The sequence below is a fragment of the Zingiber officinale genome, chromosome 4B (genome assembly GCF_018446385.1).
Source record: "Zingiber officinale cultivar Zhangliang chromosome 4B, Zo_v1.1, whole genome shotgun sequence".
In the NCBI taxonomy this organism is placed as follows: Eukaryota; Viridiplantae; Streptophyta; class Magnoliopsida; order Zingiberales; family Zingiberaceae; genus Zingiber; species Zingiber officinale.
In genome coordinates, this window is record NC_055993.1 from 130,783,333 (window position 1) to 130,855,421 (window position 72,089).

At 40.3% G+C, this 72,089-nt stretch overlaps 1 protein-coding gene across 1 annotated transcript; it reads left to right on the forward strand.

Annotated features, from left to right (window-relative positions):
• The first annotated feature begins 3,911 nt into the window (after positions 1 to 3,911).
• Positions 3,912 to 16,569, forward strand: LOC121976776 (lysine-specific demethylase JMJ705-like). The gene is made up of 7 exons (XM_042529114.1): positions 3,912 to 4,989; positions 6,347 to 6,425; positions 6,509 to 6,576; positions 8,231 to 8,381; positions 10,602 to 11,311; positions 12,827 to 13,633; positions 14,927 to 16,569. Exons 1-7 carry the CDS (start codon positions 4,089 to 4,091, stop codon positions 16,153 to 16,155), a joined length of 3,945 nt encoding a protein of 1,314 aa, XP_042385048.1. The 5' UTR covers positions 3,912 to 4,088; the 3' UTR covers positions 16,156 to 16,569.
• The last annotated feature ends 55,520 nt before the right edge of the window (positions 16,570 to 72,089 follow it).

The window sequence follows — 72,089 nt, forward strand, 5'->3', positions numbered from 1 at the left end:
TTGCTCTTGGGCTCTCCCCAAAAGGCCTCATGCCAATGGAGATATCTTTTCTCTTATAAACCCATGATCTTTCCCATGTGTTTTCAATATGGGACTATGTTTGCAACCTTGCAACCCCAACAATCCTAACTGGAGTTTAAGTGTCTAGAAGTCCTAACTGGAGTTTAGGCAATGGGAAAGTCCTAACTGGAGTTTAGGTATCTAGGAAAGTCCTAACTGGAGGTTAGGCAAGAGAGAAGTCAAGTAGGTCAGTGTTGACTATACTTGGTGGTGAAATTCCTGATAAGTGAGATTAGGCAATTGAAAAGTCCAAGTGTGATCTTAGCAAAGGGAGAAAGTCCTGGTGATGAGCCAGGCAATTGGGAAAGTTCAAGTGTGATATTGGCAAAGGTCGAAAGTCCAAGCATGTGGTCTTGGCAAGGTAAGTCCTAGTGTGACTTGGCAAGGAGAACTCGATAACTAGGATGACGCCGAAGGAACCTCTTGAAGGCAAGGCGTGAAGATGGGAGATATCTGAGGGATGCAAGGCTGATGGAGGAGGCTAGAAGGCTAGTTCGAGGTTGATCGAGTGTGGTGTATAATCCGACAACTAGGATGAGGCCGAAGGAAGCTCCTGAAGGCAAGGCGTGAAGGATGGGAGATATCCGAGGGACGTAAGGCTGATGGAGGAGGCTAGATGCTAGTTCAAGGTCGGTCGAATGCTGGCCAAATGCTAGGCATGGATACCCAACAGGTCATGGTTGACCGGGATTTGGGTTTAGGAGTTTAGACTTGAGTTTGAGTCAAGTCCAGGCTGGTCAATCGATCGGGCGATCGATTGAACCAGGGACCAATCGATTAATAGATCGATTGGAGTGTGTTGCGAAGGAAGGAATGTCCCAATCGATTGGTCGATCGATTGGGACCATATTTTGTGAGCACAAAGCTCTTCCCAGTCGATCGGGCGATCGATTGGGAGCTGCCAATTGATCGGTCGATCGATTGGGCAGGGGTGTTCTCGCGCGATCGCGAGAAGCACAAAATGGTTCTGGATCGATCCACCGATCGATCCAGATGTTCCCAATCAATTGGTCGATCGATTGGGATTCGACCGTTGCGCAGGATGCAGGTGATGGACGGCTAGGATTGTGCGGATGTGATGTGGCAATCGATTGGGGTTGATCTCAATCGATTGAGAACACTGTATATAGCCTGGGCGGAACTTTTTCTTCGCCAAATCTTTGCGATCTATTGAGCAGCTCTTCAGCGATTTTCATCAGCGATCTTCTCCAAGATTCTTGCTAGTTCTTGAGGGTTCTTGGAGTGCATCTCTAAGATTCAAGAGGCAACCACAACAAGCAACAAGTAAGCAAGAAGATGTGTATATTTAATTTGTATTCGTGTATTTTCTTCTTGTGTGAGTGTTGTAGTGTTGTGTGGGTTTGTACGAGGCTTCTTTGCCTCCGGCTGCAACCAAGAAGGAGTGTTTCATAGTGGAGGAGTGAGTCGGTGTGTGGATCCTTGGATTAGTCACCTCATCTTGAGGTGGATACCAAGTAAACACTAGGTGTTAGCATTGTGTGTGTTTGTTTTTATTTTCTGCTGCATATCAAGATGAAGCAAGCACAAGTGTGTGACGAAACGTTATTCACTCCCCCTCTAGCGGGTACAACGGTCGCAACACTAAGTGTGCAGGTAGCTCAACCAAAAAGTCCTAGTAGGTTAAATTGACTGGATACTAAGCAAAGATAAAAGTCCTAGTGGATACTTGACAAAGGAAAAATCATAGTTGTGGTTAGGCAAGTGAAAGTCCTAGTTGTGGTTAGACAAGGAAATCCTAGTTAGTGGGACTGGGCAGGAAGACTTGGCAGATCGATTACGCCAGAGGAGAAGTCTTGATGGGATTGGAGGACCAAATATCGAGAGGAAGTCTTGGGGGTCGGAGGATCAGATGTCGAACTGGAAGTCCAAACAAGTTTGGAAGACCGGATGTTTGACAAGTCAAGAAACTTCTTTTAAGAGAAGTAGATGAGGATGTGCTCCCTTGAAGGGAATAGTAGGCATCTGCCTGACCTAAGATTTCATGGAAATCTAAAAGTCAGGACCAGATAGTTTTGAGACTGTCAAAACTATTTTATATCAGCTTTATATTATGCTTGTGTGCTAACTTTGTGTTACAGAGACATATGTACATCTTCAAATTCTGCACGCATGATCACTAACAAAGTCTGATTCTGAGTCTCGAATAAAAAATTATGACTTTCGGAAGATTTCGATATTGAACCAATAGATTGGAGGTATCCTAGGTCTGATTGGAGGCACCTCGAGATGATTAGAAGGTCCCCAGGATGCTTGGAGGTGTCTCGGAACATCCAAGACGCCTTGAACTAGAAATGTTATCAAGAAGATAATTAGCAACGACAGTGAATCAAATAAGGCCTATTTGAGGCACCTTGGGTCATTCGAGGTGCCCCAAATGCTTTATAAAACTAGTGTTCGACCAAGATCAAAGAACAATATCATTCTATGCTCAAACGATCTTCATGCTGCTCTGAAATTTGACTACGACGCTCCAATACTGCTCTAATATCGACACTCTACTTCAGTTTTTTTTTGTATCAGTATAATTTTATTATTGCATTTGTCTTTTTTTTATACAATTTTTAAGGGTTGATTGACTTGTTACCATTCCCATTTTTGGTAAAAGACAAATCTTCGCCTTTGAATTTTCATTCGGAGAAAGAGATTTTTAGTGAATTGTTTATCGGAAGTGATCAACGATCGTGAGTCTTGAACTAGCAATCGTCAGATTATGAACCAAGTAAAAAGAAACTATGATAACATTATTTTGTTTGTTGTTATTTTTATATCCGCTACATATTTTCTGAAAAATATGTAAAAATAAAATCTGTTATTCATCCCCTCTAGCGCTTCTTCAATCCTATAATTTTTTTTTTGGGTAAATCATATATCTAGCTTTATGATCTAACTAATCTTGGAGATGATCCCATCAAAAATTTCTATCAGTTATTAGAGTAATTGGAAAGCACAGATGGATCGTAATGGATAATTTCGCATCACAAAGTAATTTAAACTTCTCAAGCATGTGCTTGAGTGAGAATGAGTTTTTTTAATCAGTGAGGATGTTCATTGTAATCAAAGTGATTCAATAGGATATGTTGCAACATAAATGAGAGAATGAGATTTATTTTTTTAGTTAATTCATCTATCAACTAGTCCTAAAAGCGGAAGACGTTCCTCCGATTCACCACAAGGTAAATTTGAAAGTACCAATGACTCCTAATAGTTTGAGCATTATAGGCGAAAGTTGTCCTTTCAGATGAGTTTAGTGGCTAGCGTATGAGGTGTTATCATCATGAGGTATGAGATTCGAATATCAATAAAATCGAAGTATATGTCTCCCTCATATGTTAGTCACTATTCCAAACGCTAGTAGTCATCCGTGATTTACTTTCTCCGTATTATCTTGTGATGAATTGACAGGGATACTAAAAACGAACGTATTCATCTTTTACCATCATTATAAATATAAGTTTATTCCGTATGAAAATCGAATCCTCCCATCCATTTTATCTCTTACCATTTTCAATCCAGAAAAATGTTCATTTATAATTTCAATCAAATCAATGTTAACCTCCTTTTGTCGATCAAATTAGTTAAATGTGTAAATTTAATTAGTTTTATTAAAAAAACAAATTAAGCAAGCTTGAAAGTTGAAAGGAAGATTAAATAGCAAAATGGTAAAATGAAATAATTTATTAGATTATAGGGGTGTGAAAGAGGCATATAATAAACTACAGGGAGCGAAAGAGGAATTTCACATATCCGGCGGGCGTTCTGAAAGGTGCGTAAATTTTAAGGTGGAAAAAGCGAAAACCTTTCAGGGGCACATATGTAATTCCGTTACTCTCCCTCTTCCACTTGATGGCTTGATGCCTCTCTCTCTCTCTCTCTCTCATCCTCTGCTCTGCTCTGCTCCTCTCCCTCTCCACATCGCCGAGAAGAGCAAGGCATCAAGGCAGAGTGGAAGCTCGCTCTCTTCGACATGGACATGAGGCCATGAGGGCGATCCTGCTCCGCCACTGCTGATGGCCGACGGAGCTTCGTCGTCCTCCTCCCCAGGCGCGGCGGCCCCCGAGCTGCCTCCCCTTGAGGTGCCGCTCTGGCTCCGGTCACTGCCATCGGCCCCGGAGTTCCATCCGAAGCCCCAGGATTTCCACGACCCCATCGCCTACATCCTCAAGATCGAGAAGGAGGCCGCCCCCTTCGGCATCTGCAAGATCGTGCCCCCCTTTCCCTCGCCCCCCAAGAAGACCGCCCTCGCCAATCTGAACCGCTCATTCGCCGCCCGGTGTCCCCTCCCCAAGAAGCAGCCCCCGACGTTCACTACCCGCCAGCAGCAGATCGGCTTCTGCCCTCGCCGCCCCCGCCCCGTCCAGAAGCACGTATGGCAGAGCGGCGCGTACCACACTCTCCAGCAGTTCGAGGTCAAGGCCCGGAAGTTCGAACGCTCGTATGTGCGCCGGACCGTGAGCCGGAAGGCCGCTTCTGCCGCTGCGCTCTCCCCGCTTGAGATGGAGACCCTCTTCTGGCGGGCCTCTGCGGACAAGCCCTTCACCGTTGAGTACGCCAACGACATGCCGGGGTCCGGGTTCGTCCCGCTCCCTGCCTCGGGCAGGAGCTCCTGGCCTGATCGTCTACCGGTTAACGTCGGTGAGTCTGCGTGGAACATGCGGGGCGTGTCCCGGGCCAAGAGCTCTCTGCTTCGGCTGATGAAGGAGGAGATTCCAGGGGTGACGTCCCCCATGGTGTACGTTGCCATGCTCTTCAGCTGGTTCGCGTGGCACGTCGAGGACCATGAGCTGCATAGCTTAAATTACCTCCACATGGGCTCAGGGAAAACATGGTACGGAGTGCCGAGGGATGCCAGACTCGCATTTGAGGAGGTGGTTCGGGTGCATGGCTACGGCGGGGAGTTAAACCCCCTCAGTGAGTCTAGTTATCTAAATATGCTCGTTTATGCTGCATTCCGATTTTCTCTTTAGTTCTTTGTGTAACTCAGCATATCATGGTCGCATGATTCTTTTCTTCACCACCTACACTTTTAGGACTTTGCTGCCTAGGTATCGGAACAGATTGGAATAGAGAACTAACAGATATTAACGGACTCAGCTACGTTGTACCCTCTCATGAACATTTTAAGGGCTAAAAAGAAAAAAAAAATCTAGAAATCCACATGTGAAATAGTAGATCTAAAAATTTAGAGATCATGCCTGACAGTGACAGCCTTTATAACCGATGTGAAGGCTATAACCCAAGTAGAAATGTTGCATTCATGGTCTATGTGATACCTAGCACATGCTTGTTTAGCCACTGAGGGGCCACCTGGATGAATTAATCTGCATGTGTCCTTGATCATAGTATAGTCAGATGTATGATCTTCAATGTTTTTTTCTTTTTCTTTTTGGAATTGATGCGTTATCCTCTTGAATCTTGATTTGCTGCTTTTGAAATGATGATTCTGTACTAATGTGCAGAATGTTGTAATCATGTCCTTCCATCTCGTGCAATCACTGATATGAGCATGACATGGTCATATACCATCTAATCTTGTGGCTTGTTGCCATTATAGTTGTCCCCTTGGGGCAGCCGAGTGGTTAGCGCATGAGGTGCTGTCAACTTGAGGTATGAGATTTGAATCTCGACATAGCAAGGTAAATACCTCCCTCATGTGCCAGTCATTATTCCAAGGACTACTAGTCATCTGTGATTTACCTCCTCCGTGTTGGCCTTGGGACGGGTTGGCGGGGGCGCTGGGGCGAGCGCTGTCGCTTTTTGCCAACTTGTTGCCATTATACTTGATCATAAAATTCTAGAACATGCAAATGCTTACAATGATGTGCTGCATGCTTGGAACAAGGTTATCTTTTTAAGGATTTACAGGGATGGTACTTAGTGGGTCCAAGACTAAGCCATGCTAGCACATTTTAGATGCTTGCGCTTCATCAATTGCTATAAGTGTCTTTTTCTTTTCCCTCCGAACTTCTGACTAATTACATACTCCAGAAATCTTCTTATAGTAATGATAAATGCTCCTTTGCTTTACATTTTATATTTTATTTTATGTTTTTGACAATTGAAGCATGAAATTTCTTTTGTAATATTTTAGTTTCTTATAAGCATGCTGTTCTCACACCTAGTTTTATCAATTAAATATTAACTAAGAAGGTTGCCTTTAATAATATTATGTGTTTTTACACAATGATTGTTTAGCTACTTAAAAAGGTCATTAGAGTATCCAAATGACTTGGTAAACCATTAGTTAAAATGAATGAAACCTTGACAGTGACTTTTGCCATCCTGGGTGAGAAGACCACTGTTATGTCTCCTGAAGTATTTGTTCAGATGGGGATCCCATGCTGCAGGTGATATTTACACAGATTGATTTTGGAATCCCCACTATCCTTCCTTTTTTGTTCATTATAGCTAGTTTATTTTCTTTGAGCAGGTTGGTCCAAAATGCTGGAGAGTTTGTTGTCACATTTCCTGGAGCTTATCATATGGGATTCAGTCATGGTAGGCCATGCCCTCCTAACATACTTTTACAGCAGACCTTGAGTATTTCTCAATAAAGTCCTCCTATTGATGGATGGAAGCAAAGATGGTATTTGGATGAACTGTGATTTATATATAGCTAGGTACTTTTTGACAGTCTTACATGGGGCAGTTCCATTGAATGTGTCACCCACTAATTGGAGTCTGAGGAGGGGGTCAGTCGTTGCAGCCTTAAGCAGTATCATATTGCTCAAAACGTCACCCTATTTTATGGATAATCTGTAAATGAATTGAATATATATTAGCCAATGTGGAAAAGTGTATATAACTTAATAGGTTGAGTTCAGTTGATATATAGCAGAAGCAGCATAACCATAATGTGTATAAGCAAACTTATTTTGATGTAAATAGAACCGGAAGTTAAAACACTGTTGATATGAGATATTATTAGTTCTCTGTTTGAGGATAGCAGTAGTACTATATTTTCCCCTTTTAAGTATGAAGACATATGCCTAAACAATTTCACCTTGCAGTTAATTAATTACTATAAGAATTTACTACTGACTTAGATGGCCAAATTTTGCTATAGGGGTGGTTCAAGACTTCGTTATTGGATATGCATCCATTTGGGAGTGACAACTTGAGAACTATTTCTAATTGTATTTCTTCCTTGGTTTTCTGTCTTTGCTACAAAGATTTTCCCCCGTAAAAGAAACAATAAATCTGATATCTTGATGCCCTTTTAATCTAGTTTAATATCCAACAATGGCTATTATGTAGTGGTATCCAAGACTTTGTGACTTAATGTTGTGAAAATTACTATCTAATTCCTTATTTAGCCAAAATGTTTGCTTTTTCTTGTCTTAATCAAGAGTTCAATGGTCAAAACTGAAAACAAATGACTTAAAAATGAAACTCATGACTTCTGGGTTGGCTGAAGATATAATTGGTTTTGCTTTTAAGCTGAGATGTTAATCATGTAAACTCCACATCTCAAACTTCTTAACCATCTGATTACTGTTTCCTCATCTATACTTTTGCTACATCTAAATGACTGTTTAATAGATGATTAATAGTAGAATAATTTTTGAATATAGTAATAGGAAAAAAGAAGAAGGATGACTGGTAAGACAACAGAACTGTGGAGATGCTATTTACAATACCAAAATAAGAAAAAAATGTCTCATCCTTTGTTCGAATTTCACTGAGAATAATTGGAAATTTAATTTGAAAATGGGGATCAGGAAATAAAGAGTAAAAAAGAATCAGGCATGGTATGAGAACACATTTATTCCCAGAAATGTATATGATTCCTTCTGATATTTTTTTCTTTTACTCGTTGGCAGGGCCAGGAGATAAAGGATGTTATAAGTTATAACATGCTATGGTGTACATTTCATGTGATAAATTTAAATTAAATTATTTTGGACTAGAAACAACCAAAATTTAGTACCTTCTTATCCATCACCTTGTTATTTGCAAATCATTTTAGCCTTGATATGTTCACTGATGCTTGTATCACTCCCAATACAAGGTTCTGTAACATGAGTTTTCTCACATTTACACCAATGTCTTGAATCATGCAAACCAACAGTTTTTCAACAATAAACATACCACGTTGGTGCATTTTGGGAAGTGTTGCATAATCACAAATAGTTTGTTATTGTCTTCACAGGATTCAACTGTGGGGAGGCAGCAAACATTGCTACTCCTGAATGGTTGAGATTTGCCAAAGAAGCTGCAGTTCGAAGGGCTTCAATGAATTATCCACCTATGGTTTCTCATTTTCAGTTGCTATATGCACTTGCATTATCATTACGTACTAGGTTAGCTTTAGCAGATTGATGCATTGCAGGTTGTTTTATTCAAATTTGTCTTTTAACTATTGTATCATCATTCTGTGATGGCTTCTGTTTTTGTTTATCTTAAGTTTCTTTTGTTAGTGTTATACTGTAATCTTTTTGTTATATATTTTCATTGACACTAGTAGTTGGTTGTAAAGTATGAGGAATGTGGGATGGAAAGGAAACCAAACAAAACTGACTCTAGTTGCAGTGTGGGTCTAATGTCAGTAGGATACTATAACTAAGTAATCTTTCTTTAGTTTTATTTTTTTGAATTTTGTTTGTGTTTCAATTTTGCACTGGCCATGGATTTGATCTACTAAATTAGGTCCCTATTTAATGGCAGTACTAATTTTGCACTGGCCATAGTTTGAATTTTGTTTTTGAATCACTATATGTGATTATTAAGATATCCTATTTTTATGATTCACTCTTTTCTATAATGTACTTCTCCTGTTCAATATTGAACTACCACTGTCTATGTAATTATCTGCCTAACTAGTTTCTAGAAGGATGTATCTTATCTAGGTTGGTTTTGCATTGCCACTAACTTGAACAATGATTTCCACACTACAGCGGTTTCCTTTTGCTCACTGTATGTTGTTTCTAAGGAGATAGTTTGATAGAGAAGTAAGATGCTGCAATTAGGGGTTTGAAAAACTTTTCCATACTGATTGAATTTGTCAGTCCAAGAGATGTTCATTAGGAGGACCACTTTGTTTCTTGTGGTTCTCTAGAACTGTGAGCACTTACTGGCATATGCCGTACAACACACCTAATATGATTCATATACCACTCCTTAGATGTGGTATACTACTCGAAACATATCATCAAATTTTGTCCTTTATTTGTTTTTGATTTTGCATCGTTGGCACAATAGGATATGGTCTTATCTGTGGGAGCACTGAAGTGATATGGTATTCTAATTTAAATCAGGATGGGTGTAAATGAAAGAAATTTATATGGCAATCTTAGCTAAAAAATATAATGATAGCAATATCAGTGTGAAAACTAAAACCCCATTTACTTGGGACTTGGGAGGAAGGAAATAGAAACGATAGACAGAAAGAATGTTTGGATTTTTTCCCCTGTTGTTTACTAGGGAAGACAAAATTGGAGAATGGAATTTTAACATCAAGGCTGCTTTACTTGGGAAGAAAGCAAAGGAGATAGAAACCTGAAAATGGTTAAAATGGTCATTTTACCCATGGTGTTTATCCTGTCTTGATTACACACAAAAATTTGATTTCATGTTACAACAACAACCAAGCCTTATCCCACTAAATGGGATTTCATGTTGTACACTTATTTTTATTTGATTTTCTAATTTAACTGGCGCAAACAATAATTTATACTATAAGATAGAACCAACTATAATCGTCAGAGTTGTCTATTATCATTGGGGTTGAAGATGCTGCGAATTACAAATCTTGGCACTTCTGTAGTTGTGTGGAGTACTCGCCTTTAGCGAGCCCTGGCTCTATTCTCATGCAACTCTGCTGACTCCTACTGCAAAGGTCATGGAACTCCAATGCAAGTAGGAACTCCGTACCCCATCCTTGAATGAATTTTCCATCTTTGGTCTCACTTTACCGAACCAACAAGTGCTGGCTTTGGCCACAAATGTAACAGTACATTCTAAGAATAAGAAAAATAGTAGACATTTGAATAGAGCATCATTGGTACTAGGAGTTGAGACTACAATCATGTCAGTATGATGAATATTAGCAATGGATATTCTCCAAGGTGTGTCTGTCTTCATTGACATATAGGGCATATGGAGCCCAATTGCATAATGTGGTTGTCAACACTCACCATATAAGTTTAAAAATACGACCATAAGCATGTATCAATAAGTTTGCATTTTTGGTCTATATCAGCTGATTTTTTTCACAGTTGCAAGAAATGTAGTCACTCATTAATTAAATTTGATGCTGTTTCTGCATTTCTTCACAATGGAATATTATGCTACGAGTTTTGCTTTGGTCATGCAACCCTGTACTTTCTAGTTTGTGTTTGAGTTCAATAGGTGTCAATGAATGCGATATGAGTTCACTATTGTTGTTGGGATGAATGTTAGAAACTTTTCTTTTTTCCTTAAGATCTGAGATCAAAGAAGAACATTCTTTTTATCTCATCATCCTTGATGTTTTAACTGTCGTATCAGAAAATATTAAAATGAATGGATGCTGCTTTTTCCAGGATGCCCATAGGCTTTGGAAGTGAGCCACGGAGTTCTAGACTCAAGCATAAAATGAAAGGAGAAGGGGAAGAGATGATAAAAAAAGCATTTGTTCAAAATGTGATTCAGAATAATTATTTACTTAGCATTCTTCTTGATAGGGGAACTTCCTGTGTGGTTCTTCCTCAGAGTGTACCTGAAAGTCCTTTATTCTCAAATTCATTGATGAGAACCCAAGTAAAAGTAAAGCCAAGATTGTCACTTGGTTTATGTAGTCAGCAAGGAGCTCTAGAAGCATTAGAACTTTCTCCTTCAAATGCTGTTGGATTAAGCTGGAAAACAACAGTCAGAGATTTCAATGGCTTGTTTCCTACTGATGGAAACTCTGTACAAATAGAGAACAGCAAAATAAACTCATCAGGAACATGGAGCAAATTTCCTAGTTCTGATCCCAAACATTTGCCATCTGACTCACAAAAAGTGGAAGGTGGAAAAGAAGGAACAAGGCAAGGTGAAGGATTGCTAGATCAAGGATTATTGTCATGTGTCACCTGTGGAATCTTGAGCTTTGCATGTGTAGCTATCATTCAACCCACTGAAAGATCAGCCAATTATCTCATGTCTGTAGATTGTGGTTTCCTGCATAATCCCCTTGTTGATTCAGGAAAAGATAGTGGCATAGACAGAGAAAAAAGTTGGAAGAGAAGCAGAAACAAACACATTGACATTGGTAAGATGTAACCTTAAGATTGCACTATGATTTTACTTTCAGTGCAAATAATTCAAAATCAGAAATATCACCTGTTTTTTTTTCAAAGATTAATGTGTTGCGAATACCAATATGCTACTGATCCTGTGTGTTGAAGACATATCTATAAATACATTAGGACCTTTTTGTAATTTACAAATGTAGGAATATGTAAATGGCAATAACACAAAAGATATAGGTAGAGGGCTACCTTGGGAAACCCTAGTAATTTTCCCTGTGTGGGATTTGCTCTATTTGTTTAGTTGTTCCCCTGTGCAAATTATATAATATCATAACCAGAAAAAATACAAACAATCTATCCCAACCATCAGAATCTGCTATGTGATAAGTCATATTTTGAAATTGTTCAACACCACTTGTTCTTTCAGAAATTGTCTGATAATTTTCAATGTGGGACACTGTTATATTACTTTCATTGTATATCTGAAATCACTTACAGTTCTTTTGATCTTTATTTTTTCATGCTACGACTAAGATAATGCTTCCATCTTTGGTTCCATTATGCTGGATGCCAAAACTTATGTTGGCTTTTGCTGATTAATATGTGTTTTTAGTGTTTAGAGGATGGACAGAAAGCATCAGTATTTTGAATTTCATCTATTCATCATTTTTCAATGATCATGCAGTGAGACCAACATATAAGATTTTTGTTCAACCAACAACATCATAAAATTAAATCTAATTACATGGTAAGCAAAAATAAGGTAAGTATTGGGGTCTATAACCTTCATTGTTAATTTCCAGATTCTCCATTGTAAGAATTTGCTTTCTTGGAATTTGTTTTTGCAATTTCCCCTACATTGAGAGACTAAAGAAGTGAAGTTTTGTGTTTGATAAAGCCATGCTATTTGTGTGCCTACTACTCGGCTATTTTCACATTGATACATGCCAAAATTATGTAGGCCTAAGCTAAGTCCTTGCAGATTTGTTCAATATCCAGGGCTTGATGCCAACATAGTCCCAATATATTAGAGACTTCTTAGTCATTGCAAGACCAACAAAGCCACTGCTTTTGTTATTTATGAATAAGATAAAAATCATGAATGTTTTGCCTTAGTTGTACTGTTGAAGGCACTGTTTTATAAGTATCCACATCACAGTTAATCAGCATCTTTCTGCTTGTTTTTCTTGTCAAGAATTTGCATAATCTAATCATATCATAGTGGTTAGACACTTGTTACATGTAACTATGTCAATCATGTGGGAAATACAATTTCCAACCTGCAAACTTGCAAAATTAATTTCAGCCTGTATTTTTGGTGTAGTAAAGTTTGTCAACTTTTCAGTGAACTTCTGATGGAGAGGTTTCATAAATTGACTCTCAGATGGCATGCTTGTGCACAGTCACTCAGGAAATTTGTTATAAGTTTCTTTCTCTAAACTATAATTTTCTTCACGCCTAGAATTTATAATAACGTTATTTTGATTTTATCCCTTATCTTCAGTTCTCATGCTGAAAATTTGTTCAAGTTTCAGACCAGGCTGAAGTAATGTCTGATGTTGGATGTCCTGGCGACACTTCTGCACTCGATCTTTTAGCTTCTGTTTATGCAGACCTTTCAGATAATGATGATGAAAGTGTTTCACATGAAAATTCTATCCTCTTTTATAAAAATGCTGCAACAAAATCCTTATCATTAGCTAATCAAGACTTGAGATCTGAGGTTGAGCCCCAGGTCCATTGTTCAAGAGGTGTAGCCAATGAAGATTTGGACTTGCCTGGTACAGACTACAATGAGATGTTTGCTCAAAGTTCTCAATCTGTTGATAGTTCTGATAATTTAGATGGGCATGATATTGCTGTTGAAAAATGCCACCTGAAATTAGAATTATGTAGTTCAAATCAGAAAGAAAACAGGAATTTTGCAGGAGCATGCACTTTAGAAAAAAAGGAGACAACAGTAGATACTTCTAGATCCTGCAACAGAAATGTAACAGAATCTACAGATGTTCATTGCAGGGAACATGGTGAGTGTCAGACTAGTCAAACTGCTGAACTTTGTTCCTGTAGCTTGAAGAAGGAAAAGCCAACTGCTACTGTGGTAAATCTTTCTGCAAACTGTGATATCTCTAACAATCTGGCTATGCCTGAAAAAATTGCAGCAATATGTCCAGAAGCTAGTAAAGTAGATACAAAAATAATGAACTCAACCACCTCACTTATTCATGGGGCAGAAAGAGATTCTTCCCGGATGCATGTATTCTGTCTGGAGCATGCTAAAGAGGTTGAAAAACAACTTAGGCATATAGGCGGGGGGCATATGATGCTGTTATGTCATCCAGGTGATTTGTCAAGTTAATTAAATGTCTTATGTAAACATGTTTTAGTTATTTATGATGCTTCTACGTCAGTATTCCTACTTGTTTTGTTTCTTCCTTTTACCTAATTTTTGCTGTTTTGTTAAAATTGCTAAGATTGCAAATAAATGCTCAGGTTCAGCTTAAAATGATTGTAGCCTGTTCATGATTTGTTTCCCTGGACCAAACTTCTGGATGTCATATTCTAGCTTGGCACGGTTTGACCTAACTACCTGATTATTGCCAGAAATCTATGCCAGAACTTGATTAAGGTTCAAGGTTAAAGTTGAATCCAATGAGAGATGTGGTCTGTCATTTGAATGGGCAATAAATCTTACACACCCAACTAGACTTGGATTGGAAACTGCTGCGGAAGAAATGGATGACTTCCACAGGAAGCAAGTTACGCAGGTCTGTGGAGTTGGTGCAGGGTATAGATGGTAACCTAACAAACTGCTCACCTGCAAGACGTGCATGTAGCACGTGGCACAAACTTCTATTTCAATTCAAAGATAAAATCTGGTAACCTAGTTTATTAATCCAGTTAATTGGAATGACGAACCAATTTTTCTTTCCAATCTAGCAGCTATATGTGCACTTCCCATTAGATCAACTAGACTTGCGTTTATATTCTTTGAACTCAAGCTGTTATAATTAGTCTGGAGCCTTTGTTGCATTATACCTGACTCCATGTTACCTTTGCCAAAAAGTAATTCATCTGAATTGTTTTAAGCTCCATGACTCTAAACTGTATTTATCATGGTATATGAAATTTGACTTCTTCTAATCTGATGTTGTAATTTCCTGTTTGATATTACAAACGAAATATTAAACTATATTTTATTGCCATTCCGGCATGTTCTATAATCAAACAAGAGACAATTACTTGCTGCAATTGTTTTACCTGGATAACCTGTAGAGCAGAACATGCAGTTGTCATCTGAAAAAAATGATATAATACATTATATATTCAAACATATATTTTTTCTTCACTAAAATTTTAAATAGGTTCTGTGCCTTTGCCATTGCTTTTGACAATCATAAGCTCCGTGCTTGGGTGCCATTTGCAATCAATGAATTTAATCCTTTTTTTTCCAGCTTTGAAACAATATACTTCATTCTTAGATGCATTCAAGTTTTGAAGTAGTTTTGTTTCTCTGAAACATGGAATTGTCCTGAAATGGAGAATGCTCTTATTAAAGATATGTTTTCTGATGCAATGCAGTAGTAGTTGTTCCAGTAGAGTTCAACTGACTTCCCCATTAATTGCATATGCAGATTATCCTAAGATTGAATCAGAAGCAAAACTATTGGAAAGAGAACTAAGAATTGGGTACACTTGGAAGAATATCAATTTCAGGGAGGCGGATAAAGAAGATTTAGACAGAATCAAGGCAACCTTGGGGGATGAGGAAGTCATACCCACAAATAGTGATTGGACAGTTAAATTAGACATCAATCTATATTATACTGCTAACCTAAGCAAATCCCCCATCTACAATAAGCAGATGCCCTATAATCCAGTGATATACAAGGCTTTTAGCTGCAATTCCACTGGTAACTCCCCAGTTAAGTCAAGGGCTTTGGCAAGGCGTGCAGGCAGGCAGAAGAAAATAGTTGTTGCTGGTAGATGGTGTGGTAAGGTTTGGATGACAAACCAGGTACACCCCTACTTGGCCCAAAAGAAGGAAACTGAGGAGCAAGGACAGATTGAATGGCAAAATTCATTTGAAAATGATCAGGATCTTTTAGATCAGATATATGTAGATGATTCAAATGGAGTTCCCCTCAAAAGTAATTCAGCAGCTGATTGTCAGGCAGCAAAATCTTCCAAGAAGAGAAAGAAGCCGCCTCAGAAGGAAAAGTATAAGAAACGCAGATGCACTGTGGCAAGTGGAAATTCAAAAACTGATGACGAACCTGGAACTTCTGGATCCTCACTTAAGAAAACTCCGAGAAGTCGCCAGCTTGGACAAGATGCCAACATAAGTAAACGGAAGTCTAATTTAAAAGATGAAGCAGGAGGTCCTAGCTCACGTCTTAGGAAACGACCCTCCAAGCCCGATGAACTCAAATTGTCTACTAAGCAGTCTAAGAGGAAAGGTAAAACCAATCATGTTGCATATCTTTCCAAGGAAGAGTATACATGTGATATTGAGGGATGCAACATGAGCTTCAGTTCAAAGCAAGATTTAACATTACACAAGAGGGACATTTGCCCTGTCAAAGGGTGCGGTAAAAAATTCTTCTCACACAAATATCTTGTACTCCACCGCAAGGTACACATGAATGACCGGCCACTTGTTTGCCCATGGAAGGGGTGCCAGATGACCTTCAAGTGGCCATGGGCCCGGACTGAACATATAAGGGTGCACACTGGTGATCGTCCTTATGTCTGTCGGGAACCAGGTTGTGGTCAAACGTTCCGATTTGTATCTGATTTTAGCCGTCACAAGCGGAAAACAGGCCATTCAATAAAGAAAGGCCGAAAGGCTCAAGCTGTATAATTTGATGAGCCTCATTCACTGATGGATACCCTGGATACTTTAGATTAATGCTATTGATTTCAAGTGGCATTACTGGCTACTGGGTGATCAGGTAGAGTAGGAGCCTCATTGTTTTTTATTTTTATTTTTATTTTTACCTTCTTGGTTAGGCTACACTAATGTTGCCATCATTATTCCAATCATATTTAACATTTATTTCTAAGTTATCTATATCAATCAGTTGGAGACTGATTTAGATGTGGGAAGTGGTTCTGATGGCTGGCAGTCATCAGAAGGGCAAGCTTAACATAACTCTAATGTCGCAACTTGTTTCACTTTGTTAATTGCCTTTGTTACAATAACTGACATTCTTATTTTCAATGCATTGTATAAGAGATTTACTCATTCTGAAATGTAAAGGATATTTTAGCAGTATTTCCTCGAGTTGGTTTTACCATTTTTGTTTGTCTTTCTTTTCAGGAAGACAAATGTTAGAGAAACACAAAACTAGACGTGAATCCTCATCATTTATGTTTGTCTTTTCGGCCAAAATTCCACAATATTCCAAGATATAGTTTTTGCTGTGTGATTCAGTATCAAAATTCTACAGATGCAATCTTGAATTTTTATTTTATTTTATTGGGTTGTTAATAAATAATTTACCATCACTAAAATATATAAAATTCATCGTTGCAATATATATATATATATATATATATATATAAAATTTATTTATTTATCTTAGAGTATATTATATGTATTTAGTATTTAAGATTTTAAAAATTAAGGATTATATGATATCATTTTTCCTTTAGAGTTGAGATTTTTTTCTTTGATCTAGAGTGTTCAAAATTAACAATTTCAGATATGGTATATTATATAGATTTAGAATTTAAGATTTAAAAGTTGGGTTATAATGAGTTTAAGTAAATAATATTTTTTTCTTTAAAATTTAGACTTTCCTTTTAAATTATAATAGTCAAAATTAAAATTTTTAAATATCCATATATTAGAATATTCTTTTATATATATATATATATATATAAACACTTTATGTCGTATCTATATTCTGTGCGCATTTAATTTGTTTCCCTTTTGTTACTTTTGATAATTGCGGACGTCCGTGTCGTTGTTTTAATTAATTAATTATTTTTTAAAAATTATAATAATAGAATTTTATTTTTAAAATTTAAAGGTTAAATTATAATATTAAGTAAAAAATTTAAATTGATTGTTCAAGTGTGAATGAGATGTGTGAGCCAAGATTATATATATATGCTGAGATTGAGAGTTGTTAGAGTAAAAAAAAAAATCATCACTTTAGTGCACTCTTTAGGACGGCCTTATATGAAGCGGATAAATTATAAGGCTATTCATCTAGTTATAAGTAAGATCAAATAGATATTTTATATCGGTTCAAAATTGATCGTCAACATTTATTGGAATATGATGGATTATACTAATTCGCAGAGACGAAATTGGAAGCAGTTGGAATGCAGCAAAGTGACACTGATCATATTAGCATCCATGAGTTGATGGAGAAGACCTGTCAATCATTTCACCCTGCCGACCAACTTGATTTCCACGCTCGTGGGAGCACCGGTGAGGTGTGATTTCAATGAGAGATAAAGACCCATCAATCATTTGACATTGACATCTCCATCTCCATCACACACACACACAATTTCCATTTTTACAAAGTGATTCAGATGAGACTTTTATCTCCAATTTAACAAAGTGAGCAATTTTATCAGTCTGAGAATAATGATCGTTTTTCTTTTCAAGTTAAAGTATAAAGGTTCTTCATTTTACAACTAGACTTGAAAATTAGAGTGAACTTTACTTTGAATTATAAAGGCAAACAATTTTAATGCTGTTCACTTCTATATGGAGGCTCATTTAATGATTTTTGAAAGAAAGTACCATCCTAGTTTTCACCCAATTAACATCACAAAGGATAAGTTGTGACCAATGAATAGTGGTCAACTAAATCACTTGAGTGGCAATTGACCATGACTTTAGGCGTTTGGGGGTGTGTCAATCCATTCACTTAGATATATTGTTCAGATTGAGAGTAGCTTTTGTACTCAATAAAGGTGATTGACAATTATGAATGGTGGGATCATGAAAAGGTAGCTTGCTTCCTCTTGCATGGCATGAGTATATTTTGTCATATGCATTTGTTTTAATCCAACGGTCTGAGATTCATCCAACTAATTTCGAAGATAAATAATTTTTCCACCTAATTTATCTATCAAATAAATTCGAAGTATAGTTTATGCATATTCAAAGGCTGACCTTCAGAATCATCCTTATAGAAATTTAAACTCTAATCTTCTTATTTGTTCTCTGAGTATTTTATCACGATACCACACACATCGAAATGCCATAATTTCTAATTGTATACTCTGATCATGCATCTCCTTTTTGAAAGAAATGAGACAAGTGGCACCCAACCCACCTATAAATCTTGAACTTTATTGCCCTCCTATTTGATTGAGTTTGGGACCACAAGACTGAAGTATGAGACCTCTCTCACTTTCACTGGCGATAGTTTGAAATAGCATAATATGTTATTCATGATGAGAACTCCACTCGTAGATGAAATGTGATAGCCATGAGAAGAAAATCCAAGTTGAATTGATGTATAATGTGAAAATTAGATGGATAAAAACTGAAAACGATATTTTTTTTACTGTATGGTTATTTATTTCTCTTTAAATTTTAAAATTTAATAAATAAATACATTCTAGGAGGCTATTGAATTTTATATTGTTCATTTGGACCTAAGTCTTATGAATTTATTTTTCGACTATATCTAAAAGACCTCAAATTAATAAAGATATCTTCCTCATTTTAAAATCATAATTTTTTTCATATATTTTTAATGTAAGATTTTGATTATATTCTCAACAAAAGATCATTTTTATCCTATAATCATGATGCAATGCAAGATAGGTTTTCTGATTTGTGATCAAATGACACTCAATGAATCAATGTAATTTGAGATCTATGAGTTGTATTTGAGCAAAACCATCTAGGGCATTTTATATAGGGGATTCCCACTGCTAGAATCACCAAGTCGATCTTATCCATAAACTTTAGTAGATCGAAATCCAACTTTGGTTGATCAACATTAATAGGAGAATTGTTAGGTAATGGTTACTATCATCCAATGGACATTTCTAAATATTTCTTGAAAATATAAATTTAGAAGAAAAAAAAAATCAAATCCATGAATGTTTGGTCGACCAAACTTCGACATTGGTATATGAACTTTCACAAAAAAGTAGTCCAAATGAATATTTGATGATCATACATCTTTTAGGTCACTTGTAACTTTGATATCGACTTCAGCCAAACTCAAACCTATTGATCTAGAACTTCTAGCTAGCTTAAGTAGTTCCTTAATATTAATACTTTTGGGCATTGACACAAGGTCCCTAAGTAACATAGCTCTTAACTAAGTACAACATCCACATTCAAATACAATCTACCCATTACTACATTATAAATAAATAGAATTTGATCTTCAAATCTTCGATCAACGTAACTTCTTTAAGCTTGACAATGTCCCTTTGTGGTTAAGGTTATCACTAGGTTTAGCTTGATTCCACTAGCCCTAGCTCGAACTAAGTTAACTTGCACACTTAATTAGCTTGTTAAATACAAACCACTCACTTTAATCATCATTTTCAAATATCAAAACTTTTAAAGGACTAACACAAGCACTCCATGATACATTTATACAACAAGATCGGGAAGGATGAATAGATAGAGCACTAAAATTAAAATGCTTGCAAAACAAACTTGACAAACCAATTCGTTAATTGTTTAATGATAGTCGTGTGTGAGTTTAGTTGATCGTGTCAAGTATTCTACCTAGTAGGAATAGTATAAGAAAGAAACAATACAATGTTAACAACACGATTCAATTGGATGAATCATCCTTACAAATCCATTATACTTGATGCGGCGATAAAGAGGGACCTATCCGGTACAGATCAATTATCGAGGTGGATGTTAAAGTCAAGGTAGTCCACACTAAGGTGTCAAAAGACTTGCTTACGGTGGTCGAGCGGAGGACGGCTACAGCGGCCGGTCGGGGCAATCAGTGTCCGATCGACAAGAGACTACAAAGGCCGGTCGGTCAATCAGTGTCCGAGCAGGGCAACTGTCGAGCTTGAGATATTTCGGTAAAACAACCAGACGCTCAGTGCGGAGCGGCATGACGCTAGGGAGACCGAAGAGCTTGTCCAAGCGGGATAGACAAGCTACTACGCCTAGTCACCACAAGGAAGAGCAGCTGAGGCTGACAGAGTGGAAGAGTCCTGACCAAGCGACTACCTCGTTCGGCCAAGCAGCGGGACCATTGCCATCTCTCTGATGCCGACAGAGCGGAGGAGTCCCGGCCGTACGACTACCCCGCTCGGCTAAACAGCAGGACCATTGTTATATTTCTCGATATCCTTTTGGGAGATAGTACCTCTGACACGAGGTATGGTCAATAGGCGGATCATACGACGGAAGCTTCTACTGTCTTGTCAGGGATATGCATGCCCTGTCAAGGTACGGTGTAAGAGGTACTTTTTTGATAGGTTCATATGACACATTGGAGAACGTGTTCATACCTCGAAGAGCGTGCACATCACCCACCATAGCTTTATTATATAAAGGGGGATCTAAGTGCCGGTGGAGGTACGTTTTATTACTGTTTGTGCTTGCGTTACTGTTGCTCCGCTTCCTTCTATACTTCCAGTGACTGGCTTGAGTGTCGGAGGGTCAACGTCGGGGACCTCTTCTCTAGTTCGACACTGACGTTATTTATTTTGTAGAACAAGACGTGGTCTAAGTCCAGTCAATACAGTAACCACATCTCCAACTTTTCACCCTCCCATTTTCGGAGAGGATCAATACTCACTCTTTCACAAGAGATAATGGAGTAGGCCTCTTATAATTGTAACCTTGAGATGTTTCCTCATAGAATTTAAAACTTAAAGAGAGGAAATTATCAAAGATTTTTTTGCATTGGAGATTTCAACTTCAATTGTAAGCCCTTTGAGAGTTTGGGCTTTTATTTACTACCGCCAAGAGAATATTTTCGTGTAATCTTTTTTCACTCAAAACTCTTCAAGTCTTTATGTAAGAGTAACTCCAATGGACATATTTCACATGCCTCTATTCAATTTAAATGGTCAATAGTTAACTACACTAGTTCAAATGACTATATCAACAATCAACTAGGAATTCAGTCAAGCCTTCATTCAAGTGGAATTAATGAACCTCCACTTGAATATTTTTGTTTCTAGTCTAGCCAATTTAATTCCTTCGAATTGAATGAAAAAGTTGAAGTCCTTGTAAGTCAACTAACGAGTCCCATAAGTTTATATAGAGCTCCCCAAAGTGTTAGATTGACTTTAGGGATCTCCCAAGTCAAGGCTTGATGCAATGTATCTTACTCACATTTTGAAATCCAATACTCATTGTTAACCCCACAAAGCAACCTTACCTAAGTAGACCCCAAACGAACCTAACTCACTGCGATTGGACTTCAAATAGTTTATAGTCCGACCAAGTCCATGATGGAGGTTTTCCCAAGGAATTGCATATCGAAATTCTAGCAACCATATGAATTCGAAAATAAAACATGTACTAGATCAAGTTAACATCAAAATTTACATCGGAAATTAAATAAACAAAAACATATGATGAAACGGCATGCAGTGGATTTGTTATCATGTCAGCATCGTCTATGAAATCCTAATCCTATGGGAGAAGAAGAACAAGAGACGGATATTTCATAGGGATTAAGGTGACAGCATTATATTCTCCTCATCAATAGAAAACAGAGAGATTTTGAATTACTCAATCATACGAGAACCACGTCCTATATATAATACTGGATTTGATTCTCACTACAAAAAATTTAGCCTCTAGCGATAAAGTTATATTGTCATTAATTGCATATAGAAACGGATCAACGATGAAATATATTTCGTCATTTAAATATCCACCGCTAACGTTTTTTGCGACTGAATATATAACACCGTTGCTGATTAACAATGGAATATATATATATATATGTTGTCATTACATATTTATATATTCCGTCACTATATTCTATAAGCCAATTAACGATAGATTTAAATAAATTCGTTGTTAATTAGCAACAGTAAATTATTATTCATCGCTAATAGCCTGAACAAAATTTAGATTCCGTAAACAAATTAACGATGGTAAGTTAATATCCTTCGCTAATTAGCGACGGAGATTACATCTCCATCGCTATTTTGATAAATAGAACTTATTGATATATTAGCGACGAATATTAAAATCTGTCGCTAATTTTCATTAAAAAAAATTAAAAAAAACTCCTTATTTTTATCCATTAGCGACGAATATTAAAATCTGGCACTAATTTTCATTAAAAAAATTTAAAAAGCTCCCTATTTTCATCAATTTTTCCTGTTATTATTTTCATAACAAACTCACAATACAATTCATATAAACGAGCTCACAACACAAAATCACATTAACATCCAAAAATAATAAAATGTATTATATAATACAATTAAAATTTCGGCACAAAGTTTACATTATCCATACAAGATATCCTGATAAAAATCTAATACAAAATAAAAAAAATGTACTTCACTTTAGATTTTGGATATCTGGATATAGTGATAGAAATATGTAATATCTAAAATAGATCATGGAAAATTATAATACAATTAGAGATCCATATAATTTTTTTAAAAAAATAATAATAATATTTTTGATTAAAACATAGAGCAAAAATTAAAAGCTAAGATAAAGGATAATATACCTCGAAATGATCCACTCAGTTGGAGAATCGTTAGGATCTTGGGTCTCTTGGGACTCCAAACCATATTGGTGTGACATCTGTGAATTGAGAGAACGTTACTTCAACGCTTGCATATGACGAACAATCTCCTCAGTTTGAGTCTGTCGCTCGTGCATCTCCCGTGACTTTGCATCCCTCTCAACCATCATCTCTTCTAATGATGAGAGTCGAGTTAACAAATATTGATTTTTCACTCGCAATGTTTGTACCTCATTAGACGAGGAGGAACTAGGACGCCCCCTGATCCCTGGAGCCCTCATCTGGTCAAAGACAACTTTGGCTAGAGAACCCAGCCCATAGAGGGAGCACTTCTTCCTTCCAACGATGATATCATGATAAATGTCATTAACCTCATCAGCGAAAAGAGACTGTGATCCCTCTCTCTTTGCACTAGGCTAAGATGCTTGTGTAACTATAGTGAATATTATTTTCTGTATCAAAATAATAATTTTATTAACCTCCAAATAAAGTCTACAAATATATTCATGAAAGTTAATATTCTTACATTAATTGCTGAGGAACGTTAATTAACAAATGACCTATCTTTCTTCTTATGAGTTTTATTAAATATCTCCCAACAAGTGACAGGTCTATGTAATTCAGCAGCTTGCGTACAAAGAATGCAAGTACATTAAAACTAATTGTTAGGACCCTTGGAGGCCAGTAAGAGGGAGATGCGAATAACCTGAAAAAGAAAACAATACCTTTCCCGTTCTTTCAATTCAAATTAAAAGCAACAATAATAATAACTTAAATTAACAATTAAAAAGACGAGACACACTATTTACTTGGTTACCACCTAGGTGGTTGTTAATCCAAGGGCAATGAAAATCTCTAAAAAATCTCCTTCGTATACATGGAGAAGCCTCTTACAATCGTTAGACGCTCATACAGTTGATAGGAAAAGAATATATGAGGTGTTACTAAAGTTGTTGTTTATTTTCTAGCTCCAGGGGCCTTTTTATAGCTCCTGAAAAATCTTATCCGTGAGTGGAAGACGCCTCCAACAGACTGGAAGGCGCCTCCAGCGAGACGCCAAAGGATAAAGCTTTATCCTTTGGCAATGACAATATTTTTCTGGTCGAAGGCACCTTCCATATGGATGGAAGGCGCCTTCGTACTGTTCATTGAAGGCACCTTCCAGCCATGGAAGGCGCCTTCCACAGTGAGGCGCGGGAGGCGCCTTCAACTTCCTTTAAAGGCACCTCCAGCAATACTTCCAGCCATCTTTTGCTCTCCTGCTGCTCCGATTGTTTGGGTGATTTCGGTCAACTAGAATAGGGCTCACTCGAACCCATTTTCTGGTCTTCTCCTCGAGCAGGCTCCCCCCCCCCGACTTCTCGTCCCTCGAACATCGCACACGTTCTTCTCGCCCACCGGTGTACTCTTCTGTAGCACCTCGTCTCTCGGATATACCGAGCCCATCGGCTTCCTTCCTGTGCCATCTTTCTCACTAGCTGCATCTTCCACTCGACTTCTTGTGTTCCTAATTAAGCTCCTGCACACTTAGACACAAGGATCAAACAGTACCAACAGGACCTAATTTGACTTTGTTGATCACATCAAAACTACCTTGGGATACTAACACTAATACAAAACATATGTAAAAAATGTTTATATAACTTAATTTTAAACTTACCAAGTCAGAGGCATGCTCCACGATAGAATGAGATCCAACAATATGTTTTGCGGATTCAGTGCTCTGCCCAGTATGTTTTGATATACGATTGCCTTGATCAATCACTGAATTGGATTACCAATACTAGGCAACCCAAATGGCTCTTCAAGCCTCCCAAACTGTATCAGGTACCTCGGATGGCTTGGTGCCCCTCTATCTCCACTTGTATAACATGTTCTTGTACAATTTAGCACTGTAGTTGTTCCAAATTTTTTTTTTTTTAAAATTTAGCCTCATGACCCTCCTCCCAAACATACCTCTTTTGAAATAATAGATTTTGAGAATTAGTATCATGTTAATTTTAAACTACAAAATATGTTTTATATTGAAAATACTTACCAAGAATTCATTGTAATAGAAGTCCTTCATGTCCTGGTCTACAAGCCTCTATGTAGTTCCAGCTGAGGACAATCATGTTGAGGATCTTGGGTCGGCTAGAAGGAAGGTTGAATAGACAATCACCCCAACTATTAACTTCCTACAATGTTAGCACAATGGAAAAACAAAACAATAAGTAGGAAGCTAATCTAAAGACAAGAAGAGCAAACCACAATGGCACATCGATTTATGCGGTTTGGAGATAAATCTCCTACTTCATGGCTATCCGTAAGGTGGACGATCCCTATCTATCGGTAGATTAGTCTTTGGAAACTCCGGCTAGCATAATCCTTCTTGTCGGTAGAGAAACCTTGCTACAAATTCGATCAAAACCTTGGATTTGCTATAAAGGCTTATAGACTCTAATTAGGCTTTAACTAAGTCTAATTTTGCCACCAAGGCCAGCCACCTCAATCTCCATTATATAGAGCTTAGGAAAATCAGCAAGCTGATTTTACCATTACCAGTTGACTGGTCTTTGTATCAGTTGACTGGTGCTAGTTAACGGCACTTTACAGAATCTGTGATTCTTCCAAGGGCTCTTTACTAGTCAACTAGCTACAGTACCAGCCAACTAGCTAAAGTACTAGTCGATTGGCTTCAGTACCAGTAGACTGGTTTTCATAGCCATCAGACAAAAAAATATTCTTTTCCCTACCCTAGTCGATTGGTCCAATTTCCAGTTAACTTGTAAAACCCTAAACTTAGGGTTTCCTTTCCCAAGGACATTTATCTAATACTCGGACTCTTACGACTCACTTGACTCTTCCTTGCAACCTTGACCTCTTGCCTTCAAGCCTCCTTCCTTTGGTTCTCGTCCCTCAGATGCATTCAAGCTTGTAGCTTATCCCAATGCCATCCTTTGCGTAAGTGCACTTTCCTCGGCTTTTCCTTGCTGTCTTGTCCATGGTCTCTTAGATGCTCCATCATTCACTGAACCCGAAGTCATCAATCTAAGTTATATGTGTAACCTGCAAACCTACACAACTCAAATACACATATTAAATACATGGGTAAACCTAACTTAAATCCTTTGCTCAAACATCAAAACTCATAGTCACACCGGACCCTCAAGATTACTTCCAATAATCATCCCTTTTTGATATTTAGCAATAGGTTTAAGTTAGGAAAAATATAATTGCAATCAACCATGTTAATAAAATATGCAACATACATTGGAACCTATCACAAGGCTTCCCCTATACCTAAGCTCCTCATTGAGCTAGGAATTTCACCGCAACGGTATTTAAGGTTTTGCACTTAAACCTTACTTCTCCCCCTTTGCCTAATATCAAAAAGCTTTCAACAATATCCCAATTAAAATTTGATCATCCAAACTGACCCTAAACTCATGTATTTATTTTCCAAGAATCTCATACACCTATACGAGTTATCCCGGTCAAACCTAATGTTGAAAAATAGTTTCAAACTTGTACCAGTTGTCTCCTCTACACCCTAGTCGATTGCCCTCATTGAAATAATCTCACAGAACCATTCCATGCTCGATAAATACTGTTACCAGTCAACTGGTAATTGAGCCAGTCGATTGGTACCTATTTTCAGCCAAAAATAATATTTTTGACTCAACGTCAAAAATACACCAGAAATTTTACAGATCTCTAAAAATTTCTAAATTTTGTAAAAAAGTCTGTTTTATCCTTGTCTACTTGAAAACAATATATTTAAAAATATATTTATCACAAATCCGAAGATTGACATAAAATCTAAAAATATCTAAATGGTTCAATCGAACCTTGACCTAAAGTCCTAGTTTTGGCTTCCTCTTGAAGTATCTGTCCATACTAAATCATAATTCATCCTTAACATTAGTTTATATGGCATCTATAGATCCAAAATAAATTATCACTCAATATGAATCCAATGTCATATTTTCATGCATGAAATACATCTCATATGTGTCAATTCCCTAGGTTTGAGACTCAAGTTCATCTTCAAATCACTTTAGCATATTTCATGATCCATCTAGAATCTCAAGTAATGTCTGTGAGTGAAATTAACCTAGGTTTGATCCGGTATGATCATGATTTTGATGTGTGTGTCAAAGATTTTAAGTTAGGTTTTCATATTATTTTGATATATATTTGAGTCATGCAGGACTTGGTGAAACATATGAGCAAAATCTCATCCTATTGATCGGATGAGATCGGTGAAGGATGATGCATTAGAGGGACAGTCGGATAAGGAACAACAGAGTGGAGCCGAGGGAAGCAGATTTCAAGGCAACGTGAAGGATGACACGGAAAGGGGCCACATGCTCAAGTGCATATGAGGGACAAAGACTGAGAAAGAGAGCTTCAAGGGTGACTCTGGAGAGGATAAATGTAAGTGAATATAAGGGATCATTCGACTGGTACTGAGGCTAGTTGACTGGTCCAAATTTACAAGAGCACAGAATGGTTTTGTGCCCGATGATTGTGAAGACCAGTTGACTGGTAGTGACACCAGTCGGCTAGTAGAAAGCCGTTGACAGAATCATAGATTCTGTGGAGTACCATTGGCTGTATCCAACAGCTACACCAGTCGACTGGTGTAGGAAATGAGTTGATTCGGGATCAACTTTTTCCTCTCTATTTAAAGGATCTTTGAGGGATGGAGGTTACTGATTTTGTTGAAAAACTCCTAAGTTATCTCTCAAGCTTTCAAGTCTTTCTCTTCCTCCTAAGCCTAAGTTTCTTCTTGTAAAGAGGAAGAGAGTTTTGTGAGAGGTTGCACTCTACTGAGAAGGAGTAAGCTCTAGCTGGAGATTGTTGGAGACTAATTCACTGACGGATTGAGGGGTCATCCATCTCAAGGACATGCCGTGAAGTAGGAGCAAGCAATCTCCGAACCACGTAAAAGGAAACATGTTAGAGTTTGATTATTTTCATTCTTATTGCTTTCATTGTTTTAGTTCTATTCTGCTATGCAACTAATGATTTGTACAGAAACAAATGATTCGAGGTAATGAGATATTCAACTCACTTGAGATCCATTAGCCATGAGTTCCAAATTAACTCTTTGAACTCCCCTAAAGCTCTTAACCTTAACTACCTCCCTAGGTGACTCATCCACTATGGCTAGGCCACATCGGTGTACCTTGGATGATACTTGGCCTACAAACTTGACCTTCTTAACCTTAGACACTTTGTCCTTAGTTAATTTTTCCTTATCCTTAAATGACTTTCCATTGCCATTTCTTAAACACTCCTTGCTATAGTCATATGCAACCCTAGCATAAGTCTCTTCCTTAGCCTTGGAGGGACTAGATCGGTATCCCAAATCCGATCTATCATTTTTAGGTCTTTGACTATCCAAAATCTTATCAAGTCTATTAGATCTAATAGTGAATCTATCTAGAACTCTTTCTAACCTATCAAACTTTTCTCTTAAAGCTTGATTTTTCGATTCTAGTTTTCTGATCCTAGAATCATGTTGTTCCTCATGGACACTCCTAGACATACTCACCTTCCTAGGCTATGCCACCCCTTGGGATTATTGCCTAAGTTTTCCTTAGGTTTATTGTTACTAGATTTAGCATGAATAGGTCCCCTAGGGTTATGATCTACATTGACCCTATTTATATTATGATATCTAAATCCATAGTTATGCATTGATAAATAATTTACATTATTTCTAACATGCATGGAGAAATTTAATTTTGAATTCAAATTTAAACTAGGGTTTACCTTACCCTTTACCTTTGGAGCTCCCTCTTAACACGAGTTTCCATTCTTCCTTCACTTCCTTAATTACTTCAACTTCTTGAGTTCTCCTTTCCTTGGGCACTTTGTGTGGTAATATTCCCTTTCACTACACGTGAAGTATCTAATATGCTTCTTCTCCTTGGATACTTTCCTACAACTCACATTAGTTTCTAAATCAATTTTAGTGAGTTTAGGGTGTACCTCCTTTACCTTCATGAGCAATGGACACCTACTCTTATAGTGTCCCATCTCTTCATATCCAAAGCATTTGATATGGGTTTTCCCGCTCCTCTCGGTAGAGGCAGTTGAGGGTTGAGTTTCCAAGATCTCCTCTATCTCAGATTGCTCTTCTTCATTTTCCCTCAAAGATGTGGACAATTTCACATCCTCCTTCTCTTCAGATGTAGAGCATGCCTCCACATTCAATTTGTCTTTCTCCTTGGGCTCCCCCACTTCTTGAATTTTTGTAGGGTTTTCATGATATAAAATTTTCTTTTTCTAAAGGTCGTTTGTATTCTTGTATTCACCTACACTAGACATGACATTAGACTCTTAACAAGATTTGAATTACCTTCTTGTTCGCCTCCGATTGTTGCCTTTGCTCTTCGGTCCAATACCATGGCCGGAGACACTTTTCTTTCTTGTCTGTTGGGGCCTTGAAGGGCTCTTCTAATGTGATCCCATAGTTCCAATACATTTGGAACCATGTCTCCAATTGCAACTTCCAATACCCAAAGTCTCCATACTCATATGGAGGTGGAATTCAGATATCCCCTTCGAGTGCTCCTTCCAACTCCATTTCTTCCTCTAGCACTGCTCCCTCTAGCGGTTAGTCCTTCAAGAGCACTCCTTCCTTTGATATCACTTGTTGAGGATCTTGAGCAAGCTAAAAGGGAGGTTGAATAGACGATCACCCCAACTGTTAACTTCCTACAATTTTAGCGCAATGGAAAAACAAAACAATAAGTAGAAAGCTAATCTAAAGACAAGAAGAGCAAACCATAATGACACATTGATTTACGTGGTTTAAAGATAAAGCTCCAACTTCACGGCTGTCCATAAGGTGGATAATCCCTATCTGTCGATGGATTAGTCCCTGGAAACTTTGGCTAGTACAATTCTCTTTGTCGGTGGAGAAACCTCGCCATAGACTCAATCAAGACCTTGGATTTGCTATGAAGGCTTGGAGACTCAAATTAGGCTTTAACCAAGTCTAATTTTGTCACTAAAGCCAGCCACCCTAAGCTCCATTATAGAGCTTGGGGAAATCAACAAGATGATTTTACCGTTACCAATCGACTGATCTTTACACGAGTCAATTGGTGCTGGTTAACGGTACTCTATAGAATCCATGATTTTGCCAATGACTTTTTACTAGTAGACTGTTACAGTGTACCATTTGATTGACTACAGTACTAGTTGATTGGCTATAGTACCAGTAGACTGGTTTTTACAATTGTTGGGTATAGAAACATTCTGTGTCCTACTCTAGTAGACTGATCTAGTTGTCAGTCGAATGGTAAAACCTTAAACCTAGGGTTTCTCTTCCTGGGTACATTTCTTTCGCACTTAGATCCTTACAACTCATTTGACTTTTTCTGGTAGCCTTGACCTCTTGCCTTCAAGCCTCCTTCTTTTGGCTCTTATCCCTCAGATGCATTCAAGTTTGCGGCTTGTCCTAATGCCATCCTTCACGTATGCCTCGAAGTGTGCTTCCCTCGGCTTGTCCTTGTTGTCTTTTTCATGGTCCCTCGGATGCTCCATCCTTCACCGAACCTGAAGCTATCAAGCTAAGTTATATGTGTATCCTACAAACCTACACAACTCAAATACACATATCAAATACAAGGGTAAACTTAACTTAAACCCTTTGCCCAAATATTAAAACTCATGGTCACACTGAACCCTCAAGATTACTTTTAACGAATCGTTATTTAAACCTCTTAAATATGTAGGTTGTGACCTGATGGTCATTCGGGACAAAACTACATGAAAAAAATACCATGTATGAGATATGTGTAATAAATAAAAATAAGATTAAGTATTGGAATAATTACTAAATACATAAATACTTACTAGTAACCAACAACCCTCAAAACAATCTGGTCACCATGTGCTCTATGTCCTGGTAGCATGACTATGTATGCAAAATCATAGTATAAGATATACACATTTGAAATAATAATGTCTTAACTAGAAAGATGTTTTTTTTAAAAAAATTGATACAATGTGTTACTAATTTTTAATCACATGATATCATTCTAAATCAACTAAATTAATATTTTATAAGTTCTAATTGCTATACTCCATTGGTACATTGACCTCCTAACTGCAAGACATCCATCCACCATCTATTTCCTTGTAAATAACATTAACATTGACAAGTAATTATGATGTGGATTATATTTTTGAATCAACTGTGTGTATCTTGATTTCTTGATTTTGATATGCATCATGGTTTTGGAAAGTTATAGAGTTCGACATTTCTATGGTTGACCGAGAATTTATGTGACACACTGCTAACTATTCACTAGATTTTCTTCTCTTTATTGGGTACTTGAGATAAAATACTTGACCAACTTGTACATTGAAGATGAAAGACTCAAACTTGTTGAATCTTTTATTTGTGTTAATTTCAACTAAATTGTAGAAACGATGTATTTTGGTATCTATTCTTGAAGTTGGATCATACTATATACATCTGAATAATACACATATTTTTAAAAGTAAAGTAGGGTACTCAACCTCCATAATTTTGATGTTTCCATTACGTGGTCCAAGTCTCACATTATATGGTTCTATTGCAAAGGAGGAAAATATTATATCAAGATGTTTCTATATAGGGGAGTCATATGAATGACACATTATATCTCCTTCATGTACATGATTTTGATGTCACCTCATATGGCTTGCTGTTGTGGTAGATGTATACAAGCGTTAGAGCCTAGTTATTAACGGGAAGTAATACATCACTTTTAAGAAATATTTTTCTTCTTCTTTCTAGACATGTTACTATTCTACTTATAACAAAGGTGATTATACATTCTGCATTCCATCAGTTCACTATTTTCATTCTAAAAGATTATGCAGTTATTGATATAACAATGAATCTTCTCTACTGACAAACTCAAATCTCTAATCAATTTCTTTGTATTTTAGAAGCTATCAGTTATACAGTTATCAGCGGGGAGCAATTTTGACATCAATTGACACATGTCATTATTAGGGCCCTTAGCGACCGGCTAGAGGGGGGTGAATAGCCCTGCACAAAAATAAAATAAAATCTTTCTCGACTTATAACTTGATTAAAATAACACTTGCATAAGAATAATAAAAAGGACTAAAAGACAGAGGCACATGAGTTTACTTGGTTACAACCAGGAAGATTGTTAATCCAAGGCAGTGAAGTCACACTAATTTCTCCTTCAAGTGGAGAAGTCTCTTTATAGCAATGAAAGCACAGAAAGACGAAGCTAAACAGAAAAGGAAGTGTGTACAAGTGTTGCTTGGATATTTCTTGTTCATGTTAACTTATGGGAGTAGAGTTATTTATATAGCCCTGTTCGGGGCGCCTGGAAGGGTTCCAGGCACCTGGAATGGGATAATATGTTATCCCTGATGCAACGGTACATGCCACGTCAAATTTGCCTAAGAATTAGGTTCCGAGCGCCCAAAGTCCAGGCGCCTCGGACTGGTCCGGGCGCCATGAGCACCAGAAATCAAATTTTGCTGATTTTTGGTCCCGGTCTCCTGCTCCGGTTCCGCTTGCATCGGTCTGGGTCTTCCGCTCTGGCTCTGCTTGCTTGGGTGAGTTCGGTCATCCAGAATAGGACTCACCCGAACCCAACTTCCGGCCTTCTCCTCGAGCAAGCTTCTGCTCTGGCTTCTTGTCACTCGGAATCGTCGCATTCTTCCTTCTCGTCCGCCAGCGTACTCTTTCACATCTTTTCGTCCCTCGGACAGTTGCATCTTTTGCTCCTCGAGCAATCTTCTGCTCCGACTTCTAGTCCCTTGGAAACATCGCATGCTCCCTTCTTGTCCACTGGTGTACTCTTCCGTAGCATCTCGTCCCTCAGACGCACCGAGTCCATCGACTATCTCCTGTGTTGTCCTTCTCACTAGCTGTGTCTTTTGCTTGACGCCCTGTGCTCCTAAGTTCTTGCACACTTGTACATAGGGTTAAACACAACATGACTTAACTTAACTTGTTTGATCACATCAAAACTACCTTGGAGTATCAACAGTCATCGTAATATTGTTTAGAGAAATGATGTTCTACTTTTATGTTTAGTAATCTTGCAGTAGCTGATAGTTGAGAATGACTAGAAGACATGCCTTCTCATAATTTTCTTTCACTTGCCTTTAACATGTCATAAATTTTTTGAGCTTTAGGCATAAGTGTTTCCTCTATATTTGATTGGTCATATGCATTCATTGCGTTGTAAACCATTGATTGCATTACATTCACATGCCTTGATGATTCCTTTAGAGAAAATGGGCAAGATGACGGAGCAACATAAGATCTAATTTGGTCAAATATATACGACTCTCTATGATAATACTAGTTGTAATAATTTAGAACAAACTCATACCTATATATATATGTGTTTTCACTACATCTTTATCACGAAAAGTTGTATTTCTACATATGCGCTAATTATATGGACACTTTAACTCAACATCATTTAACATTCTAGATGAGACTTAGAGAAGTTCACAAACTCTTCAACTCCAACAAAAAAATTCTTGACCGATAAATCCATTGTCTAATCTATTATACATCCAAGCCTTGTTCATATACATTGTATTCTAATGATAATAAAATTTTCAACATGATTAATATGTCAAACTAAGCATTCTTATATTTAAATCATTTTGATTATCTTTGGTTAGGTTAAAGCTATATCTCTATCTTAGTCAATGATATTCTCATACTTATGAATACAAAGACTTGTTATGAATATATAATAAGAAAGTATGTATTCACCAGCTACAGTTGATATTCTTACCACTTTTATACTTCAAGTTTTTCACTTACCGAGCTTATTTTTACCTTGATTTAATGCTAAAACTACTAGTTTCTAATTCTTGGTTTTGATACTAAACTTGGCTTTGTTGGTGCAGCGGAGACCGGCAAGAGGGAGGGGGGGGGGGGGGGGGGGGAATTGCCTGCAATAAAAACTAAACCCTCCTCAAGGCTTTCGACTTAAATAACAAAGCAACAGTTATGAAATTCAACAGAACTAACATAAACAGAAATATAAGACTCAGCTATTTACTTGGTTACAACCAAGAAGGTTGTTAATCCAAGACAATAAGAGAGTGCACTAAAAGAAGTCTCCTTCTCTGAAGACGGAGTAGCCTTTTATACTTGAAGAGCACAGAACTGTTGCTTAGGAAATGAGAGTACAGGAGTTGTATTTCGAAGTCGTTCGTATTCGTTCACTGTTTTCGATATCACTAAGAGCTACCCGAGACCCTCTTTATATAGGGGTTCTCGAGCTTATCAGTTCACCTGATCCTTCGGGATCAAGTTTAACTCGAGAGGGATCGGTCGATCGATCCCCAGGTTCGGTCGACCGAACCTGCTGTACCTGCCCAGCTTCACGTCCAGGTGCAGTCTTTGTGGATCGAGCTTGGGTTCGGTCAACCGATCCTTTTGTTCGGTCGACCGATCTGCCAACGGTCTTCTGCTGAGTTGGCTCGATCAGATTGCTCGACTTGGTCTCTGGATATACTTCCATTCGGTCGACCGATCAGAAGGTTCGGTCGACCGATCAGAAGGTTCGGTCGACCGATCAGAAGGTTCGGTCGACCGATCAGCTCCCCAACGGTTGGCTGCTTGACGTGGCTTCTGACGTGTCACCAACAGCTGGCTTCGGATACAGAGGGGTTCGGTCGACCAATCAAGGGGTTCGGTCGACCGAACCATTGACAAGTCAACTTCCAGTTGACTTGTTCCGGTTCAGCTCCTTGGGTGATTGCGGCCTACCGGAATAGGGCTCACCCGAACCCAATTCCCGGCCTTCTCCTCGAGCAGGCTTCCTCCCCGGCTTTACGTCCCTCGAACGCCGCGCATGTTCTTCTCGCCCACCGGGTGTACTCTTCCGCAGCTCTCCCATCCTTCAGACGCACCGAGCCCGTCGGCTCACTTCCCGTGCCGTCCTTCTCGCCAACTGCGTCTTCCGCTCGACTTCCTGTGCTCCTAAGTTCCTGCACACTCAGACACAGGGATCAGACAAAACGCAGGACCTAACCAACTTGGTTGATCACATCAAAACTACCACGGGGTTCAACAATCTCCCTCTTTTTGATGTGCATCAACCAAGTTCAAGTTAGGGGTAAACCAAACAAATAGTAATTTAAAGAAAATTACTAAACTAACAATTCAGGCATAAATTTGCAATTTTGAACTAAATTGCAACATTAAAATATATAAAAAAAATTGTAAATTGCCCTCAACTGAACTTATCTTTTATTCTCCCCCTTTGATCACAGCAAAAACGGGAACAAAAAGATTTTCATTGAAAATTTTCAACGTTAAACATTTTCTAAGTGTCAAAATGTTTTTCAAAATGCAACTAAAAATTTTCTAAGTTAAAAAAAAAAATTCTAAACAAATTTCTAAGTCCCAAACACTTTTTCTAAGCACTATTCAATTTTATTTTCAATGCTTTTATCAAAATGTTAATTAAACAGTTTTTTTTCTAAATTTGGCTTCCAGGTAGTGGCGACTACCGAGGCACTATGCCTTCTTGGTTATTGGAGCAACAACCACTTTCTAGTCAAAGCCGCATTAGGAAAATCAATGTTTAATTTTCTCTTTTGAAGCCTTTAATTTAAAAGGATTAATTAAGTACGGATTTTGGAACCCAATAGAGGTTCCTTCCTACTGGGTTAGTCAGATACTTAGGGGGTATATAGTTTCTTGGTACTTTTCTAAGTTGACCCTGATGGTTTCTAATATACCAATTTAATTTTTCATAAATCATAATTTTTGAATTTGGAAATTTCTTTAAGCATGCATCACTTTTCAATTTTTCAATTTCATTTTTTAATTTTGTATTTTCTAATTGCAAAATCTCATTTTCCAAATTTAAATTTTCCAAACTTATTTTTAAATTGGCAATTTCTTTTTCTGATTTGAATAGATCTTTAGACAAAGCTTTAATAAACTCAAAAGACTGTTTAGGGTTTAGGGCACGTACCTTACTTACCTGTTTGTCGGTAGCTCCCCCTTCATCGCAGCTTTCCTCTTCTGTCTCTCCCCCTTGATCAATGCTCATCTCTGAGTCTGAGTTATCTTCAAAGAGGTGGTTGGCCACCAATGCTAGTCCCGAGAATTCTTCGATTTCTGACTCGGAGGATGAAGAGTCATCCCATGTCGCCTTCAAATTTTTGTACTTGGAGGAATTTGGTTTCTTGTAATTGGTCTTTGTCTTTTCCTTTTGTTTGTACTTCAATTTTGGGCAGTCCTCCTTGATGTGCCCTTCTTCGTTGCAATTGTAGCAACGGACTGTCCTTCTCTTTTGACGATGTTTACTTGACTGCGATCTAAATTGGTTAGATTTAAAAAACTTGTTAAATCATTTTACCATTAATGCAGCTTCATTTTCGTCAATCGTCGCTTCAGAGTTGGGATCGTCCTTTTCAGCTCGTAGGGCAATGTTGAGGTTCGACTTTTCTACTTGATTTTTTGTAATTCGAGATTCGTGAAGTTCGAAAGTTGAAAACAAATTTTCTAAACTACTTACCTCAAGATCCTTAGAGATGTAGTACGCATCTACTAAGGATGCCCATTCTGGAGTCCTCGGGAAGGCGTTGAGCGCGTATCGGATGGAATCCCGGTTCGTTACTTCTTTTCCAAGGTTGGTTAGTTGCGTGATCAGTTCTTTGATCCTTGCTTGGAGCTGCGCTGCCTTCTCACCTTGGTTCATCCGGAGGTTCGTCAACTGGTTCCGAAGGATGTCGCGCCTAGTTAGCTTCGCTTCGGATGTACCCTCGTGAAGCTCCAGGAATTTCTCCCAGAGATCTTTCGCGGAGTCGTAACTTCCGATCCGGCTTACCTCCTAAGGTGGCAGAACACTGAGGAGGTGGAATTCCGCTTTTCCGTTGGCAACGAAGTCGGCTTGCTCCTTCTTGCTCCACGTGTTTTCTTCTTTGTCTTTAGGAGCTGCAAAACCATATTTCATAGTAATTAAAATATCAAAATCTGTTTTAAAGAATACCTCCATTTTTCGCTTCCATGTAGCGAAATCTCCATCGAACTTCGGGGGATGAATGTTTGCGCCGGCCATTGTTCTGATCTTTGTGCTTCATATGGAGGTTAGTCCCTCTGAGGCTGTTGGGCTCTAATACCACTTGTTGGTGCAGCGGAGACCGGCAAGAGGGGGGGGGGGTGAATTACCTGCAATAAAAACTAAACCCTCCTCAAGGCTTTCGACTTAAATAACAAAGCAACAGTTATGAAATTCAACAGAACTAACATAAACAGAAATATAAGACTCAGCTATTTACTTGGTTACAACCAAGAAGGTTGTTAATCCAAGACAGTAAGAGAGTGCACTAAAAGAAGTCTCCTTCTCTGAAGGCGGAGTAGCCTTTTACACTTGAAGAGCACAGAACTGTTGCTTAGGAAATGAGAGTACAGGAGTTGTATTTCGAAGTCGTTCGTATTCGTTCACTGTTTTCGATATCACTAAGAGCTACCCGAGACCCTCTTTATATAGGGGTTCTCGAGCTTATCAGTTCACCTGATCCTTCGGGATCAAGTTTGACTCGAGAGGGATCGGTCGACCGATCCCCAGGTTCGGTCGACCGAACCTTCTGTACCTGCCCAGCTTCGCGTCCAGGTGCAGTCTCTGTGGATCGAGCTTGGGTTCGGTCGACCGATCTGCCAACGGTCTTCTGCTGAGTTGGCCCGATCAGATTGCTCGACTTGGTCTCTGGATAGACTTCCGTTCGGTCGACCGATCAGAAGGTTCGGTCGACCGATCAGCTCCCCAACGGTTGGCTGCTTGACGTGGCTTCTGACGTGTCACCAACAGCTGGCTTCGGATACAGAGGGGTTCGGTCGACCGATCAAGGGGTTCGGTCGACCGAACCATTGACAAGTCAACTTCCAGTTGACTTGTTCCGGTTCGGCTCCTTGGGTGATTGCGGCCTACCGGAATATGGCTCACCCGAACCCAATTCCCGGCCTTCTCCTCGAGCAGGCTTCCTCCCCGGCTTTACGTCCCTTGAACGCCGCGCACGTTCTTCTCGCCCACTGGGTGTACTCTTCCGCAGCTCTCCCGTCCTTCGGACGCACCGAGCCCGTCGGCTCACTTCCCGTGCCGTCCTTCTCGCCAGCTGCGTCTTCCGCTCGACTTCCTGTGCTCCTAAGTTCCTGCACACTCAGACACAGGAATCAGACAAAACGCAAGACCTAACCAACTTGGTTGATTACATCAAAACTACCACGGGGTTCAACAGGCTCTGCACCAGTAATTAACTAGATAATTGGGAAAAGAAAGTATAAAAAAAAAACATAACTTTATGAATAGCATGTACTCACATTACCCCAAGTATCTTGTTAGTGATAAACTTTTTTTAGATAATTATGTTTCTATGGTAAATGTCAAAAACCTTAATATCTTGTAAGAGGTTCTCCTATATGATTGGATCTTTTATAGGTCTCATGAAACTAATTACAATTGAATAGGAATCATTGTATCTCTAACTTAGTCTAATTATCAAACATCACAATTAGCATGTATGATAATGGAAAACTATAATTGAGCATTCAAAATAACATATATATGAGAATTTAGCACAACAAGATTATTCTAAAAATCTAAACATACACGGGGCATACACATAATATCATTAAATGACACTACAAGGTTAGCAGGGCTCGCTAGCACAACAGGCTTGCAAGCACAGCAACCTCAGAAGCAAATCCGGCCTCGCAAGCACAACTCGAGACGATATGCAGCCTCATAAGCATACACGACCTCTAAAGGAGAAAGTTTTACCTTATGACGGAGAGGAGCAGATAGACGACGCTTGAAGGAGTGCTTGCAGATGGCGGAGAGCTAGGGTACAGTGACGACGTAGGAGAGGATTAGCTAGATTCCGGAGAGCCGAAGGAGCTTGGGCACACTAACTCGCGGATGTCGGAGAGCACTAATGACTTGGGAATGCTGGAGAGAGTGCTAAGGAGGGCGGAGATGAGACTGAGGCCGTTGGACATGAGGTTAAGGATGTTGCGACCGAGGATGCACTAAGGAACGCTAGAGAACTCGCGAAGGACTAATCGGAGAGGACATGTTGAAGAGGATGGACCGGAGAGGAAGCACGTTGGAGATGCCGTGGACGGTCGTCAGACAAGATCGTCAGATGTTAAGATAAAGGGGAGATCGATCGCGTAAATGCGAGATCAAGCCAAAAACCCTATATTTAATATTCCGTCGCTAAATAGTAGTGATTAGCGACAACTAATATTTACTCTATCACTATAATTGATTGATTTTAAAAATTTTATTATATAATTAGCGACAACGAATAAGTTATCCGTCACTAATAGTGACGGATTATTTACTCTATCACTAAAGCTGTCACTAATACATGATTTTCTTGTAGTGTTTGTTATCAGTCTATCATTGATAATAAAAATGGATTAATAAATTCTACACATATAAACTCATATTCAATAACACAAACCCACAATTAACATCAATTAGAGTAAGGATATGTATGAGGATGTAATGACCAGAGTAAAGATTTCAGGCGGAGTAACTGAAGTATTTCCAATAAAGATAGGGTTACATCAATGATCAACCCTAAGTCCTTATCTTTTTTACACTAATTATGGACGAACTCACTGCGCACATTTAAGACACAGTACTGTGGTGCATGTTGTTTGCAGATGATATTATTTTGGTAGATGAGACACGTGAAGGAGTAAATGCTAAGCTAGAATCTTGGAGGGAAACACTAGAAGGGAAAGATTTTAAGTTTAGTAGATTAAAGACAGAATATATGAAATTTAAGTTTAGCAATATTAGAAGTAATGAAACAATTGTTAAGATAGGAGAAGACGAGTTGTCCGGAACCGAGAGATTTAAATATTTAGGATCATTTTTACAAAATGATGGAGGGATTGAGAGACGTCTTACATAGAATACAAGCAGGATGGATGAAATAGAGGGGAGCGTCAGGTGTTTTATGTGACCGTAAAGTAACTCTTAAACTTAAAGGTAAGTTCTATAAAACCGTTGTTAGACCTGCTATGTTATATGGAGCTGAATGTTGGGCTATGACTCGAGCACATGAGCATAAGATGAGAGTTGCAGAGATGAGAATGTTAAGGTGGATGTGTGGACATACGAAGATGGACAAAATAAGGAATGATAGCATTAGAGAGAAAGTTGTAGTTGCATCTATTGAGGACAAATTCCGAGAGATACGTTTAAAATGGTACGGACATGTACTTAGGCGACCAATAAATGCTCGAGTTAGACGATGTGAAATTATGATAAACATGCATATCAAATGAGGAAGAGGAAGACCAAACAAGACTTTGTTAGCAACAATAAAACAAGATAAAATTTATTTAAATATAGATGATGATATAATAGGAGATAGAGCTCAATGGCGTAAAAGGATTCATACAACCGATCCCACCTAGTGGGAAAAGACTTGATTATTATTATAGATATTATTCTCAGCTGTTTAAAATTTGCATGTTACAAATAATAGATAAACCTACCGAATAGTAAGATCAAAAACAACAATTCAATCCAAAAGCAACTCACGCACCCAAACTTATTCTCCACTTAATTAGCCTTCTCTAGCTGACACACTCGACTACCAAACTACTATCCATACAAGATCACTACTTCACAATAAGCCAACCTATAAAATTATCTACAAACCTAGCTATAAATAAAAGAAGTTTCAACCCCACACTCCAGTTGACTTCTTCATAAAAGAAACAGCATTAATAAACACTAGTTCAACTGTAGCACTGCGACAGGAGTAAACAAATCTTGTACCCCTCTCCTCTCAGATGCTCTGAATATTCAATGGCAAGACAAGGTGGTGTGATAAGACGTATCAGCTTAATTAAGTTTGTTGGAGGAGTAAACTAATCTTGTACGAAGTCAGTACCTCTCTCTTTTTTTACTCTTTCTCTCATAGGCTGAATATTCAATGACAAATTAAGATGTGATAAGGCATCGATTGATCAGTTTAAGTTTGTTAACTTACTCATTGCTATGGTGGTAATAAGAGATTCGCTCATCTAATGTTGTTATTAATTTATTTTTAGAATAAAATTAAAAAAATAAATTATGAATGACTATTAATTGTATAATGATCCAGAGATAGAAGAAAAACAGATATGCTCGATCATTCCGATCCCATCATTTAATATAACAATATCTTATATTTTAATGATCATGCTGCCCTGAGGGACAAATTTGTTAACTTACGCATGCAGAAATGCAGGAGTTGACTGTTTCTCCGTTTACTGTCATGAAAGGGGCTTGCTACTGCTAGGTAGCTCTCAGAGTGGCCAATAGAAAAAATTAAGCAGTTGACATTTTGGTGTGCAGTGTCATTCAAGAAGACCACTGTGCTTTTTTACTGTTTGATCGGTGGCTCACAGTCCAGATGCGTGCCTCACGTATCAGATTTTGATAGGCCGTTTAATTTTGTCATCGCTCATGTCGATATCGTCGACACATTTTAGTTCGTCTATCGAATAAATTCAGTTCATACATATTTAAAAATCAACCTCTACCAGCAAAGCCATATTTTTCATCATTAATTATCTCATAGAACATCCAGTGATATAAGTAGGAATCCATTCTTGACATATGTTATCATCTTTTGCTCTAAAATTTTTCATGATTAATATCTCCATTGGTTCATGTAGTTGCTATCTGTATAGATCATTTTTCTAATAAATTTTGAGATTAATTTTTAACGCGTATAAAATATTTTATTGAGTGTCTAATCTTTTCTATGTAAAAATTAATATATTAAGATAAATACCCTTGATGATCATGTGATTTATTCCTTTTAAATTAAAAAAAAATGTGAGATCGCTCTAAAGAAAGGCGACGACTTCACTCCAATATCATTAATGGCAGGATGATTTTGTAGGTTTATGTGGTATTTTGATGGGGCATGGAATGAAAGACAACTCCAATCGCCAAAATTTTCGTGACTTGTTCCAACCTTTGAAATTTTAAGGGCGATGGGCTCCCCACTAAGCTCTACTCAATCTACCATCTCCTCACATAATCTTAATTATATGCATTATTCTATGTAAGCATAATCATGTTATAAGAAATTAAGGGTAATAATTAAAAGAATACTTTTTAAAAAAAAATTAGAATCATCAATCAAAGGCATTTGTTTTTCAAAAGAATGTTTAACCCTATCAGTCTCCTTAACAGTTGTCCTTCAGTGCACTGTTTGATTAGTTTTGACTTTTTGACAGATTGGTTTTAATTTTTTCATAGGTTAATTTCAAGTTTAAACCTTATATTGTTCGGATGGACTTGATATATTTAACAATATTCACGACTTTATAGTGCTATTATAATATATACTTAATTTATTCAAAAATATTTATATTGTAGTAGTTATAATTTCATTACTATTATAATTAGACTTGACTATAATTTAGAATCAACGGTTTGAAATTGTCACTTCGAATTAAGGTTCTTGGCAGGTCAACATAATCGTCCAGGACAATTACAGTTTATGGTTCGTGATGTGGTGATAAGAAGGGGTCCACCTTGGGAAAGATTTTCGTCACAATAGGGGTCAAAGTCAAGACAGTCAACGTCCCACTATCAGTGGCCGAGCGGGCGAGTGGTTCGCCCGGCCAAGGTATGAAAGACCCGATCTGACATCACTACAAGCTCGGCCACCAGCTGAGCTAAGACGCTCAAGATAGGAATGAACGCCAAGTATCTGCAGAAGAAGGCCGAGCAACTACCCCACTCGGCCTTACATCAATGCTTAGATCAGCGGAGTAGAGTCATGGTCGAGCGAACCACACGCAAACAACGCTACTATAGCCGAGCGGCTCTCTCGTTCGGTCAAGGTACATGTGTAGCAACCAGATAGTGGAAGTATCGGCCGAGCGGCTACCCCGCTCAGCAAGTAGTTGACTCATCAGCCAGATAACAGACTCTAGGCGAGCGGCCATCACGCTTGGTCCAACAATGGATGACACATGGACAGGGGACTCTCAGTCGAGCGGCTATTCCGTTCGGCTAGGCAACAGACAACAGGATATCCTTCAACATCCTTTTGGGAGTAAGTGACGCCGACAGGTGGCATGATCAGACAGAGGATCATATGACGGAAGCTTCCACTATCACTTCAGAGATATGCTCGGCCCGTTAAGGTACCACGTCAAGGACACTTTACTGACATGTCTCTTCAGGAAAAGCTTGGGATTACGTGTCCACTTTAAGAAGTGTGCACACACGCTACAGGAGCCCTATATAAAGGGGGGGTTCCAGGCATCGGTAGAGGTATGCTTTTCTTACAATCTCTACAGTTGTGCTACAGTTCCCTTTTGTTTCTTGCTTCACCGGAGACTGACTTGAAGCGTCTAAGAGCCATCGCCGGGGACTCCTTCCCTGGCTCGGTACTGACGCTTGTGTTGCATGCGGGAGCGAAGTCCATCGGAGGTCAGCAGGAGCGCCACGTCCACAGCATCCGCCTCCTCGACTTTCGGACAGGATCATATTTGGCGTCGTCTGTGAGAACGCCACCTGAATCCGAGCCGAGGAAATGGAAGATGTTGGACGACTAACCACCGTGATGCTCACTCAAGAAGAGTTAGAAATGCTCGTGCAAGCACGGGCAGCAAAGATGATGGAGCAATAACAACAAGCGTTAACCGATCGACCAACACCACAACCGGCGGCCTCAGCAATCGATCGGCGAGCAGGGCAAGAAGACCGTGCGGAGCAACTCTCTGTATAGGGACATAATCGTAGGCCAACCGACACCCAAGGGGAAGCACAGCCCACGCCGATCCCCTTCCATCGGGCTCTGTTCCATCCCCCGAAAGGATCAACAGACAGTTCTCAGAGGAGATCTTATAAGATCCTCTACCTCAGCACTACACCCCGTTGGCAATTGGGATGTACAACGGGGCGATCGACCCAAATGATCATCTGGATTGGTTCGACAACGAGGCTACGTTGCACCAGTACACGAACAGAGTAAAATGCAGAGTCTTTCTCATGACTCTCTCCGGATGGGCGTAGCGATGGTTCAGAAGGTTGTCGGACGACTCGATACGAAGTTTCAAAGACTTTCGAGCCGTCTTCCAACACCACTTCGCCAGCAGCTGACGCTACTAGAAGACAAACGTTAGCCTCTTTGCCCTGAAACAAGGGCCCTAGGAAGCGCTCCAAGCGTACATCCAACGCTTCAACCAGGTGTCCATGGATATCCCCTCAGTCTCGTTCAAGACCATGATGAATGTCTTCACTCAGGGGCTCGCCGAAGGGGACTTCTTTCGGTTGCTCATCCAGAAACTGCCCCGGCACTTCGACCACATGTTGAAAAAGGCCAATGAATACATCAACGTGGAAGAGGCCCAAGCAGCTAGAAGGAAGGAGGCGCTGACCGAGCATTCGACGCCGACTGAACGTCGACCGACTAGTAGCCATATGCCGCCTAAAGGATCTAGGGCTGAAGGAGCACGGCTGCACCAGGAGACCAGGGCACATGTTGTACAACACGTGGTGTCTGGTCGGCCAAAGGTGCCCAAGGGCAAGGTATGGACACCTATGTTTTGTTCGTTTTACCAGTCGACGACGCACAACATCCGGGATTACCGTGGACTGACGCCAATCGTCAGCCGACCAACCCCCAGGGGATATCGTCATCGCTCTCCATCTCCTAATAAATGAGATCGTCGCCGCTCGACCGAGCGACGAGAAGAGAGAAGGGAGCCCGAGCGCCATCACTATCAGCGGAGGGAGGAAACCGATCCCTCCAGGATCCCGGTTGATCGGAATAGGCCATCTTCCCGGGAAGAGGAAAATAGAAACAACGCTTCCCGGGGAGAGATAGGCATGATTGTCGGAGGGCCGACCGACGGAAACTTCAACCGAGCCCGAAAATCATATGCTCGGTTGTTGGAGATCCACGTCGTCGGGTGCAGTAAGGAAAAGGCCGAAGGGCCTCAGATCAGTTTCGGCCCTAGCGATATGGAAGGAGTCGAAATTCTTCATGATGATTCTTTGATCATCTGGGCGGCGATCGCCAACTACACGATTCACCGGACTTTCGTCGACACAGGAAGTTCGTAAACATCATTTTTAAGAAGACATTCGACCAGCTATAGATTGATCACAGCGAACTGCTACCCATGGCAACCCCGCTTTACGGATTCACAGGGAATAAAGTCTTACCGATCGAGCAGGCAAAATTGGCCATCTCACTGGGGAAGGAGCCGTTGAGGAGGACTCGGACCACCAACTTCATAGTTGTGGACGCACTATCGGCCTACAACGTCATTTTGGGCCGACCGATCCTCAACGAATTCTGGGTGGCAGTATCCATTTACTGCTAGAAGATAAAGTTCCCAGTAGACAACCAGGTGGGTGAGGTCAGGGGCGACCAACTGGCCACTCGGCGATACTACATGGAGATGGTCAGGGCCGAGGCTAAAGCAGCATGGAAGGCTCCATAGCTAGAGGTAAACGCTATTACCAAGAAACCTCCCACCTTGGTATACGAAGAAAAGGAAGAGGTGCAGATCCATCCGAGCTGGTCGAAAGCCACGACTTTTGTGGCTACCGACCTGGAGGAGAAGCAGAAGGCGGAGCTGATCGCCTGCCTTAGGGAAAACCATGATGTGTTCGCCTGGTGGATACATGAGCTACCCGACATCTCCCTTGTTGGCGTTGGGAATTCAGTTCTGTGTAAATCCCCTGTACAAAAATTTGTACGAGTACAGAACCTTTCCTAGCAATCGACATGCTCGATTAGACATGTGTTTGATCAATCAAGCAGTTCTTGATTGATCAAAGCGCACCTTGATCGAAACACAAGATCGCTGGCCTCTTGTGTTGGTGTTCAGAATCCATACAAAGAAAACCAAACTAATTGTGCTGCGGAATAAGAACTAGTTGTACCTTTCCTCGTATGCTACGACCTCTTGATCTTCTGCTGTATTCCTCTCCTCCTCTTGGACGTCGTGTGGGCGACGATCTACCAAGACAAAACACCCGAACCTTTTCTTCCTTTCCAAGCCGCCTACCACCAAAGAATACAGAGCAAAAAGGGGTGCCTCCTTCTTCTTCTTTTCCTCCAAACCGCCGGCCACCTAGGTGCTTCTTCTCCTCCAAGCCCCGGCCACCAAGGGGAGATGGAGCGCTGGCCCTAGAGGGAAGAAAGGGAGGAAGAAAGGGATGTGGGGGCCGGCCCTAGAGGAAAAAAATGTGGGGCGCCGACTCTAGAGAAAAAAGAGGGTTGTTGAGTTGTGGAGAAAACCAAAACTTATCACTTATGTTTTTGTGGCACAACCTCCTCTCCTTTTATAACCCTTGGCGCCAAACAAAAAAGGAAAAAATTTAACAGATTTTTTTAGAATTCTGTTGAGAAAAAATCTCCTTTTTATAACTTTTTTTTTTCTTTTATTGTGGCCGGCCCCTTGCTTGGGAACCAAGCAAGGCTTGGTCAGCCCCTTGCTTGGGCACCAAGCAAGGATGTGCCCAACCCCTTTCTTGGGTAGGAAGCAAAACAAAACGGGTGGATGCGAGACTTTATAGAGGCTACAACAGGTACCGAGAGGAGGAATTTGTTTTGACCTCCTGATGGACTTGAACTTCCTGTGTTCAACCCGAATACCCAATTCAAGTTCATCAATAATAACCCATACCACTAAAGGGTCATTATTGAACTACCGCACCAATCTCATATTACAATATGGGCTCCTACTTATCATGAGTGTGTTAATCACCCTGTGTTTAAGATATCGTATGTCCGTTAATTAAATGAGTTTAATTAAATGAGTTACTGACAACTCATTTAATTAACATCTGACTCAAAGAGTAGTACTACTCAACTTTATTATCATGTCGGACTAAGTCCACCTACAGGGTTTACATGATAATCCTTATGAGCTCCTCAATGGGACATCATCAATCTAAATAAATAGGACGTAACTTCCTTTTATAATCAACAACACACCATATAAATGGTACTATCTCCCAACTTATTGGGCCTATTAATTTAACGAATAAATCTCACCCATTGATAAGTTAAAGAAATAAATACTAAGTATATGTGTTTGTTATTATATCGGGATTAAGACTACGCATATCCATAATAATAGAGGTTCTGTTCTTTTTATGCAGTCAGTATAAATTGAACAAACTCAAATGGTCCTGCTCAATATACACATAGTGTACTAGTGTAATTATATAGTCAAGACAAACTAATACTAAATTACACTACAACTGTTTCAATGGTTTGTCCCTATCCATCTTGGTTTTGAGTTACTATTTATAATTTATAAGGAATCGATAACATGATCTTCTGTGTGGCACCACACACCATGTTATCTACAATATAAATTAAATGGACAACTGCATCGACATATATATAAAATGCAGACATTTGACCAAAGTGATTCTCATTTCAAAATATCTCAAAAACTGATGTTCATACAAAAGCTAGGCTTATAGTATACATCCCAACACTTCCCAAGAATGGCTTAGCACGAGCTCCACGTCAGACCGGACGCTCGGCCGGTCAAACAAAGGAAATGGACTTCAGCGTCGAGCAGAACGTGATCATCCGGGCAGAAATAGAAAAGTTATTGGAGGTCGACCACATCAGGGAGGTTCAATTCCCAAGCTGGCTAGCCAATGTGATGCTGGTCTCCAAGCCGGGCAACAAATGGCGGGTTTGCATCGACTTCCGTGACTTAAACAAAGCATGCCCAAAAGACTTCTATCCGCAGCCCCGGATAGATCAACTGGTGGACTCAACGGCGGGTTGCAAGTTGATTTGTATACTCGATGCGTATCAAGGATACCATCAAGTGCCACTCACCCGCGGGGATCAAGAAAAGGTCAGCTTCATCACGGTCGATGACACATATTGCTACAACAGAATACCGTTCAGACTGAAGAATGCCAGAGCCACTTACTAGAGGCTAATTAATAAAGTATTCCGATAGCAGATCGACCGCAATATGGAGGAATACGTCGATGACGTACTTAACAAATCCCTCTGAGTAGCTGACCTGTGCGCAGATATCAACGAAACTTGTCGAACGTTGAGAGCATACGGGATAAAGCTGAACCCGAGTAAGTGTTTGTTTGGCACAAAAGGAAGCTCAAAGGTTGACTGGTCGATCATGGCGTTGTCCCAATTCATATCCAAGTCATTCGATCGAAGCTTGCCATTTTTCAAGATACTACACCGAGCCATAAAATTCTAATGGGACGCCGAGTGTGATCGAGCGCTGGAGGAACTAAAGGCATATCTTAGCTCACTACCTGTGTTAGCCAAGCCAGTCGCGGGTGAGCCACTTTGACTATATTTGTCATCCAACACACATGCTGTTAGATCAACTTTAGTTAGGCAGAGCGGCCAAGATCAGCAACTTGTATATTTTCTGAGTTATATATTGAAGGACGCTGAAACTCGCTACACTGGTCTCGAAAAATTGGTCTATGCACTGGTACTCGTTGTGTAGAGGCTTCGCCCGTACTTCCTAGCGCATTCAATAATAGTGTTGGCTAATAGTGCTCTGGGAAGAGTCCTCCTCAATCCAGAAGCATCCGGGCGGCTAATCAAGTGGGCGATCGAACTTAGTGAATTCGACATCTAATATCAGCCTCGAACGACGATCAAGGCTCAGGCCCTGGTGGATTTTGTTATAGAAGTCTAGAGTAACGAACCATCAGCGGCGTGGAAGATATATGTAGATGGCTCGTCCACTCAACAGGGCAGCGAAATCGGCTTAATCCTCATCTCACCTCGGGGAGATCGGATGCAGCTCTCCGTCCGACTGGATTACCGAGTTACTAATAATGAAGCAGAGTATAAGGCATTGATAGTTGGCCTACAAGTAGGTCGACACGTGGGAGCAGATAAAGTCCTCATCCACTCGGACTCCCAGCTCACCACCCAACAACTAGCCGAGACTTTTGAAATAAGTAGCACACGGTTAAAGCTCTATGCAGAGGCTTTTGAAAAGCTGAAGGCCAACTTCTAAGAAATAGTTATACAGAAGATCTCCCGATCGGAGAACCAGACGATGGATGAGCTAGCGAAACTGGCCAGCTCGATAACGCCGATCATCATAAGTCAGTCGATCGAGTGAGTTTCACTGGTAGCCCACATCGACCGAATGGAAGGAATTACCTTCCCAAACGACTGGAGGACGATCCAAACAGAGTTCTTGCGTTCGGGAACTATACCCATTGATCCAGAGGATGCTCGTTTGTTAAAAAAGAGGGTCAGTCGGTTCATACTGATCAACGACCAACTCTATAAGAAAGTTTTCTCCCAACCCCTACTCAAGTGCGTCGGGCCAGAAGACGTCGATTACATCCTGAATGAGGTGCACCAAGGCGCTTGCGGAGGTCATCCGGGCGGCCGCACATTAGCCCGAAAAATACTTCTGACTAGATACTTCTAGCTGACCCTCCAGCAGGATGCCACTCAGACAGTAGCCACTTGTCTGTCCTGCTAGAAGTACCACAACTTGCCGCATCGACTGACCGAGGAGATGAAAGCGTCCATAGTATTGTGCTCGTTCGATCAATGGGGCATGGACATTGTGGGACCTTTTCCTATAGCAACCGATCAACGCAAGTTCCTACTAGTGACGGTAGACTATTTCTCAAAATCGGTCGAGGCTGAGCCATTAGCTAGAATCACCGAATGGATGGTCATCAAATTTATCTGGCAGAACATCATCTGCTGGTTCAGAATCCCAGGCCGACTTATGTCTGACAATGAGAGGCAGTTCGCCGGTCGGGAGCTCAAAGAATAGTGCAAAGGTTATGACATTCAACAGTCCTTCACCTCGGTGGCCTACCCCCAAGGCAACAGGCAAGCAGAAGTCACCAATCGGGAGATCCTTAGAGTCTTGCGTGCTCGGCTTGACCACATGGGGGGCAGCTGGGTCGACGAGCTCCCCAGCGTGCTATGGGCTCTCCGCACGACTCCGAAAGAGACGACCAGTGTAACCCCATTTCAGTTGGTGTACGACGGCGAACAGTCGTCCTAGTGGAGGTTAGGTAGAATCCGATCAAGTGCAGCTCTACGACGAAGGGAATACTGAATGGAGGCACATGGAGCTCGACTTGGTGGATGAAACGCCGGCAAAAATCATCGTTCGGTTGACAGCCTACCGGCAACGGATGAAGCAGAACTACAACAGGCGAGTGATCCTGAGGTCCTTCCAGGTTAGCGACCTCATCTGGAAGAAAGTGAAGCCAGTCGGCGATGTGGCAACGCTCGAGGCACCATGGGCGGGACCGTTCAAGGTCGTGTAGAAGCTCCTTTCGGACGCCTATTATTTGGAGAACGAAGAAGGGAGGCAGCTTGAGAGGCCCTGGAGCGCAAACCATCTGTAACCCTATAGAGGTGCACAAGTGAATCCTATATTTTGCGGCTATTGTGTGCTTGCAGAGTGCAGGGTGCAAGTATATATAAATCATCAAGTGGCGACGTTAAACGCTTGTCTCCTTCAATGGTCGAGCGGCGACCTTAAACCCTCATCTTCACCAACGGTCGAGCGGTGACCTTAAACCCTCATCTCCACCAATGGTCGAGTGCCGACCTTAAATCCGGGTGCAAGTATATATAAATCGTCGAGCGGTGACGTTAAACGTTTGTCTCCTCCAACGGCCGAGCGACGACTTTAAACCCTCGTCTCTACCAACGGTCGAGCGGCGACCTTAAATATGGGTGCAAGTATATATAAATCGTCAAGCAGCAATGTTAAACACTTGTCTCCACCAACGGTTGAGCGACGACCTTAAACTCTCGTCTCCACCAACGGTCGAGCGGCGACCTTAAACCCTCGTCTCTAACAAATCATTAAGCGACGACGTTAAAACTCAAGTCTCCAACAAATCATCGAGCGACGACGTTAAACTCGGGTCTTCACTAGATTATCGAACGACGATGTTAAATGCAGGTCTGTTTCAAATCGTTGAGCGACGATGTTAAACTCGGGCCTTCCCCAAATCGTCGAGCGACGACATTAAACACGAGCCTACTTCGAACTGTCGAATGACGATGTCATATCTGAAGCTTCATTGACTAAGACAACTAGACAAGCGACAATGACAGATCCAAGTCTATGCGAGCGGTCGAACGACTGACTGCGAATAAGGGTTGCCCGAAAGCCCCCAAAATGGCAAATAGAAGGCCCGCTCGAGAGAGCACACTAGAATACTGCAGGCCTAGCAACTTGAAAAGAAAGGCGAATCAGGCAGACACACATAAAAACCACGGCCGAACGGAGGAATTATGGGACTACAATACGACTAAGGGAAGACCAAAATGCAAGCACAATAAGAAAATGTCCCGCTAAATGGCTGGGCGTGCATTAATACTTCAAAAGCTTACAAAAGAGATTACAAAAGATCGAGCCCTCAGCCTCACTCCAAGTAATCTAGCACATCGCCTGGCAGAGCGGCGGTCAGCTTGTCCCAGCTTATGACCTTACCGATCACAGCGGCTGGCAAGTCGCCCCCTTCATGAAGATGACCGATCGTCCTTTCGATCGCCAGGTCGAATAGTTGAAGGGCCCGATCAGTGAACCTGTCGCAGAATGTGTCCGAACGGAGGTAGGCCTGCTTCATGATTTCAAACCTACTCCCTTCGGCATCCTGGTAAATCCACAGCGCCACACGGAATCCCTCCAGCGCCGCTTGGGATCCCTCTAGCTCATCCTTGGTGACGGCTAGCGCGGCATCCCTAGAGGCTACCTGATCACGGAGGGACTTCTCCTCGGTCGAGCAGCTGTTCCACTCGACCACAAAAAAATCCTAGGCCTCCTTAAGCTTCTGGGTAAGCTTCCAGCCTCTTGGTTCTTCAACTCAAGGTCGTAGATGACCTGTTGCTTCCGAGCAGTGGCCGACTCAATCTTCTTGTCAAAGGTGGTGACCTGTTTCTTGAACCAAGCCAGCATCACCTCTTGGCCGACAGACTTTTTTCGCTCGACCTCCAGGAGCTTATTGCTCTTCTCCAGGCCGGCCCTCAGTTTCTCAACCTCAGGAAGCGGTGGCCCTTGGGAGGAGGAGGCGCCACTCGAGACCTCGAGTTTCTTGAGCTTGTCCTCCAAAAATGTGAGCCTGTGGCACATGACCAGACTCTCCACCTAGTATAACAAGGAGAAAAATGTTACAGTCGAACGAAGGTAAGCCAGGAGTTTTACTTTAACAAACTTACCTCGGTGGCCATTGGGTGTGACTATTGGCCAAGGCGCCCGGAGATAACATCATCGCATGGGTCTGGGCGTCCTCCTAGACTTCGGCAAGCGGCCCTCGGATGAGGATCTGGAGCTCGGGGATCCGGGACTAGGCGCTCGGCTTGTTGTAGTCCTTCGTTGGCAGATGGAGGATCGCTGTAACAGATCGTCGGTCACTAGGGGCCGAGTGGGATGAGGCCTCCCGATCGGAGGCCGGCAAGATCCCGGACCGTTGGACTATTACAGGCTTTGGTGGTGGCGGCATGAAGGCCACAGGCGACGCGACCACGGCCCCTTGCGGTAGCTCGGCTAAGGAGGGTGATCGGTCGGATGATGAAGCCTCCACGGTTTCTGGGAGTGGAGCCGGAGTCGAAGTTTCAACCCTCTCGACCCGTTGTGTGCCCGAGGTAGCGGAGCGCGAAGACGGCTCTGCTCAGCGCCTCTTGTGCTTGGTCAAGGGCACGTCGGAGGAGGCCGATCCCGAGGTTTCCTCGGTGGGAACGATGGGCGCTGCTCCGTACGAGGTTGGGAGCTCGGGGTGGCGCCTCCGCTCGGTGCATGGCTAGCCGCGACTTCACCCACTTCCGCAGGCATCTCCTCGCTCACCCCTAGTGGGTCTTCGTGGGTGCCAATCGACTGTAGACCGTGGATTGCCAGTTCCTCGATAGTAGTCGCCTCGATCGAGCTATCCGAGAGCTTCGCATTGCCGGACATCTGCGCATGCATCATGATTTCGACTGCAGGATAAAAGGAAAAATCAGTTAGCATCAAAGGAGAATGTAAAGAAATATCTTACCTAGGCTGGCCGGCAGACGAGTGCGGATCAGACTTAGGCTGAAGATGTAGAAGACACCCTCAAGCAACATCTTGTGGATGTTGTACTTCTGACTAGCTAGCATCGCCGCGACATCCAAATAATCCGATCGACCCTTATAACTCTTCAATGGGGGCTGAGGCGCCACCAACTGGTCGAGAATTCCAGTCGTTCAAGAAGATGTAGTAAGAAGAAGTACTCCCTCCAATGTTTATTGGAGGTTGACATTTTATCAAAAAATACTAAGCCGACCCTAGACTGGAAAAGGAAGGTCCCCAGCTCGGATAGCTTTGGGTAATAGAAATAGTGGAAGATTCGAGGGACAAGAGTGATGTCGTGCAGCTGGAATAAGATGACTACGCCGCACAGAAGGCGGAAGGAGTTTGCCACAAGTTTAGGGAGGGAGATACGGAAATATTTGCAGACAACAATAATGAAAGGATGAATAAGGAACCATAGACCGACAGTGAAATGATCCCTAAATAGACAAATGCATCCGATCGACGGGTTGTTTGGTTGATCAGACAAGGAAGGCAAAACAATCTCGTGGTCAGGCGGAATCTCAAAGGCATTTCTAAGGCCCTCCACATCGTCCTCGTCAAACCTGGACTCCATGATGGTATACTAGGGTCCAGGGGCGCGCGACCGATGGCTGGGAGGAGTTGACCATCAATAAAACAAGCGCAGAAGAGGAAAGACAGTCGAAAAAGGTACAAAAGGGTCGCCAGAAGATCACTGGACCAACAAAAAATTTTAAAAAAAAACGGAAGAAAAGGGGACGACGGGAGAGCTTACTGGGGAGAAGGGGGTCGGAGGACCACCGGAGGACAAAACGTAGGTAGTCACCGGAGAGCACAACACGCAGGAACACGGGTGGTTGAAGACATGATAGCGAGAGCGTGAAGAAGGAGGCGACATAGTGGGCTCATATACCCCAGGCTCGGTCGACTGGAGCCGTCCGATCTAGGTCACGGAAACCTAGGACAAGATCTCGTCATTGAATTTAAACCGTTAAACGTCGCCATCAATGCCTGCCACGTCAGGCATGTGACAGATGTGGGCATGACATGTGGCGTGCTACCACGGGTCGACAATTAAGGCTGGCATGGGAACCTATTCTACCTTAATGAAAAGGGATTTACATGTTTTCCAAGAAATTGAGGTGACGTCAGCCTAGTTCGGGCTCGCCCGAAGAAAAAATTCTAGTGTAAACTTTTGTCCTCCCGATCGGACAAAGGGAACATGTTTATGACCGAGTGACAAACTTCGAAAGGCCGATCGGTAAGGATTGGGCCTATCCTATGGTCCACACAATGAGAAAGGCCGATCGGGATGGAATCTATTCACATAATGGTCCAGTCAGTCGGACTATAGCCTCCTTCGACTAGACTTGAAGGGGAGGCATGCGATGCGGTGATAAGAAGGGGCCCACCTTGGGAAAGGTTTTTGCCACAATGGAGGTCAAAGTCAAGACAGTCAACGTCCCACTATCACTGGCCGAGCGGGCAAGTGGTTCGCCTGACCAAGATATGAAAGGCCCAATTCGACATCACTACTAGCTCGACCACTAGCTGAGCTAAGACGCTCAAGAAAGAAATGAACACCAAGTGTCTGCAGAAGCAGGCCGAGAGGCTACCCCACTCAGCCTTACATCAATGCTTAGATCAACGGAGTAGAGTCATAGACGAGTGAACCACACGCGGACAATGCTACTACAGCCGAGCGGCTCTCCCGTTCGGTCAAGGTACACGTGCAACAACCAGACAGTGGAAGTATCAACCGAGCGGCTACCCCGCTCGGCAAGTAGTTGACTCATCAGCCAGATAACGGACTCTAGGCCAGTGGCCATCCCGCTTGGTCCAGCAATGGACGATACATGGACAGGGGACTCTCAATCGAGCGGCTATTCCGTTCGGCTAGGCAATAGACAGCAAGAAATCCTTCAACATCCTTTTGGGAGTAAGTGCTGCCGACGGGCGGCATGGTCAGATAGAGGATCGTATGACGGAAGCTTTCACTGTCATTTCAGAGATATGCTCGACCCGTTAAGGTATCATGTCAGAGACACTTTACTGACATGCCTCTTCAGGGAAAGCTTGGGATTGCATGCTCACTTTAAGAAGTGTGCACACACGCTATAGGAGCCCTATATAAAGGGAGGTCTAGGCATCGATGGAGGTATGCTTTTCTTGTGATCTCTACAGTTGCGCTACAGTTCCCTTTTGCTTCTTGCTTCGCCGGAGACTGACTTGAGCATCGGAGGGCCATCGCCGAGGACTCCTTCTTGGCTCGGCACTGACGCTGCTTGTATTGCAGGTGGGAGCGAAGTCTATCGGAGGTCAACAGGAGTGCCACGCCCCCAGCATCCGTCTCCTCGACTTTCGGACAGGATCAGTTCGAAACCTCCGGTTTACGATTTACCAGGGTTTGCTACGCATCAAAATTATTATATTAAAAAAAATTAAAATGATAAATTCAAAAAAAAAATTATACTTATTTTAAGTTGTCTACGTATCACTTGTGATTTTATAAGAGTATCTAGAATCACTATTAGTAAGAAACATTTTTTTTAAAAAAATCTCCTTTCCACAATGATTAAAACTATCGATCTAAGAGTCTGAATTACTTTTGCTTATTCTCTCTATATTTTAATCACACTAGTATAAACAAACTATTACATATTTTAAATAATTTTTTTTACTCTTTTACTTTTCTTCCAATTATTACAAATGTGATAGCAAAAAAAATTTGATTATTTATTAAATAATTAACTAATACACACAAATGTTAATTTGTTATAGCCTAGTTAATTAAAATACTACGCTCTCTCTTGAGTGTAAGGTTCAAGTCTCAATAACACCATTCTTTTTAATATTATGGGAACTGGGGGCTGGGTACTGGTCCTTATAATGGTTGTGGAGGATTAGATACTTGATTGATAAAGTTTTAATTGGAGATTAACTAAAGGTAAAGTCCTAACTCAAAGGTTAGGTAAGGTAAAGTCTTAACTGCAGTTAGGCAAAGGAAAGTCCAAGTGGGCCAAGAAGGATCACGCGTTGGCAAAGGGAAGTCCTAACTACGATTAGGTAAAGGAAAGTCTAAATGGATCAAGAAGGACCGTACATTAGCAAAGGAAAGTCCTAACTACGGTTAGGAAAAGAAAAGTCCAAGTGGGTTAAGGAGGGCCATACATTGGTAAAGGAAAGTCATAACTCGAAGGTTAGGCAAAGGGAAGTCTAAGTAGGTTAAGAAGGATCGCACATTGGCAAGAGGAAAGTCCTAACTACGGTTAGGCAAAGAAAAATTTAAGTGGGTTAAGGAGGACCGCACTTAGTGTTCAGAAGTTCAACGAAAAGTTAGCAAAGTTCAAGTGGGTCAAAGGTTGACTGGACACTTGGTAGGGAAGTCCCAACAGGTCACGGTTGATCGGAGGTTGGGAAAGGGAACCTTAGACTTGGGTTAAGCAAGTTAGGGTTGGAGCAATCAATTAACCCAAGTTCAATTGATTAGTGGATCGATTGGGAGTGTTGTTGTGAAGAGGAGCAGTGAATCGAACGGGTAATCGATTCAGCAGAAAGCTAATCGATTGGACAATTAATTGAGATAAATTTCATGAGAATAGAGAAGCGCTGAATCAATTGGCTAATTGATTCAATCCTCTTCAATCGATTGGGTAATTGATTGAAGTGGAGTTTTTTTATAGTAGCTGTTGGATCGAGACCGCGCTAGAGGGGGGGGGTGAATAGCGCTCGTGACTATTTTGTTCGATTATCGGAATCATAAGAATTATCGGAGTAATTAAGCAGCGGAATAAAACAAAACAAGCACACAGAGACAGGAGGATTTTTACTTCGTTCGGAGCCTTGATCGACTCCTACTCGAAGGCCCGCGATCCTTGATCGCTTCCGGTGGGCAACAACTATAAGCTCGATAAAATGATTACAAGATGAAGTACAAGTAAATGGAAAAACTAGTTATACCGACGACAAGAGTAGAATTTTGAAGCTTCGGGTCATCGGAGACTTGTGGCAGCACTTCCGGGCGTCTTTCGGAGCAGCACGTTGAAGAGAGCAGACTTAGAATGCGTTGTTATGAAGTGCTGGTCGAATCCCCCTTATAAAGGGTGTTCAAGGCGCCTTGAGGGCTGTTCAAGGCGCCTCTATGCTGCCTGGTCTTCCGCGTGGATCAAAACTGACCTGGTCAAATTTCATCCATTCAAGGTGCCTTATATCCCTCTCAAGGCGCCTCCCAAGGCGCCTCCAGTGGTGCTTCGAAGCCAGCTCAGCTTTTGCACCCGAGGCGCCTCCAAGCTCCATGGAGGCGCCTCGGACACTGTTCATCTGAGGCTTTAGGTTGCTCCTTTGCACCTGCAAGATACGTTAGTCCCAAACACTATCCTGCAACACAAAGTTAGCACAATACACATGATAAATGAAGTATAGACAGTCTCTGGACTATCCGAGTCTGACTTCGGGTTTCCAATCGGAAACCCTAGGTCGACCCGACGCTTACTGTTCCCTCTTCGGGGAACGCGTCCTCACCTACTCAACTCAGGAGATTTACCTGTTGCCAGTCGATCCTCCAGATCGACTGGACTTTTGTTCAGCACTCGATGCTTCCGGACTTTCTTGCTGGACATCCGCTTCCCCGGCTAGTCCAGTCTTTCACCTGGTTCGCGACACCAGGACTTTCCACCTAGGGTTACCACCCCCTAGGACTTTTGCCTGAAGACATCGACCTACCAAGACTTTCCGCATAGGGTTACCACCCCCTATGACCTAGGGTTACCACCCCCTAGGGTTTTACCCTTTGCCTAACCGCAGGACTTTCCTGAAATCCTCAAGTAGACTTGTTAGACTACAAAACATCTTAACTTTGAATTCTTTGCCATTTTCAAAACACGAGTTCGATCGTCGGATGCTTCCCGCACCAACAATCTCCCCCTTTTTGATTATGGCAACTCGAATTCAAAGTTAAGTAAACAACCGAATCGATAAACGTTTTTAACACAGGCAAATCTGCTAAGTTTAGATGAACACAGTAACTAAAGCAAATTTGCCCTATATGCTCCCCCTTAACTTTTGCTCCCCCTTAACTTGAATTTTATATTTACATATTTGCTACTCTCCCCCTTTGCCATATATCAAAAATGGGCAAAAATAGAAATTGAATTGTACAGGAATTTACTGAGGTCAATAGGTTAGCTATGTTCAACAGGGTATGAAAGTTAAGGTCAATTGGAACTTAGTTTCAATAATATTTTAAGTTTTAGGACAAGGTTATTCATTTAAGTTCAGTTGGTCCTTAAGTCCAAGCACAAGTCATGTTCACTAGATTGATTTACTAGGTATCAGAGCCATAAAGAACAAAGCATTCTTAAAAAAAAAAAATGAGTATCCTTTACCAACTGTCTAACCTTTAGTTACTTGCTGATAGTCTACAGGACAATAGCTTTCACTAGGTTAGTCAAGTTAAGTTATTTTGGTCCAGATAGACTTGACTAGAGCTGGAGAACTTAACTTGATTAATGTTTATTGCATATTTAACGCCCAGACTCATATTGATGCACAGATATAAGCATTCTTGAGTCCAGGCTATACCCTATGCATCTCACGCCGTTCTATGTTTTTCAATCACAATCAAGGTAAACCTAGATGTTTGTGAGATGCTCTGGCTTAATTCTAGGGGAACATGATATCTAGGAGGAAACCCTAGGCTAATTCCATAAAATTTTTAAAAATCTAGCAAAATTGGAGTTTTGAAAACTATTTTTCCTAGAATTTGAAAAAACAGTAATAAAAATAATGGTAAGATATCTACTCTACCCAACACATTCCTATTTGCCTTCTAAGTCCACTGAACTCAAGTTCAGGTAAGAGTTTTGTAAAGATGTCAGCTAGGTTTGATTTAGACTCAACATGGTTGAGTGCAATTTCACCTTTAGCTACATGGTCCCTTACAAAGTGGTGTTTTACCTCTATGTGTTTAGTCCTAGAATGGTGAATAGGATTTTTGGTCAGATTAATTGAGCTGATATTATCAATAAAGATTTTAGTATTTTTATAGTCTAGTTGATAGTCTTTTAGTGTATGCATCATCCACAGTAGTTGAGATGCACATTCTCCTAGAGCTATGTACTCAACTTCTGTAGTGGATAAAGCAACACAATGTTGCTTTCTGCTTGACCAACTTACTAGGCACTGACCTAGAATTTGGCAGCTACCACTTGTACTTTTCCTATCTAGCTTTCACCCAGCATAGTCTGAATCAGAATAGCCGTAAAGGTCAAAGGTGCAAGTTCTTGGATACCAAAGTCCTACATTTAGAGTTCCTTTAATATACCTAAGTATTCTTTTAACATATGTTAGGTGCGACTCTTTTGCACAGGATTGGTATCTTGCACACATACCTACTGCAAACAGTATGTCAGGTCGACTTGCAGTTAGATAAAGTAAACTACCTATGGCACTCCTATAGTATTTTGGGTCAACTGGTTTTCCTTCAGGGTCAGAGTCAATGTTTATGTTGGTTGCCATTGGGGTATTTATAATTTTTGAATTTTCCATACAGAATTTTTTAATTAATTCTTTAGCATATTTAGTTTGATAAATGTAGATTCCATCTTTAGTTTGTTTAATTTGTAAGCCTAAGAAGAAATTAAGTTCTCCAACCATGCTCATTTCAAATTCACTTTCCATTAATTTGACAAATTCTTTTAAGAATTTTGAATTAGTTGAGCCAAAAATTATGTCGTCAACATAGATTTGGGCTATAAAGATGTCTTTTCCTATAGTTTTCACGAACAAAGTCAAATCGATTTGTCCTTGGTTAAATTCTTTGGATATTAAGTAATTAGATAATCTTTCATACCATGCTCTAGGGGCTTGTTTTAGTCCATATAGTGCCTTTTTTAATTTAAATACGTGATTAGGGTAGTCTATGTCTTCAAACCCTGGAGGTTGGCTTACGTAGACCTCTTCCTTGATAAAACCATTTAAAAAGGCTGACTTAACGTCCATTTGGTACAATTTGAATCCTTTATTTGCCGCATAGGCTAATAACATCCTAATGGACTCGAGTCTAGCTACTGGAGCATAGGTTTCATCATAGTCTAAGCCTTCGACTTGACTAAACCCTTTGGCTACTAACCTTGCTTTGTTTCTTATTATATCACCGTGATCATCTAACTTGTTCCTAAAAACCCATTTGGTGTCTATTATTGATTTATCTATGGGTTTAGGTACAAGGTCCCAAACTTGGTTTCTCTCAAATTGTGCTAATTCTTCTTGCATTGCAATGATCCAGTCTGGGTCAGGAAGAGCTTCATCTATAGTTTTAGGTTCAATTTTGGAAATTAGGGCAATCTGACTAAGGTTTCTATGGGATGATCTAGTTCTGACTCCTAGGTTTGGGTCACCCAGAATTTGGTCAGGTGGGTGAGAAGTACTTGCTCTAGTTGGTCTTGGTTGTGGTTCAGGTACTGGTTCTTCTGCCTCATTAAGATTAGGTTGGATTTCATCATCTTCTATAGCTCTTGGATGAATGTCGACATTGTCAGTTATATTAGGTAAATTGTTTTCTTCATCAAATATTACATTAGTTGTTTCTTCAACTTTCAAGGTGTTTTGATTATATACTCTAAAGGCTCTACTGGTTGAGGAGTATCCTAAAAGTATTCCTTGGTTAGACTTGGGTGTAAATTTTCCTAGGTAATCTTTAGTATTTAAAATGTGGACTTTACAACCAAATACTTTTAAATAGTTTAGGTTAGGAATTTTGTGATAGTAGAGTTCATACGGTGTTTTATTGTGATATTTGTTTATTAGAATTCTGTTTTGAATATAATTTGCCGTATTTATTGCTTCAGCCCAAAATTGATGACTTAACTTATATTCGTTTAACATTGTCCTAGTGGCTTCTTGTAGTGTTCTATTTTTACGTTCTACTAGTCCATTTTGTGGGGGGGTTCTAGGACATGAAAATTCATGTTGGTATCCATTTATTTTACAAAATTCGATAAACCTATGATTTTCAAATTCTCCTCCGTGATCACTTCTAATTCTTTTAATTTTAGTATCTTTTTCATTTTCCGTTAATTTGCAAAAGTTATTAAATATTTCATAGGTTTCATCTTTTGTTTTTAGGAATTTTACCCATGTGTACCTAGAGTAGTCATCAATTATTACTAAGCAATATTGATTCTTGCTTAGTGACTTGGCTCCATGTGAGTCAAATAAATCAATATGAAGGAGCTCGAGTATGGTGTTAGTTCTTTCTAGGTTGGTTGATTTGTGGATCGACTTGGTTTGTTTTCCTTTTTGACATGCATCACAGATTGAGTGTTCAATGAATTTTAATTTGGGCAAACCTCTGACTAGACCATTGTGACTCATTTTTGAAATGAGTCTGATGTGAGTGTGACCCAGCCTTCTGTGCCACAGTTGAGTTTCCTCTTGTTGTGTCAATAGACACTTTATTGAGGATAACGACAAGTCTATTGTGTAGATGTTATTCTTCCTAAGTCCCTTAAGCCTAATTTCAGGGTTTTCGATGTTTTTAACTAGACATCCAGATTTGTCAAAATTGACTAGATATCCGCTATCACATAATTGACTTATACTTAGTAAATTAAAGTTAAAATTTTCAACCAATAAGACATTTCGAATAATGAAATCGGAACTAAGTTCAATATTACCTTTTCCGATTACTTTAAGTTTACCGTCGTTGCCGAATGCAACTGATCCTAACTTCTTGTACTTGAGTTTAGTAAACTTCAACTTATCTCCAGTCATATGTCTAGAGCATCCACTATCCAACATCCATTGTTCCAATTCCTACACATGAAGTAGTTTGAATTGGTTCTTAATGGATTTAAAGATAGCTTAATTGATTTTGAAATTTAAGTTTTTAAAATAATTTTGAAATTTAAGTTTTTTTTTTAAAATAATTTTGAAATTTAGGTTTTAAAATAATTTTGAAATTTAAGTTTTTTTTAAATTGAATTTGAATTAATTATCAGTTTGATTTTAATTACTTAGTCATCTCACCCGATCTAAATTTTCAATCAGGGAATCCTATAATTTTTGTGAGATGAATTATGGTTGAATTTTTAGGGTAAGGTTTAACTTTATGTTAGATTCAGGTTTAGCTTTGGGTTCAACAAGTAGACATTCTTTGGATAAACTTCTGGGCTATGGTGAGTCACAAGGAACTCATTAAAGTAACCATGCCTTCGAGGTCTTCCAAATAGTCCTACCCATTGAACTTAATACTAATCCTTGGTCTAACTAGTTAGGATCCATTTAAGGGTAGCTTCGGTCAGTTTCACTTGGCCAAATGCACCAGGTCGAAGCCATATCTTCCTAGACATGCGATGTCCAAGCTTCCCTAACGTACTATCATCCAAAAATTTCACCAGTACTGTGGTTCAAGTTAAACTTATCCCGTTTAATCTGACCTTAATTACCCTGCCGGGTACCCTGCCGGGTAATCTATTCTTGTTCTACCCATTCCGGGTAAATTAGGTTCAGTTACCCTATCGGGTAGTTCAGTTGGAGGTGCCAGCTAGTTTGGATCCTCCATCTATTTTTCAATTTTGAATTTTGAATTTTGAATTTTTAATTTAATTTCGAATTTTGAATTTAGAATTTGTAATTTAATTTTGAATTTTTAATTTAATTTTGAATTTTTAATTTAATTTTGAATTTTTAATTTAATTTTGAATTTTTAATTTAATTTTGAATTTTTAATTTAATTTCGAATTTTGAATTTAGAATTTATAATTTAATTTTGAATTTAATTTAATTTCAAATTTTGAATTTAGATTTTTAAGATCGTTTTCATTTTAGCTTTCCCTGGTTCACGGTCTCGATATGGTCTGTTGAGGTAGTATATTTGATCCTTCGGAACCCAGTATTGGCCAAGTCCAACTTGATTGATCAATTTGGACTTGGGGACCCATGCTTGGACTGATTTACTACTTTGTTTGTTTATTAGGGATAAATAAGATTTATATTTCATTTTACTTTTATATCCTAGCTCAGTTCTATTGTAGACGGCTCTTTGTGTCCCAAGAATTAGGTCCAGATTCTTGGATCCTAAAGAAAACCGTTCTAAGGTATTTTTTAAGTCTTTTACCTGATTTTTTAAACTTGAATTTTCCTCCTCAAGTTGTTGAACTTGAGTTGAATCTTCAGTTTGAACTTGATCAGGTAAGTATTTTGAGTTAGTTACTCCTTTAAGAATAGCAACTTCTTTTAGAAGTGACTTTATTTTCATATTTGATTTGGCTAATTTGCGAAGTAAATAATTGACTAAATTATTAAGCCTAGGAATACTTACAGCGGAGTCTGGCCCTTCGGAAACGGATGCGGATCCGTGGCTTTGCTCGGAGTCGGCTTCTGACTCGCTCTCGGATTCGATGATCTGGTCCCGGGCCATCAATGCGAGTAAACTCGTTTGGTCGAGTTTGTCGTCTTCGTCCTCCGAAGAAGATTCGTCCCAGGTTGCCTTTAGGGCCTTCTTTCTTCTTTGCTTCTTGGCTTCCTTTTGGTTGGGGCAGTTGGCTTTTATATGCCCCTTCTGGTTGCACCCGTAGCAAGTGACTTTGAATTTTACCTTTGAGTTCTATTGGGCTCCCTTAGTTTGAACTGCCTTCTTCAGATCTTTCTTGTTGAAGCCCTTCTTCTTCTTGTAGAGCTTCTTTACAAGATTCACAAGTTCGCTGGTCAGTTCATCTTCTGAATCTTCTGAATCGGGTTTGTCTTCTGATTCCGATTCAATTTTTCGCCGTCCTCTTAATTCCCGTGTTTGACTCGTTCCTGCAATCAAAGCAATACCTTTCTCGGATGGCAGTGCATTAGTTTGTTCATGGAGTTCAAATTCGCTAAATAACTCGTCTAATTTTAAGGACGACAAATCCTTAGAGACTTTGTAGGCATCTACCATTGATGCCCACAATGTACTTCTAGGAAATGAGTTAAGTGCATACCTTATTATATCTCTGTTTTCTACCTTCTGCCCGATTCCATGAAGGAAATTCAGGATATCTTAAATTCGAGCGTGTAAAGAACTTGCCGTCTCGCCTTCCTGCATTTTCAAATTGTATAGTTTATTAAGTAACAAATCACACTTACTTACCTTGGTTTCCGAGGTGCCCTCGTGAAGTTCGATCAGTTTCTCCCATAGTTCCTTTGCGGAGGAGAATGGACCGACTCTGTTGAGCTCTTCTTTGGTAAGACCGCACTGGATGGTGCAGGTGGCTTTGGCGTCGGCTTCCACCTTTTTGATAAATGCTGGCTCCGAGTTCTCACAGGATGTAGGCTTACCGTCGGTACCAGTTGGTAGTTGCAGTCCTGTTTTGACTATCATCCAGGTGTCGAACTGGATCTTCAGATATATCTCCATTCGCCCCTTCCAATATCCGAAGTCTTCTCCGGAAAATAGTGGGGGACGAACGGTGCTATATCATTCTTGTTGGGCCATTTAGATCTAAAAAAATAGAAACAACAAGATCTATTCCAAGACTAAGTCTTGGATTAGTAGTGCGGGAGGACGAAAGAAAAAATAACAGGCTCAAGTGGTATTGACCAACTTTGAGCAGAAAATCGATTCGTGAAAAGAAATTAAAATATAGCTATGAGGCTAGATTCTAATCGACCAAAAAAAATGAAAATACCACGTAAAAATTGTTTTGAATAGTGGTTACACTGATTCAAAACGACCCCGCTCTGATACCAATTGTTGGATCGAGACCGCGCTAGAGGGGGGGTGAATAGCGCTCGTGGCTATTTTGTTTGATTATCGGAATTGTAAGAATTATCGGAGTAATTAAGCAGCGGAATAAAACAAAACAAGCACACAGAGACAGGAGGATTTTTACTTCGTTCGGAGACTTGATCGACTCCTACTCGAAGGCCCGCGATCCTTGATCGCTTCCGGTGGGCAACAACTATAAGCTCGATAAAATGATTACAAGATGAAGTACAAGTAAATGGAAAAACTAGTTATACCGACGACAAGAGTAGAATTTTGAAGCTTCGGGTCGTCGGAGACTTGTGGCAGCACTTCCGGGCGTCTTTCGGAGCAGCACGTTGAAGAGAGCAGACTTAGAATGCATTGTTATGAAGTGCTGGTCGAATCCCCCTTATAAAGGGTGTTCAAGGCGCCTTGAGGGCTGTTCAAGGCGCCTCCATGCTGCCTGGTCTTCCGCGTGGATCAAAACTGACCTAGTCGAATTTCATCCATTCAAGGCGCCTTATATCCCTCTCAAGGCGCCTCCCAAGGCGCCTCCAGTGGTGCTTCGAAGCCAGCTCAGCTTTTGCACCCGAGGCGCCTCCAAGCTCCATGGAGGCGCCTCGGACACTGTTCATCCGAGGTTTTAGGTTGCTCCTTTGCACCTACAAGATACGTTAGTCCCAAACACTATCCTGCAACACAAAGTTAGTACAATACACATGATAAATGAAGTATAGACAGTCTCCGGACTGTCCGAGTCTGACTTCGGGTTTCCAACCGAAAACCCTAGGTCGACCCGACGCCTACTGTTCCCTCTTCGGGGAACGCGTCCTCACCTACTCCACTCAGGAGATTTACCTGTTGCCAGTCGATCCTCCAGATCGACTGGACTTTTGCTCAGCACTCGATACTTCCGGACTTTCTTGCTGGACATCCGCTTCCCCGGCTAGTCCAGTCTTTCACCTGGTTCGCGACACCAGGACTTTCCACCTAGGGTTACCACCCCCCTAGGACTTTTGCCTGAAGACATCGACCTACCAAGACTTTCCGCATAGGGTTACCACCCCCTATGACCTAGGGTTACCACTGTTGGAGCAATCTTGCTCAAGACATTAGTCATTGTTGATGTTTGATTAAATGAGTTTAAGTTAGGCATTAATTGTGATCTAACATAAGTATTGAGTAAGCAGATATGAAGAGAAGACCAAGTATGAAAACTTGGCAAGGAAAGTTTCAGAGGTACGATCTATTGGCAAAATAGAGACTTAGCATGACAAAGCCAATGGTAGCCCTTGAAGGCAAGCGCAAGGATGAGGAGTCATGGAGACGGAAGCATCCTAAGGGCGCAAGGCTGAGGGAAGGTGCTTGGAGGCATGAAGTCTAAGCTAAGGAAGTATTTCAAGTATGTAAATAATGTAAAACTGGAACTGTACAAATTGCTGTAAATCTAAAAGGTATAAGGTACCAGTCGACTGGTACCCACACCAGTCGACTGATACCAAGGCACAGAACGAACAGAATGTCGACAGGCTGATTGAAGGCAAGTACCAGTCGACTGGTGTTGGTACCAGTCGACTGGTAGACGACCGTTACAAAATGGCGGCTCAAAATCTTATCAAATCTTTAGTGCCGTTGAAGCCCATCAGTCGACTGATATACATACCAGTCGATTGATGTCGGGAAAACTATAAATGCTACTGTCAGAACTTGAAGATAGACTACTGTTCAAAACTGGAAAAAGTGCTCATCAAGTGATCTTCGAGTCTACAGATATTCACTCTCTTCCTCCTGATTCTCCTCTCCATTCTTGTAAAGAGGAAGAGAAAATTGTGCAAAGGTTTCTCCACCTTCGATTGTGATTCATGAAGGAGAAGTTTATAGTGAAGCTTGATTGTGTGGGTGTGTGCCTTGGATTAGTCACCTCAAGGAGGTGGAGACCAAGTAAACAAAGGAGTTAGCATTGTTCTCTTGTTTTCTTGTATTCTCTTTATTTCCATTTGCTTCCGCTAACAAGATTGTAGGAAAAATCGAAGAAAGGCTATTCACCCCCCCCTCTAGCCAATAGTAAAGGTCCTATCAATTGGTATCAGAGCAAGGTTCGCATCGGAAGACCTCACCGTCAACCGAAGCATCAAAATGGCATTTCAAGAGGGATATAGCACCGCAAGGCCACCCTTCTTCGATGGGAACGACTTTGCATATTGGAAAGGTAGGATGGAGTATTATTTAATGAATGACATTGAAAATTGGTTTAGTGTTGTAGATGGATTCGAGATGCCAAAGGATGGGTCGGGAGCTCCTCTCTCAACCAAGGATTGGACAAAAGAGATGGCAAAGAAGGCTCAAGCAAATGCAAAGGCTACAACAACCCTACAATATGGACTCTCAAAGGAGCAACTAAGCAAAGTAGGACCATTCAACTCCGCAAAGGAGCTTTGGGAAAAACTCATTGAGTTGAATGAAGGATCAAGCGAATCAAGGAGAGCCTAGAGAGATCTCTTGTTGGGACAACTTCAAACTTTCACTATGAAGACAAATGAGACCGTGAGTCAAATGCATGGTAGATTCAAGGAGATAGTGAATGGTCTTCATGTAATAGGTGAGAAAATTGAAAATCGGGACCTAGTAAGGTATGTTCTTCAATCCTTTCCTAGAACTACCTTATGGGCATCAATGGTTGATGCGTATAAGGTTTCTAGAGACCTTTCCTTAGTTAAGCTTGATGAATTATTTTGTGAATTTGAACTTCATGAACAAGCTAATATGGTTTCAAAAGAGAAAGGTATGACTCTTATTGTAGAAAAGAAGGAAAAGAAAAAGAAGAAAGAAAAGAAAATAGAATCCTCATCATCCGAATCCGAGCAAGAATCATCGGATAGTGATGATGAAATGTCGGCAAGTGAAGTGACTCACTATGTCAAAAAGATGATGGGAAGATCAAGAAAATTCACAAGAAATGATGTGAAGAAAATGTTTCAACCCTCAAAAGGTAAAAGTAGTCAAAGTTCAAGTTTTAATACTAATGTCACTTGTTATGGATGTAACAAGAAAGGACACATCAAGCCAAATTGCCCGGAACTAAAGAAGAAAAGGAGAAGAAGAAGAAGGAGAAAAAGAACAAGGAAGCCATGGTGGCTCAAGCTACATGGGATACACCAAGCATTGACTCATCGGATGAAGATGAGTTATGCCATGTTACTCGACATATGGCATTTATGGCTTTTGAAGATGACAAAGAAGAGTCAAGTCAAGAAGAAGTATCAAGTGAAGGGGACTCATTAAATGGAGAGTCATCAAGTGAGGAATCATCATCAAGCGATGATGATGAGGTAAAAGAATCTCCCAAAGTAGAATTTCTCTATAAAACTATTGCTCACCTCAAAAATGCTTTTGTCAAATCACAATCTAAGGTAAAAATTTTGAAGGAAAAGCTTAGGACCACTAAAGTTGATGCATGTATGTCTAGTGAGTCAAATATGCTCAAGGAAGAAAATGAAAAATTGAAGAATGATGTGATAGAATTAAGAGCATGTTTAGAAAAATTCACAAATGGATCCAAGTATCTAGATATGATCATTAGAGATCAAAGAGCCGTTTACAACAAAGCCGGAATATGATATAGACCTAAAGAAAAGGAAGTTTCTTATATGTATCTAATCAATGGCACTAGGAATGATGCACTTAAGAACAAAGTTATAAAAAAATCTTAAAGGGAAGGTAAAACAAGCTTGGGTGCCTAAGAAATATTTGAATGATATTTCCGAATCTAGTGCATGGGTACCAAAGAGTTGTGTATTTTATGTTTCTTAGGTAGAGGAAAAGAAGGATGCAAGTATGTGGATTGTGGATAGCGGGTGCTCAAGACATATGACCGGTGATGTGAGCAAGTTCACCACATTAAATTATATAAAGAAAGGAACGATATCATTTGGGAATAGTGGAAAGCTCAAGATTATAGGTAAAGGTACAATTGAGGTATCATCTAAAATTATCATTCATAAAGTCCTATTGGTTAAAAGTATGGGGTTTAATTTGCTTAGTGTTAGCCAACTATGTGATGCCGGATATAATGTTGAATTTCATCCCGATAAATGTTTAGTTAAGCACAAAAATTTTGAGAATGTTGTGCTAAACGGATTTAGAAAAGCAAATCTTTATTATGTTGACCTTTCATATGCTTCTAATCCTCCTATTAAGTGTTTAATATCTAAAGAAGAGGAAGGATGGTTATGGCATAGAAGACTTGGACATATCAACATGAGAAACATAGCCAAGGTAGCCAAGATGGAGCTAGTAAAGGGACTACCAAAGATCAAGTATATCAAGGACAAATTATGTGATGCATGTCAAGAGGGTAAGCAATCAAGGTCATCACACAAAGGTAAAACTTTAACTATCACTTCATTGCCATTAGAGTTATTGCATTTGGATCTTTTTTATTGTCATAGAACACCCTCTTTGGTAGGTAACAAATATTGTTTGGTGATAGTAGATGATTATTCTAGATATTGTTGGATCGAGATCGCGCTAGAGGGGGGGGGGGTGAATAGCGCTCGCGGCTATTTTGTTTGACTATCGGAATTGTAAAACGTTCGTAGAGTAATTAAAGCAGCGGAATAAAAGAAACAAACACAAGAACACAGTCGTTTACTTCGTTCGGAGCCTAGGTCGACTCCTACTCGAAGGCCCGCGATCCTTGATCGCTTTCCGTGGGCAACAACTATAATTTCGTATGGATATTACAGATGAATTACAAAATGTAACTATAATTAAAATTATACCGACAACAGTAGTAGAAAGGAAATCTGAGCTCCGGGTCGTCGGAATATTGCAACAGCACTTCGGAAGCAGCACTTGAGCAGAACACAGCAGAATCGAAGCTTGTGAATTGTTGTGGAGAGCTGCTGGTCGAGACCTCTTATAAAGAGGGTTCAAGGCGCCTTACACTGTTCATCAAGGCGCCTTGAACGAGCCGAGTCACCCGCGTGGATCAGCACTGACCTGGTCGAACTCTATCTGGTTCAAGGCGCCTTCATCCTATCCAAGGCGCCTCCAACCTCCGGTCCAAGGCGCCTTGAACTCCATTCAAGGCGCCTCCAGTCAGCTGCGCTGGCCTTTTCCTGGCTCGCACCCGAGGCGCCTCCAAGCTCCATGGAGGCGCCTCGGACACTGTTCATCCGAGTTGTAACTTGCTCCTTTGTTCCTGCAAAATGTGTTAGTCCCAAAACACATACCCTGCAAAACAAAGTTAGCATAGTACACATAAAATAAAGTATAGACAGTCTCCGGACTGTCCGAGTCTGACTTCGGGTTTCCGACCGGAAACCCTAGGTCGACCCGACGCCTACTGTTCCCTCTACGGGGAACGCGTCCTCACCTACTCCACTCAGGAGATTTACCTGTTGCCAGTATGATCCTCCAGATCGACTGGACTTTTGCTCGGCACTCGATGCTTCCGGACTTTCTGCTGAACATCCGCTTCACCGGCCAGTTCAGACTTTCACCTGGTTCGCGACACCAGGACTTTCCACCTAGGGTTACCACCCCCTAGGACTTTTGCCTGAAGCCATCGACCTGCCAAGACTTTCCGCATAGGGTTACCACCCCCTATGACCTAGGGTTACCACCCCCTAGGGTTTTACCTTGCCTAACAACAGTTAGGACTTTCCTGAAACACTCAGCAAAAGCTGTCAGATAATAAAACACCTTAACTTTAAATCCTTTGCCATAATCAAAACTTAGGTTCGATCGTCGGATGCTTCCCGCACCAACAATCTCCCCCTTTTTGATTATGGCAACACGTAATTCAAAGTTAAGAAAAATAAGATATGTAATAACTGCATAAAGTTAACCAAGCTTAAGTAAATAAACTTCAAATGCAATAACAGTTAAGCTGGAAACTTTTAACTTTGTAATATTAGACTCCCCCTTAATAAAAGCCCTCCTTTTATTAAATACTTTGAATTTTCCTTTAACTTTAATTACCTACTCTCCCCCTTTGCCATATATCAAAAATAAACCAGTTTGAAAGTAGATAGGGAAAATTTTCAAAGATAAGTTTTCTTCTTAGCAAAACTACTTAGCAAAACTACTTAGTTTTCAAAGATAAATTTTGGAATTTGCTAAATTTGAAAGTACTTAGTTATATTTTTAGCTTTGAAATGATTTGTCTTGAGAAAATGTTTTGCCAGATAGCTAAGTTTAGAGTACAATATAACTAAGTCTAGTTAAAATAGTCTTAAAAAAAATAGGAGTATTTGAATTTTCAATAAAAGGATTTGTTTAGAAGTTATGAAGTCACTTAATAAAAACTTTTAAACCGTTACAAAAAGATGACTAGATTTTAAAATAATTGAATATTCACTACATAGATAAGTTTTCTTAAAAACTGTAATTAAGTTTTGAATACCCATTTTGAAGAAAATTTGATACTAAGGAAAATTTAGTTTTAGGACAAAGGGAGTAGCAGTAGTTTGTTTTCTAATCCAAGCATGAGTCAAATTAAATTATTGAGTTTAATTTGATTAAGTATCAGAGCCTTTAAAATAATCAGGTAACGTAATTTGATTAGAACCTTAAGTACTATCATGCTTGACCAAAAATTGAAACATACTTTTCCCAATTGTCTAACCTTTAGCTACTAGCTGATTGCCTAGAGGGCAGTAGCTTTCACATGGTTAGTCAAGTTAAGTCCTTTTGGTCCAGTTAGAATTGGCTAGAGCTGGAAGACTTGACTTGATTACTATTTATGATGTGTTTAACGCCCAGACTCATATTGATGCACAAATATAAGCATTCCTGAGTCCAGGCTGTACCCTATGCATCTCACGCCTTTCTAAATTTTTCAAACACAAGCAAGGTAGACCTAGGTGTTTGTGAGATGCTCTGGCTTTAATCTAGGGGTACATGATATCTAGGGGAATACCTAAGCTAAATCCAAATTTAACAAATCTAACAAAATTGGAGTTTTGAAAACTGTTTTTCCTAGAATTTGAAAAGCAAGTGATAACCGAACATTGTCTATTCTACCCAACACATTCCTATTTGTCTTCTAAGTGAGCTGAACTCAAGTTCAGGTAAGGGTTTTGTGAAGATGTCAGCTAGATTTGATTTTGACTCAACATAGTTGAGTGTAATATCACCCTTAGCTACATGATCCCTTACAAAATGGTGCTTCACTTCTATATGTTTAGTCCTTGAGTGATGAATTGGATTTTTTGTTAAATTTATGGAACTTATATTATCAATCGAGATTTTTGTGTTATGATAGTTTAGTTGATAGTCTTTAAGAGTGTGCATCATCCAAA

Bases quoted from the DNA above. Each gene is read 5' to 3' on its own strand.
- LOC121976776 (XM_042529114.1), top strand. From the start codon at position 4,089: ATGGCCGACGGAGCTTCGTCGTCCTCCTCCCCAGGCGCGGCGGCCCCC. The intron at 6,577-8,230 runs GTAGGCCATGCC...TTGTCTTCACAG, and splicing joins TCATATGGGATTCAGTCATG to GATTCAACTGTGGGGAGGCA. The intron at 8,382-10,601 runs GTTAGCTTTAGC...TGCTTTTTCCAG, and splicing joins GCATTATCATTACGTACTAG to GATGCCCATAGGCTTTGGAA.